The following is a 72089-nucleotide window of genomic DNA, read 5'->3' on the forward strand; positions in this document are numbered from 1 at the left end:
TTTCTCAGTCAGAGACTAGAGAAGAAATTACCCAAAGATAAATAGTTGAAGCAGTTAGGTATCTGGTTTTATTCACTCTCAATTTGCCTTTGAAGGGAAAACATATACAAAGCATTTAAGATCAATTAGGTTGTAAATACTATAAATCAGTTTCATAGTAGACACATCAAACTTATGCTTATAATATTTCAAAATAAATCTCTTAAGGGATATTTGACTTCTAGCTATTTTTAACCTATTAAATCACTTTGATTACTTGTATGAAATCAGCGAAATGGGTGTTAGTAAATAAGAAGAAATAAACTCTGATTTTGTTGTTATACAGAAGTCATACTTAAAGAATGGACTTTTTACTTTGGGTGATTTCTTATGCCAAAAACTGTTACCAGTAAAACTTTGATGACAACTGAGAGAGACTAATAGGCAGTAATGCAATAACCCTTTCTTCTGGAGTGGATTTGGTGACATTAGGCCAAGTAAAAAAAATCTGCCTGTGTACACACACAGGTAATGCATCTAGTCCATGGCAACCTGGAAGCCTTTCACTTGGCTTATTACCTTTTCTGATCTCATTTTATAATGGCATCTTGGCAAATATACAGTAGCATAAATTCCAGAAAAATAGAATAAAATTACATAAACTAGATTTTTATTATGCTGCAGCAAAAAAAAACTGTATGAAAAATTAAGGTATGAAGACAATCAAATTGGAAAATTTTGGATGGAAGTCTATTTGGGTAAGGAAGTCACCCAAATCAGTATTTTGTAGTCATTATATAAACCAGGTATTTGCACACATATTCCTTAAATATGGGCAAAGATACTCTACGAACTATAAGGGATAGTTTAGAAGAAAGGTTAATCCAATGATAGATTCCTATAGATGAGATAAATCTCAAATATAATCTTAGAAAGTTCCAACACAGCTTTTGGTGAATACTTTGAGTGACATTTTGAGAGTTGTGTATTTTAGAAATATTTTTCCTACCTGACTACCTTAGGTCCTGTCATTCACATAATTAGAGTTATTCTAGGTTAGAAGGAGCTTGCAGTCCTAGAAGAGAAAGACATTAAAATATACTATTAGAAGGATGTCATGAAGTCATATTCAGAGCTGTAAAAGAACAGAACAATAAGAGATTTTGAACTTGGAGATAGAATAGAAATTTTCAAATGTCAAGGGGAAGGTGAGTCAATATAAAGACATAGAATGGAGGTCTAGTATCAGAATACCTACCTCATAAAGGACTATGAATGGAATGTTTAAGGGAAAGAGGGATTCAAGAGGGTGAGAAAATTGAGAATAAACTTTAAATCTTCAAATTTGACTTGGAGGTGGTGTCTATTGAACAGTCATGAGGGGAATGAAAATTTTGACAGGAAAATAATGCCTGTTAGAATTTGCCATTAAAAGAGCTGAAAGTGGGTTTCTTCAGAAGATTCCCTGTAAGCGTAAAATTACAAGCAAGATAGATAGATCCTGTTTCTAAATAAAGTCTGTCAGGCAGAATTTTACAATGCATCAGTCTGTAGATGACACTTTCCTCCTGCAAAGGAGAGGAACCATGCCTGGGTGAGCAAAGGAAATGGAAGGTGTCCATTAAAATAAATCATATTCTGTTTCTGGGTTTTTCCATTAGTATTGACAACTATTAGCCACTTGCTGCTTTACCTGGGTTAGGATGTGAGGACACCAGACTTCCCTTTAATCTCAAAGAGAACTATCATGGTAATTTTTTGGTTGGTCTGTTTCCTTTTCTGTGGGCTTTAAAATTTTTAATATTATTACTCTATTCATTTGCCTAATTTCTCACCTTCCTGCAGATACTCTGCCACTGAGACTATTCCTGAGAGATTTGTGCAATAATATGGCTTTGATGCTAGTAATCAGCAGCTGCTCATCTCAGGGGGTAAATTTCCCATTGACAAAACGCTGGGCCATCAGCAAAGCCAGACACCTACTAGGCAGAGGGCCTGAGGCTTGTCAAGGGCCGTTGAAAAGGACGGTCATGTCTAACTTTCTGAAAAGCCTAAGAGATGAGCACGGATATGTTCCCATTATTCTCATCATCATGATGTTCTGCCTGAGGCACAATATTTCCCACTGTAATGAATAATGCTGTAACAAACATTCGGCTCTAATGCTTATACATCACAGAATTTTATAGTTGCAAGAGAACATGAATTCTATCTAATCCAGTATTTCCCAGTTGTACCAGCTGAGATTCCTTTTTCTCAAGTGAAATCCCCCATGGTATTTCTTTGTCCTCATGCCACTTCTCTCTGACACAGTGCCATAGTTGTTTAGAGAAAGGAGAGGGACTTCTTTTATGTTCCATCTTCAGTCAGATCTGGCAACATTTCCTATAGGAGTTTCTCAATTTTCTATCTGGGAAAATTCTAAGAGTTTCTTCTGGGAGATACCTTTCACATTTCCTCACAGTGAACTCTTTCTTTAAAATTCTGAACAAAAATCACAATAGATTTCTTTTGGCATTTTTCAAATAGGGAGACTAGTCTTAATGAGTAATTTCATCAGCAACTCCCATGAGCCTCCTTTCCCTAGCCTAAATAAGTTGTTTCCCAGAGCTCAGGGGTTTCTGTTATATTGAATAGGACACTTGCAGAAGAAAGACCACAAACTTGGCATGTATTTTTAAAAGATCCTAACAAGAAACTGTATTTATTATTATCAAGCGGTGTAGAAGGATGTAGACCCAAATTTTTTCTTCCTGAAATAATACAGTTTAGAAAAATATTAACTCCCCAAACCATATGATAACAACATCCATATAGTTGTAGCCCCAGATTGGAATATTTATCTAACAGTTCTGAGTATTGTATGTACAGGGAACTAACTTTTTTGGCTTTTGGTGTGTATGTGTGTTTTAAAAACACACGGCTGGCTATACTTTCTACCATCTCAATCCAAAATGGGAATTTATTTTGCAAAAGGTATAGTGAGAAAAATATACACATATATTTCTTGCAAAGATGGTCACTTGAAACTAATGAGATTTTTAAATATTCATATTTAACATTGCCCTCAAGTTAAATAATGATACACAACAGCAGACAACGATGTTTATCCTTCTTTCCGTCTTCTCTTTCACCCTCCTTCCTTCCTTCCTTCCTTCCTTCCTTCCTTCCTTCCTCTCTCTGCCTCTCTCTCTTTCCTTTTTCTCATAAACTAGTTATGTTTTTTGCTTTTGTTTTTCATATAGTTAAGTGTTGTCATCTGGCCATTTAAATGTGGCTCCTGTGGAGCAAACAACAAATAGAATATTTTCTTGGCTTTTGTTTCTGGCAGGGTCAGGACAAGAAAAAATTCCAGCACAAATATTTGAATCTCTAGGAGATTTTTCCACAAAATGAAAAGAGGAGACAGTAAAATAAGAACTTAGCTCTCAAGAACAGCTGTCTGGAAAACTTTTTTGTGTTTGCAAAATAGTCCCTGAAATGACCATCCTGGGAGAAGCCATTCTCCTGGTTTGTGTGGCTTACAAGGTCAAAATGAAGTTTCCGTGCATACCCGCTTGAATGTCTCCAAACATTTAGTAGTCATACCTCAATCAGTCTTCATCCTAATTGGCAGGGGATAGAGGATCCAGGCAATAAAGATAATCATACATCTCAGTTCTTAAGTACTCTTTCTATATTTGATAAACTGGGCTATACAGCATTCAGAGCGAAATCTCCAATGTTGACATTGTTACAGGGACTTTGTATGCATATAATACTATTTTCCATATGCACATAGTGCTATTTCCCTCAGAGAAAGTGAATTTTATAACTGAATCAATACCATTCCCATACATAAAAATAAAATGGGAAAACTCAATTTTTAAAATCAGCATTTCCAAAAGTTATCTGAAAATTATAAAGAACTGATTGAAATTCAACTGGCTAAGAGGCCATGTAACACAACTTTGAATTTTGTGCATACAGAACACACTAATAATACATTTGCTATAGTATGATGGGAAAGAGATAGGATTATCTCCTGTTTGGGTACATCCCCTCATCTTAGTGGATGAACAGACACCTGCTTGGGTGAGATTGGTGCAGCTGGAATCTCAGAGTGATTTGGGTGGGTGTTCAAGCCAAAATAAACTTTTACTGTTATCCCAAACTAGCATTATTACTGGGTGATACCATATGTCTGAATTTTCAGGAAAACCAAAGGGATCTTATGAAAGAAACTGTTAAAATACATTAGAATTTCATAAAGGAAAAGGATATAAAATTAGCATTCAGAAATTAATGTCCTCTTGTATAAAAATAATCAACTGTTAGAAATATAAGAAAAGGCCCATTTACAATAGCAAGAAAAGTAAAATCCCTAGGCAAAACCATACCATAAAAATATCTTAATAAAACCTTAGTTTTAAAACATTACTAAAATTACAAACTATACTTGAATAAAAAGATTGAAATATCATGTTTTTGGACAGAAAGACTCAACATCATAAGTGTACAGGTCACTGTTATTTTATATTGTTTAATTTTATTTTTCAATTTTGTATTAAGATATTATTGATATACACTCCTACGAAGGCTTCACATGAAAAAACAATGTGGTTACTACATTTACTCATATTATCAAGTCCCCACCCATACTCCAATGCAGGCACTGTCCATCAGTGTAGTAAGATGCCACAGATTCACTATTTCTCTTCTCTGTGCTACACTGTTTTCCCTGTGACCCCCACACCATGTGTACTAAACATAATACCCCTCAATCCCTTTCTTCCTCTTTCCCCACCCACCCTCCCACACCCCTCCCCTTTGGTAACCACTAGTTCCTTCTTGGAGTCTCTGAGTCTGCTGCTATTTTGTTCCTTCAGTTTTGCTTCATTGTTATAATCCACAAATGAGGGAAATCATTTGGCACTTGTCTTTCTCCACCTGGCTTATTTCACTGAGCATAATGTGCTCCAGCTCCATCCATGTTGTTGCACATGGTAGGATTTTTTTCTTTCTTATGGCTGAGTAGTATTCCATTGTGTATATGTACCACCTCTTCTTTATCCATTCATCTACTGATGGACACTTAGGTTGCTTCCATATCTTGGCTATTGTAAAAAGTGCTGCAATAAACATAGGGGTGTATATGTCTTTTTGAATCTGAGAAGTTGTATTCTTTGAGTAAATTTCAAGGAGTGGAATTACTGGGTCAAATGGTATTTCTATGTTTAGTTTTTTGAGGAACCTCCATATTGCTTTCCACAATGGTTGAACTAGCTTACATTCCCACCATCAGTGTAGGAGAGTTCCCCTTTCTCCTCATCCTCACCAGCATTTGTTGTTCTTAGTCTTTTTGATGCCGGCCATCCTTACTGGTGTGAGGTGCTATCTCATTGTGGTTTTAATTTACATTTCCCTGATGATTAGTGATGAGGAGCATCTTTCCATGTGTCTGTTGGCCATCTGGATTTCTTCTTTAGATAACTGTCTCTTCATATCCTTTGCCCATTTGTTAATCAGGTTATTTGCTTTTTGGGTGTTGAGGCATGTAAGTATATTTAGGATGTTGGCCCCTTATCAGATGTGTCATTTACAAATATATTCTCCCATACTGTAGGATGCTTTTTGTTCTGTTGACAGTGTCCTTTGACATACAAAAATTTTTTAGTTTGATGTAGTTCCATGAGTTCATTTTTGCTTTTGTTTCCCTTGGTCAAGGAGATGCATTCAGGAAAAAGTTGCTCATGCTTATATTCAGGAGATTTTTGCCTATGTTGTCTTCTAAGAGTTTTATGGTTTCACAATTTACATTCAGGTCTTTGATCCATTTTGAGTTTACTTTTGTGCATAGGGTTAAACAATAATCCAGTTTCATTCTCTTGCTTGCAGCAGTCCAGTTTTGCCCACACCAGCTGTTGAAGAGGCTGTTATTTCCCCATTGTATGTCCATGGCTCTTTTATCATATATTAATTGACCATATATGGTTGGGTTTATATCTGGGCTCTCTAGTCTGTTCCATTGGTCTATGGGTCTGTTCTTGTGCCAGTACCAAGTTGTCTTGATTACTGTGGCTTTGTAGTAGAGCTTGAAGTTGGGAAGCAAGATCCTCCCAGCTTTATTCTTTCTTCTCAGAATTGCTTTGGCTATTCATGGTCTTTTGTAGTTCCATATGAATTTTAGACCAATTTTCTCCAGTTCATTGAAGAATGCTGTTGGTATTTTGATAGGAATTGCATTGAATCTGTAGATTGCTTTAGGCAGGATGGCCATTTTGGCAATATTAATTCTTCCTATCCATGAACATGGGATGTGTTTCCATTTATTGGTATCTTCTTTCATTTCTCTCATGAGTGTCCTGTAGTTTTCAGAGTATAGGTCTTTCACTTCTTTGGTTAGGTTTATTCCTAGGTATTTTATTCTTTTTGATGCAACTGTGAATGGAATTCTTTTCCTGATTTCTCTCTCTACTAGTTCATTGTTAGTGTATAGGAATGCAACAGATTTCTGTGTATTAATTTTCATCCTGCAACTTTGCTGAATTCAGATATTAAATCTAGTAGTTTTAGAGTGGATTCTTTAGGGTTTTTTATGTACAATATCATGTCATCTGCAAACAGGGACAGTTTAACTTCTTCCTTGCCAATCTGCCTTTTATTAATAAAATGCCTTTTATTTCTTTGTGTTGTCTGATTGCCATGGCTAGGACCTCCAGTACTATGTTGAATAGAAGTGGGGAGACTGGGCATCCTTGTCTTGTTCCCAATGTTAAAGGAAAAGCTTTCAGCTTCTCACTGTTAAGTATAATGTTGGCTGTGGGTTTGTCATATATGGTCTTTATTATTTTGAGGTACTTGCCCTCTATACTCATTTTGTTGAGAGTTTTTATCATGAATTGATGTTGAATTTTGTCAAATGCTTTTTCAGCATCTATAGAGAAAATCATGTGGTTTTTGTCCTTCTTTTTGTTGATGTGGTGGATGATGTTGATGGATTTTCGAATGTTGTACCATCCTTGCATCCCTAGGATAAATCCTACTTGATCATGATGGATGATCTTTTTGATGTATTTTTGAATACAGTTTGCTAGTATTTTATTGAGTATTTTTACATCTATGTTCATCAGGGATATTGGTCTGTAATTTTCTTTTTTTGTGATGTCTTTACCTGGTTTTGGTATTAGAGTGATGCTGGCCTCATTGAGTGGGTTTGGAAGTATTCCTTCTTCTTCTACTCTTTGGAAAACTTTATGGCAGATGGGTATTAGGTCTTCATTAAATGTTTGGTAAAATTCAGTGGTGAAGCCATCTGGTCCAGGAGTTTTGGTCTTAGGTAGGTTTTTGATTACCAGTTCAATTTCATTGCTGGTAATTGGTCTGTTCAGATTTTCTGTTTCTTTCTATGTCAGCCTTGAAAGGTTGTATTTTTCTAGAAAGTTGTCCATTTCTTCTAGGTTATCCAATTTGTTAGCATATAATTTTTCATAGTATTCTCTAATAATTCTTTGTATTTCTGTGGTGTCCATAGTGATTTTTCCTTTCTCATTTCTGATTCTGTTTATGTGAGTAGATTCTCTTTTTTCTTGATAAGTCTGGCTAGGTGTTTATTTATTTTGTTTATTTTCTTGAAGAACCAGCTCTTGCTTCCATTGATTCTTTCTATTGCTTTATTTTTCTCTATTTTATTTATTTCTGCTCTAATCTTTATTATGTCCTTCCTTCTACTGACTTTGGGCTTCATTTGTTCTTCTTTTTCTAGTTTCGTTAATTGTGAGTTTAGACTGCTTATATGGGATTGTTCTTCTTTCCTGAGGTAGGCCTGTATTGCAATATACTTTCCTCTTAGCATGGCCTTGGTTGCATCCCACAGGTTTTTGTGGTGTTGAATTATTGTTGTCATTTGTCTCCATATATTGCTTGATCTCTGTTTTTATTTGGTCATTGATCCATTGTTATTTAGGGGCATGTTGTGAAGCCTCCATTTGTTTGTGGGGTTTTTCATTTTCTTTGCATAATTTATTTCTAGTTTCATATCTTTGTGGTCTGAGAAACTGGTTGGTACAATTTCAATCTTTTTGAATTTACTGAGGCTCTTTTTGTGTCCTTGCACAAGTTCTATTCTTGAAAATGTTCCATGTGCACTTGAGAAGAATGTGTATTCTGCTGCTTTTGGGTGTAGAGTTCTGTAGTTCTGTAGATGTCTGTTAGGTCCATCTGTTCTAATGTGTTGTTAAGTGCCTCTGTCTCCTTACTTATTTTCTGTCTGGTTGATCTGTCCTTCAGAGTTACTGGAGTGTTGAAGTCTCCTAGAATGAATGCATTGCATTCTATTTCCTCTTTAAATTCTGTTAGTATTTGTTTCACATATGTAAGAGCTCCTGTGTTGGGTACATAGATATTTATAATGGTTATATCTTCTTATAATGGTTATATCTTTATCAGTATGTAATGTTCTTCTTTGTCTCTTGTGACTTTCTTTGTTTTGAAGTCTATTTTGTCTGATATTAGTACTGCAACTCCTGCTTTTCTCTCCCTATTAGTTACATGCATATCTTTGTCCATCTCTTCACTTTTAGTCTGTGTATGTCTTTGGGTTTAAAATGAGTCTCTTGTAGGCAGCATATACATGGGTCTTCTTTTTTATCCATTCAGTGACTCTATATCTTTTGATTGGTGTATATAGTTCATTTACATTTAGGGTGATTATCGATAGGTATGTACTTGTTGCCATTGCAGGCTTTAGATTCGTGGTTACCAAAGGTTCAAGGTTAACTTCCTTACTATCTAAGAGTCTAACTTAACTCACTTAATATGTTATTACAAACACAATTTAAAGGTTCTTTTTTTTTCTCCTCCTTTTCCTTCCTCTTCCATTCTTAGTATACTAGGTATCATAGTCTGTACTCTTTGTCTATCCCTTGATTGACTTTGGGGATGGTTAATCTAATTTTGCATTTGCTCAGTAATTAGCTGTTCTACTTTCTTTATTGTGGTTTTATTACCTCTAGTGACAGCTATTAAACCTTAGGAACACTTCCTTCTATAGAAGTCCCTCCAAAATACACTGTAGAGATGGTTCGTGGAGGTAAATTCTCTCAGCTTTTGCTAATCTGGAAATTGTTTAATCCCTCCTGCAAATTTAAATGATAATCTTGCTGGATAAAGGCACTTGATTTGAGGCCCTTCTGCTTCATTGCATTAAATACATCATGCCACTTCCTTCTGGCCTGTAAGGCTTCTGCTGAGAAGTCTGATGAAAGCCTGATGGGCTTTCCTTTGTATGTGATCTTATTTCTCTCTCTGGCTGCTTTTAATAGTCTGTCCTTATCCTTGATCTTTGCCATTTCAATTATTATGTCTTGGTGTCATCTTCCTTGGGTCCCTTTTCTTGGGAGATCTGTGCATTTCCATGGCCTGAGAGACAATCTCCTTCCCCTGATTGGGGAAGTTTTCAGCAATTACCTCCTTAAAGATACTTTCTATGCCTTTTCTCTCTCTTCTTTCTCTGGTTACCCTATAATGTGAATATTGTTTTGTTTGGATTGGTCACACAGTTCTCTCAATATTCTTTCATTCTTCAAGATCCTTTTTCCTCTCTGTGCCTCAGCTTCTTTGTATTCCTTTTCTCTAATTTCTATTTCATTTATCGTCTGCTGCACCATATCCAATCTGCTTTTAATACCCTCCATTGAGTTCTTCAATGATTGGATCTCCGACCGGAATTCATTCCTGAATTCTTGAATATCTTTCCGTACCTCCATGAGCATGTTAATGATTTTTATTTTGAACTCCGTTTCAGGAAGTCATGAGGTCAATGTCATTTAAATCTTTCTCAGGAGTTGTATTATTAATTTTACTTTAAACCAGGTTCCTTTGGCATTTCATATTTGTATATCATGCCCTCTAGTGTCCAGAAGCTCTACTCTCTGGAGCTTCTCAGCCCCTGAAGCAATGTCTGGGGTCATAGGGGGTTGTATTGGTGCTTGGCAGGAGGGAAGAGCTGTTTCCTGCTTCCTGACTGCTATGCCTGTCTCCACTGCCTGAACCAGTGGGCCGAGCATGCAGGTACAAGCCTGTATACTTGTTTGTAGTTGCTGTAGACAGATCTTCCCTCTGGCTGGCCTAACACCAGGGTAGGGTTTGCTGGTTTGCAAGCCAGGTGGAGCTGGCTGGGAGAAAGGCACAGTAGGCTGCATATCATGGAGGGGGTCCTTGGAGCTGGGTAGCCAGCCAGAGAGCTGAAGCACCTGAAGATCGTGAAAGCTCCCAACCTGCTGGGCAGAGTGCACCTGGACAATTTTGTCTACCTGTCCTTCCTCCTGAGCAGTATGCTCTGTGCAATCCTTGCCCCTTTAGTAGCCCTCTTGCTAAAGGCATCCTTGTTAGGAAATCTCTCAGGCTGCCCACCTTTCTTTTGTCCCAGAGCAGCCAAATATGGATCCCTGCTTTCCACAAGTGGCTGGAATCTCAGTCTCTCCAGGAATTCTGCCTCTTAGCTTTCCAACCCCCTAATCATGAGGGTACCATGCAAGCACCATGAAATGTAGGTTTTTGCTCCCAGAGAAGATCTCCAGAGTTAGGTATTCATCAGTCCCAGGGCTCTACTCCCTCCCGGCTCTGTTTCTCTTCCTCCAGTCAGTGAGCTAGGATGGGGGGAGGGCTTGGGTCCTGCTGGCCCACAGCTTTGTTATGTTACCCTGTTCTGTGAGGTCTGCTCTTTCCTCCAGGTGTATGCAGTCTGGCTCTATTCTCTTTCCTGTTGCTCTTTCAGGATTAGTTGTATTAATTATATTTTTATATTATATGCAGCTTTAGGAGGAAGCCTCTGTCACACCTCTCATGCCGCCATCTTTAATCCTAAATCTCCTGTTATTTCATAAGTTAATATAACTGTAATGAAATTCCAAAAATGTTTAAAATGTGAAATGATTACTAAATTGATAGCCATGGAAACAGAAACTCATGATAAAAATTTTCACCAACCTAAGATAGAAACTTCCATAATCTGAGAGCATCCATGGGAAGGGGAACCCTATAGATAACATTGTATTTAATGTGTAAATTTTGCAGGTCTTCCACCTAACATTAAGAACAAGGTAAGGATGCTTATTCTCATCAATTCTAGTCATCATTGCACTGGAAGTCCCAGCCATTGGAATAAGGCAAGGAGAGGAAATAAAAGGAATATAGACTGAAGAGGAAGAAGTAAAAATGTGTGTATATTCTAAAGCAAAATTGTTTATTAAAAAAATAGCCAGAAAACCTTTAGAAAGAAAGAACAATATCAGGGAGCTTGCCTCTATAATTTAAAATGTGTGTTGATGCATTAAGAGACAGATCAATGAATAGAATAGAAATTCCAATAATAGACTCAAGTACATACAAAAACAAAGTGCATTATCTAAGGGGGCTTTACAAGTCCTTGGGGAAAAGGCAGACTTTTATTACAGGCAGTTCTCACATTGCATAGTATTATGGGAACATAAAAAATGACTATTTGAGCTGACATCATGTAAGAAAATCTTAATAGTTAATAGGAAAATTATAATTGTTCTATGGCCTTTTAACATTTTTGGCAAAGCTCTAGAAATTATCTTGATGTGTGCTATGAATGTATAGTGAGTTAAAAAATAGTGAAAGCAATATTTATTTAGTACACTCTAATTTAATACATTAGAAACATTGTGAATAAAAGTTTTATTTCTTTAGAAAATGTATCAAGAGTAGTTTTAATAGTTAAGCCTCTTATTGTCATATAACTTATGAAACAGAGAGTGTATCTTTTCTAGGCCTTGGAAAATTATATACTCCTAAGTCTGAATAAGCTTCTAAAATTTTACCATTTATACTTCAATGGTATGAAATGTCCCTGAGAGTACTAATGTGAATTTTTTTCTTTTGTTAGTATAATTTCCTCTGGGACATCACCTTTTTCATTGCAACACATTCCTCATGCCATCAAATTCTTTTGGCTATATATAGAGGTCTCTCAAATGGCAGAAATGTCACCATCCCCAAAATCAGCTGTTATTTTTCTATTATTCCCTTTATGTTTGATTCAAATTTACTTACAGCATTATCATTTTTATTTCTTTATCATACTTCTACCTTTGTTGAGTGATTTTCTCTCAATGATCTATTTTTGTACAATGTCACATAGATTTATTCCCTGAAAAGAAGTCATCTCAACTACATGCCTTACTGTCTATGCATGAACTGAATTAGAGATGTACAGTGACCAATTACCAACTTTGAAGCCTTTGAAGGAAGTTACATGATTCAAGTGAAGTATAGAAACATTATCTTTTGTAATTTTTACCTTCAATCTTTTATAATATAATAATCTCAAGTATTTCCTAAGGATACATTTAGAACCATCTCATACAGTGTTACAATTTTGCTTCAACTGTCAAACACAAGTTAGGAAATACAAGAGAAGAAAAACCTACTCGATTTACTTATACTTTTACTTATCATTTGTTTATTTCTTTCTGATGTTATAAGCTTCCTTCATTTATTATTTTATGTCTGTTTAGATAACTTCCTTTAGCCACTTATTTAAGGTAGGTCAACAGATTCTTTTACTTTAACCTCATCTGACAATGTCTAGATTTCTTCTTCATTCCTGAGGGACATTTTCATTGGGTATATCATTATGGGTTGGTTGTTCTTTTCTTTCATCACTTGAAAGTACTGTGCTACTTTCTTCTAGCTTCCATTCTCTCATGAGAAATTTTCTGCCACTCATATGTTTTTCCTCCTATAGGAAAGGTGTTATTTGTTCTCTTGCTGCCTTCAACACTTTTTCTTTGTCTTCAGTTTTCAAAAGTATACTTATAATGTGTCTTGTCATGCAATTCTTTGAGTTCCTCCTGTTTAGAATATTCTCAGATTCTTGATTCTGTCGATTTATTTCTCTTGCTCAACAGGGGAAGTTTTTAGCCATTATTTCTTCTAGTACTTTTTTAATCTGCCCTTTTTGTCTCCTGCTTACACTCTGTTGACATAACTTACGTTTTTTCTTATAATACCACAGACACCTTAGGCCCTGTTCACTTTTCATTTTTTTCAATTTATTGTCTCTCTGTTGTTCAGATTGGTTGATTTACATTATTCTGTCTTCCAGTTCACTGATTCTTTCCTCCATCCCACCTATTCTGTTGATTAGCCTATCCACTGACCTTTTTATTACATATATATACATTTTTTTTCTAACATGTTTATTTGGGTCTTATTTATATCTTACAGTTATTTGCTGAGAATTTCTATTTTTTCACTTGTTTCAAGTGTGTTCATAATTGCTTCTTGAAGCATCTCATCAAGGCTGCTTTAAAATCATTGTTAGGTAAGTCAGATATTAACATCTGTCATGTTTATGGATGAATAATCAAGTTTAAAAAGACATTGTTCAGTAGTTATAATATGCTGGGAACCAGTCTAACATGTTATATGTATTGACTTATTCCTAGAGCAGCTCTATGAAGTCGGTACTATTACTATTACCATTTTCCAGGTAAGACAAACTTTCCCCTCCAATTCCCAGTCTCTGACTTGTTCTGGTCTAGGCTGGAAAGAAAGACGATTACTACACAAATTTCCAAGATGGAGCACATCATCATTTTAATAAATTCCTACCCAAAAAAGTGTTACATTGGGAGCAATTCTATAAATAAATAAATAGCACATTGTGAATATTCTAATTCATTTCCTAGTCAAAAAAAGGAAAAGGAAACATAAAAACATAGAAAGAAAAATAAAATCTCCATTGTGGACTGAGATTATGTACTTTTGGCTAGGTTGACACCATCCTGAAAATCTATGTGCTGCCACTGATTAGCTTCTTGCTTTCTTATTCTCATTTCAGCTTGTTCAGTAAACCAATAATAGAAACTAAAGTCCCATATGTTTTGGAGGCTGTTTGGACTCTAATGTATTCCACATCAATAATTTTACTGTTATAGTTCTAAAATATCTTTTGAGAGCTGATAGGATGATTCTATGTCATTACTCTTCTTTTTGATATTTTGGCCACATTTTCAATTTTGAAAAATTTCAAATAAAATTTTCAAAATATACTTAACTACTTCCTTACATACCATGCTAGCATTTTCTATAAGCAGTCTCAAATGTGGTTGATTGGAAAAAATAACAAATTCATAATGCTGGATTTTCTTATATAAAAGGATTAATTCCTTTGTGTCCCTAAGTAGCCATTTAAATATTTTTCATATAAATTTTGTCCGTTTTTTCTGTTTATTTTTGCATCTTTTTTTATAGAAATCTTTTTATTACATTTATTTAATGATTGCTATTGGCATAGAAAGTTATTGATTTTTTTACAGCTTTACTGAGATATAATTTATATACCATAAAATTCATTAATTTTAAGTACATAATTCCACAGTTTTTAGTACAATCTCAAAAGTTGTGCAACCATCTTCACAGCCTAGGTTTAGAACATTTTCATCACCCCAAAAACAAATCCAATTCTTAATTATAATCATTCCCACACCCCTTCTATTCAAAGTTTGTTGAGTGATTTTTATCACAAGAAAGCTTTATCTCATGCTTTTTCTGCATCTATTCAGATGACTATCATATGGCTTTTGTCCCTTATTTATTAATGTGGTATACTACATTAATTGATGTTCATATGTCAAATCCCACTTGGACATGGTGTATGATCCTTTTTATGTATTGTTGGATTTGTTGTTGATGATTTTCACATCAAGATTCATAGGAGATATTGATTCTTAGTTTTCCTAACTTGTCTGGTTATGGTATCAGGGTAATATTGGCCTCTAGAATGGGCTGGGGAGTTTTCCTTCCTCTTCTATCTTTTTGAATAGTTATGAAGGAATGGCATTAAATATTTTTTTAGTTTTTCAATAGAATTTACCAGAAAAGTCTTGTATACCTGGTTTTTCTTTGTGTGAAGTTTTAAAATTACTAAATCAATCACTTTACTTGTTATAGGTCTTTTTAGATTTTCTCTCTCTTTTTCAGTCATTTTCCATAGGTTGTCTTTTATAACTTTTCCATTTTATTTTGTAGGAATTTCTAGGAATTTGTCCATTTTGTCTGTGTTTTATAATTTGTCAACATACAATTATTCATTGTATTCCCTTGTTATCCTTTTAATTTATGTAAAGGTAGTGATGTCACCTATTTCATTCCTTAGTTGAGTAATTTGAGTCTTCTCTCTTTTTTTAGTGGTCATTTTAGTTAGAGTTTTGTCAACTTTGTTGATCTTTTCAAAAAACTAACTTTTGGTCTTTTGATTTTTCTTTATTGTTTTTCTATTCTCTATGTCATTTAATTTAACTCTGATCTTTATTATTTCCTTCCCTTTGTTTGCATTGGATTTAGTTTGCTTTTCTTTAGTCTTTTTCATTTTCTAAGTTTTTTATAAAAGAAGTTTGGAGCATTAATTGGTGAACTTTTTTTGATATAGTAAATTTTTTATATCTATATCACAGTTATAAATTTCCCCAAAAGCACTGGTTAGTAATAGCAGTCACATGGTACAAATGTTTCCCATTCTTGTCTAATGGAAATTCTATTATTTCACCATGATTGAAAATTTTTGACTCAAAGTACATAGAGACATACAGACACATATCCAATAATATTTATACTTTATATACTATCTTGTTAAGGAAATGTCTGGTTTGCATCAATCATCTTTCATAATCTTAGAAGGTCACGATATATTTTCTGCCTCACTACCAACATCATGTGGCTACCAGCTGAGATTACCAGCTGTTGAGATTCTGAAAAAATAAACATCTGGAATTTTCATTTGGGGAATCTATAAACCCAGGAAGAGAGTTCAGACGTTAGCCAGAAAAACAATGTGAAGAAGAAACAAAAAGAAAAGACAAATGTCCAAGTCAATGTAGATAATGCCAAAATGAAAATACAGCAGAATTAGTGAAGTCATATAACTTCTAAAAATTATCTGCAAGACATTACATTTTTCCACTTGAAATTGTTCTACAGATATCTAGGTATTATTTCAAGCATAAAAACATGAATTTGCACACTTTGTGAAGGGTAAAAATTTGTTAAATAAAATGTTTATGAGGTATTGATGATAACAAAAAAAGATGAAACTATTTTCCGGAGGAGAAATTTTACTCTTCAGACATAATAAGATATAAGACACAGAAAAGAATATGGTCTTTTTCTTATTTAAGTTGGAGTTGATTAAGTGGATTGTGTGTTTCAATAAGTATACATACAGCCATTTTGGCTCAGTTTCTCATTTTATTTTGGATAGAAGGAGTCTGCTTTGGCCAATCAATAAACTGTAATGTATCATCTGAACTTAGATGAGAACTACCTCCTATTGCTAGTTCACTGTCCTGCTGTTAGCCTTGCTCTCCAACCTTGACAACAGCACGTATATGTGCCCTCAGATTGACTTTCATATGGAAACATTAACTGCCCAATGGGTGGTCAAGATACTCCTGCTCTTCTACAGACTGTTGAATCACCACTGATGCTGTCATTTACAGTTTGTGCAGAGCTCTAAATCTTTCTACATTAGGCGCATCACTCTGTGGATGTTTGGGTATTTATATAAAGCAGACTCAAGTAGGAGTCATCTCAACCCACAGATAGTAGTATTGAGTTCATTTTAGTTAGTACTTGCAATTAATCTAAAGCCTTCTGTTATGATTCAAGGTTTGAGCATCCTGTTAATTGCTAAACTAGTGATAGCTATTTTTTTATTCTTGCTGGGCCAAGAGCATTTCTTTCCCTAAGTCATTTAATCCTAATTGTGAACCATTATTATCTACATTTTACAGATGATGTTATTCAGGCTTACAGAAATGAAATCATTTTCCCTGGATCTTACAGTCCTTAAAGGCAATTCAAATCCAGTTTCTGAGCCTATTGTTTTCATCTCTAAACTCAGATTCTTCCTAACTACCTCTTCTGTTCCTTCTTCATGAGTTGTTAAATGCAACAGATTGGGAGAAGGGCAATGGAAAAGTGAGAGGAAACTCAAATTAATTCCCCTTCCAATAATACAAAGAAATAACATTTTGGTGACAAACAAATGTTCTAGGTTTTCATATTTCATATATTTTCAAACAAATAATTTTTACTTTTGCAGACCAGTATAATCTGATCAAAATATCCACCTATCCTATCAGTGTTACTTCATTTCATGGGGATATAAATAATTTCAGATTTGAAATTGTTCCTTATTAATATCAAAGTCATGGTGAGAGAGACTAAGCTTTATCTACTGACATCATCACTGACAGGTACTTAAAGCAAAATATTGGAGGAAAGATATGAATACATGGTCATTTCCTTTTCCCCCTCATGTTGTACTACAATTGTGCTCACTTTCCTTGTCCAATTTACTTCCCTTCATATCCTATACTCAGCCAAGTTTCTCTTTCTTTGAAGTCAGTAATAGAAGTGAAATATTTATTTCCCCTGGAAACCAACAGATGATTTGACAAATCCTCAATATACATTGAGCATCTATTATGCTTTAGGCACCAGGGATACAGCAGTAAAAAAGAAAGAAAGAAAGAAAGAAAATAAAAGACATGTCTATATTCTAATGGAACTTATATTATAGAGACCATATGGCAATCAAGTCTGAATCTTCTGTGGTGGATTTCTCACCTTTAGGTGAGATTTAACTTCAGGAAAGGTGTGACCGGATTCCATCTCTTTGGTAATCAAATCTTTCCAAGGATAGAATTTATCACCATAGATTTCTGTGAGGCAAATTTGGCTTTCATAGCTTGGCTTAATAAGTCATTCATAAATAATAAGAAAATAACTGATAGAAAAACTTATGAAATTGGTCATTGTTTTCCTATGTAAGATAACAAATGAAAAAAGTCTAATGAAAGAGCTCTTTGACTTTATAACTAGGTGAGATATTACTTATTTCATGGGTATTATTGTTCCGTTTACAGACAGACACCATGGCTTTAGGAGCACAATCATTACACAATTTTATGGTGTCACATTTTACTGACCAGGGACAGCACCTGCTGTCCTCTAAAATCATATGGTTCAGAGGACTCTCCAGCAAACTAGAACTGTGATTCTAACTACGTCATATGCAGGGTGATATATATTGAAAAAATGCTTTGAGGCTTTTCAAGCCTTACATAAGTATCATCACGGTGAAACACCTTTTCAAGGTCACACACAGTCAGTGGGGAGCTGGAAGCCAATCCAGGTTTCAGTTTCCTAGACTGTGCTGCGCTCTTTCTACTGCCCAACCCTTACTTATAACTTCACGAGTCCAAGATGCATGAGGCACAGTGGATAAGCTTTCTTAGTAGGGTAACTTAATTTTAAAAACTGTTCATTTCCATCCTATGAGGGTGACTTAATTTGCCAATATGTAGATCAACTTCCGATTTTAAAATTAAAATAACTAATGGCTTTCAAAATATTTCGTTCACATGGGGCAGACATGAAATAGTTGGTGAAATGAAATGCCAAAAACACTACATTTTCCAATAATGAATCACTAACAGTTTGTCTCTGTGCTAAAACTTGGCTTTTAAGGAAGAAATTTTTAGACTCTAATTACAGCTTACAGAAGCAAAAGGTCAGAAAAGTGATGCTTAGTGGCTTAATGGGATTTTGTATTGAACCAATACAGCATTATGAGGATGCTGTTTTTCTATTCATCAAAAGGCTACACACATAAACCAATACCACCAGTTTAAAATTATCAATGTCATACTACCATGCTACTCAAATCAACTGTCAAGCTCTTAAGCGCCTAAGTTATACACAAAAGGTTAAAAGACACATTTTCTATATGAGTAAACACATGCAATATTGGAAATGCATGAAAATCTCTCTTGAAACTGAGAAATGGAAATACTATACAAGCCATTACCATTTCAGTGACTCTGCATTAAATGATGCAAAATCATTATCTGGTTGTAATGAAATTGAAAGAAGAACTGATTTCTTCATATCATCGACTGAATAAATCAACTCTGCAAAATGTTTCTTCGGTACAAGTCAGGAAAAAGCTACAAGCCTTTAACTCAGGGGTTATAATTTACTCTTTTACTTGTTAGATTTGTATACTGCTCTTACATAATAAGTATGTCACAGCTTTGTCATTGTTCCTCAGCTCAGCTGGAAAGTGATGTGACTACAATCCTCTGGAAAGTATTCTTAAGTATGGGTTCAACTCATGTGGGGGTTATAATTTATGTAATTCATAAGGTATAATAAGTATTAATACTTTCAAGTGTCATTTTGGGGTCCAGAACCTCAATTGTACCCTAGTTGTAAGGCTTTCTATTGCTTCTCCCATATTATTCCATACTTTGATCATATTAGGCTACCTTTTCTAATTTCCAAAAGTACACTATATTAGAACAAAAAATGCCAGCCACTGTGAAAACAACTACCAAATCTTAGTGGCTTAATAACAATTTGTTTCTTCTTCACATCACTTTTGGCTGCAAGTTAGCTAGCTCTCCTACAAGAATGTCTCAGGAATCTAGCTAGGTTCCTCCCATTTTAATAACATTGCCATCTTAAAAACATGGCCCCCATGGTAACCACAAAGGAAAAGTATGGAAAAGTGGACAGACTTTTTTGACGGCTTCAGTATGAATACATCACCTCTGCCTACAGCCCATTAACGAGAATCCAGTCATGTGGCTATAATCTAACCTCAAGGCAGGCTTGGAAATATAGTCTTTCTCTGTGTTCAGGAAAAGGAAAAAAGAATGGTGAGCACATAGATGTATTCTGTCACAATCCTTAAACAAGAAATCTGCAACTCCTAAACATTTCAGATTGTCATTTGAACCCTTGAAACCTAGTTATTAGTGATCAGAGGGGGACTTGTTAGGGATAGATAAATGTAGCAGGCAGGCCATATAAAGATGTTTGATAAACAAAAGCTGTCAACCTCTGTCTGGCAGTGTCTTTTTCTTCCTTCTGTCTTGCCCACAAGCCATTCTACCTAGTACCACCCAAAGAGTCCCTGTGCACTGACTTTGGAACCATTTAATCTGGTCCATAGAGAGTAGAGATTTTCTAAGGATTTTAAATATTGGTTTCTGTTTCATGAAGGGACCAGATAATCCTAATGGAGGCAGCCAAAGGGAAGAAATAAAACCTGCCCAGCATTTAAACTGTTAATAGAAATAAATCTTTTTTGTTATGATTCTGATGTGCACAATTCTGAATCACTTTTATTTAGCTGCATACTGAAGTGAACTTGGAAAACACCGTGTGGTCACATTGAGTCCGGTTAAGAATTTAGTGAGCTGATAATACAGATACCTCAAAGAAAGGAAAAACAAAAATTAAAATAGAAACAAAAATTAACAAGTGAGGGCATTTCAAAAATAAATTTCCATCTTATCAGTTCTTTTCAAAGACTCCAATGATGGGTATTGTTTGTTGTGAGTGGAAGAAGTGATTTTCTTTTCAAAGTTGTCCATTTAGTAAGATGACAAAGGTATCTGAAATTACAGATCTGAACTCACCGAGAATCAATGCTTTTCGTGCTGGCAACTTAGCAGCTTTGTAATTGATGTGACAGTTTCATTTCCCCACTGCCAGAGACAATTGACATGTTACTCCATGTCTCAAGTAAATCTGAAGAAAAATGGATTTTCTGTTTTACTTTTTAGTAGATATTAATATTCTCCAAACAAGATATGGTGGCAATGACAGACTATAGATAGATTCAAGGCTTGACAACATTCTGCTTCAGATGATACAAAACAAAAAGTTGTCAGTGTGACTTCATCAACATATTAACAATTGTCTTAACAGGACAACTGATAAAATTAACTTTCTTTCGCTTCAGGGCCCTTTGAAAAAGGATTCTCCTTAGCACAATCAGGTGGACATGAATTAACGCAGACATGTGCTCATACCTTGACCATCACTGTCTCATTTTCTTGCTTTAACACAGCAATAGAAGACTGCTCACACTTGTCCAGTCTAACCTCATCTTTTTCACTCAGTACCTTGAGCCTGAGCCCCACTGGATTCACAGATTCAGGAAAGCACGATGGTCTTTCACAGGTCTAGGTCTTTCTGCACTAGCTGTTCTCTCAGCTGTTCTCTCTAGAACTATACTGTACCAGTCAGAATTAGGTCATGGTGCAGTAAAAAATGACCCCTCACATAACAGTGTCTTAAAATAACAGAAGTTTATTTTCCATTATGTGTGTGGACACCAATGTTGGTGGGAGCTTGATCTCAAATCGTGCTTCCATGATCACAGCAGAAGTGAGAAGGGAACATGGCAAACAGTGTACTGACTCTTAAACTGTTTTGCCTCAAAGTGTCAGTCATTCATTCTACTCACATTTCATTGGCCAATGAAAAGCACATGCCTTTTCCTAAACTGAAATGGGATTAGGACTGCACTTTTTCCATGGAAGGTAGAAAATCCACATAGTTTTGTTGAGCAGTGCCAATGACCACTCTATCAACTCCTCCAGTGGGTGAGTTTTTAATCATTTTTCAACATCCAAACAAATGTCACCTCCTCTGAGAAGCCTTCCTTGACCTCTCAAGATAATCAATTGTTTCTTTATATTTACCATCCACATATTTTGTACAGATTTGTTTGGAATACTTACCATATTATAATAATCTATTACCATGTCTATACTACACTGCATTACACTGAAAATTCCTCATTCCCATTTTCTGTCAAAGTGCCTGGTACAGCTGTAGCACATGCTAGGTGCTTGCCAGATGCTGCTTGTTGAAGGTTTATTTGTCTGCTTTCCTTATTAGACCATAAGCTCACTGAAGCCAGACCATTGTCTTTTTGCACTTGGTGTCTTGCATTAGTACTAGGCAGTAGTGGATGCCCACTACATGTTGGATGTTAATTAATTGATTAATTATTTTTGTTATTATATTGTGTTGCATTAGTAGGGTAGGCTAGGTTATGCTGCAGTGACAGAACAGTTTAAAAATATTAGGTAAATTCAGCAAAAGCTTATGAATTGCTCATGCTGCATATTCTGTGTGGGTGGGCAAAGGGCTCTGTTTCATCTACTCAGTGACCTAGGCTGATCTAGGCTCCATATCTTAGTGCTGAATCATCTGGAACTCAAGCCCATCTCAGTTATCCTGGCAGAGGAATAAGAAACTGGAGAATCACAGGTGGCTTTTTAAAGTGTTCCGCTTAGAAATGACCTATCACACTTCCAGTCATACTTTATTGTCATTGGCCAGAACTAATCACATGGCTCTGTAACTGCAAAAGGCTGGGAAATACAGAGAAATAAAAGTATGTGGTGTATATTACTGCTTCTGTCATGTGGCTGAAGACAATTTTTTCATAGTAGAAAACAGAATGTTCAAATTGGTAAATATAATTTTGACAAGTAATACAATCACATTTCTCTAGTACTTCCCAAGTATAAGAAGATACCCGAACTCAACAGCTGGTATCAATGTGTCCAGAATTGAGAGGGAGAATAATCAAACTGCTGTGCTTGGTAAACAATTCTTTCACAGACATGTAAATGATTTTTAAGTTAAAATAAATCTGCCTTCCAACTTCCTACTAAATATCTATAACAATAAAAAGTGCAACACTAGAAACTAAGAGTACTATTTGGCTATATGCTAGAGACTGGAAGGGATTCACAACACTAGAGATGTAGGTGGGTTTTGGCAGAGAAGCAAAGTACTGACTGGTCTTTCCATGTCTTGATTCTGTGAGAGCACAGGGGCCTGGAAGGGAACACCTGCTCAGCTTCCACATGTTTCCCCAACTCAAGGATGCTGAGAGTTCACTAACCAGAAAAATGGGAAGTTTTTCATTATTGTATTATATAGGTGTTATTTCATTAGGCAGTCACAATTATGTCCTGTTTTCTCTATTTTCTCTATGGTTACAAGTCTTAAACTCAGCTAAAACAAAGACAGGTGGAAGCCTTGTTTTCTAGGATGTCCTCTCTTAGCTGTGTCATTTATGTGCGTGCATCTGGACAAAGTACTAGAGATCGCCTCAGACTCTCTCCTCTGTATATAAAACATAGGATGGCAGCAAAGAAATGAATTTTATTTCACACTATTGGAGTTAATAGTAGTTGGATAACTAATGAGCATGGAAAGTAGCCAGTATGTTGTAGTGTTAAACCAGCTGCTTCATTATCAGGATCAGAAAAAGATACCTTACTACAGTGAAATGGACAATGGGAGCTGAGTTGTCCAATGTCTGACTGGAACATTTCACATTCAAGGGTAAGTAAGCAAGAACAAAACAAAGCAAATGAGAACTAAAAGAAAATGTACTTCAAGATACTTCAAAGCAATTTGAATGTGGAATATTCTTAGTTTTTATGTCTTCTCCCCTAATCACATATTTTCATAGCAACATTTCCATTTTCTAAGTTATTTTTTCAACCTTTTCTGAGACTTCCCAAAGCATTTTGTTTTTACAGAAACAAGAATTCTCATTCATTTCACATTTCAAGCCTCATGGGATTCCATATTTGATTAAATTACATGATTACTATATCAAGGGCTTAAGTTATCTATTGCTGTATAACAAAACAACTTAGATGCTTAAAACAATTTTTTCTTTTTTTACAATTCTACAACCTGAACAGGGCTCAGCTGAGTGGTTCTTCATCCTAGATTATCTTCTGGGTCTGGTAAGTCTGATGCTTCAGCTGGGATGGCTGGAAGAGCTAGAGGGCTCTCTGCATGTGGCCTCTCCACAGGACCTCTTGGGTTTCTCTAGTGCACAGTGGCCTCAGGGTAGTCGTATTTCCTAGTGGTGTCTGGTTTTCAAGAAAGGAGAAGTGGACTCAAGCCTGGAACCAGCAATGCTGCACGTCTGCCTCATTTTCTTGGTCAAAGCAAGCCCAAGGCCAGCCCAGTTCCAAGAGGAGCACAAATAGGTTCTACTTCTGGAAGTGAGGAGTCGTACTGAGACAGGGACCATGGGCTTAGACAAAACAGGGTGAGGGCCTCCGGAAAAAAGCAAGGCAGGATAGTTACAGTCAGAGCAATGTAACTACATGCAAGGAAATCCCCTACCAAAACTCTGTGTTAAACATTAGGCTCTAGAGTCATTCTTCAGTGAGATCAGTTGATACTTCCCAGATAAAGGAAAGTAGCCCATGTTTTTATTATGCTAATAGTTTGTAATCATGTATAAAATTCACTTTAGCATGCTAAAAGGGACTTAATGTCTCATCAAGGACAAACATCTTAAGACTACTTTTAACAAGTCCACACCCTAGGCCCTTTATCAGTTCCCAGAAATCCTCAACTGCCTATAAATCCCCTAGACAACACACAACCCCAGCTCTCTTGTCCCCTCCTGGCGCGAGCCAGGAGCTCTTTCCTCTCACTGTATCTCTCAATAAAAGCCTCTCCCTGGCTCTCCTATCTTGGGTGTTTGCTCAGTTCATTCTTCAACTCCACAAACAAGAACCCTAGCATCAGTATGTTTATGCAGGCAGAGGAAAAATGATGGCCGGTACCTTTGGAAATAATCACAGCAAAGAAAACTGGCATAAATAGATTTAGAGGCCAAAACACCTGATTCTTGGTAAACATCCTGCTTACTTGGTGTGAGCATATGCGTTTATACCTAGAAGAGAATAACCTACTAGTCATAAGTTCAATGTGCAGTAATATCAATCTGATCATTTTCCTGAGGCATTAGTCAATCCAGTGGTTTTGTTTGGCAGGAAAATAGATATGAGAGGGGTGGAAAGAGAACAAGGTCAGTAAAGCCCCCTAGAAAAGACTCAGTTAATCGTTTAAAACTAGAAAGCAAAAAAAAGGCTCTTTAGAGTTAATCAGTGAAAGCTCAAAAGGTCAAGAGCAACTTGGCCTTGAATGTGTGAATATTCCCTAGATAAAGAGAAGTATCTGAGCACAGTCCATGTCTTCACAGTGTCAATTAAATCATTGTAAGATTTACTCTCGCCTGCTAAAAGGCCTACCTATAAACAGCATAATAAAGACAGAGAGATCCCACCTTAAAGCCAAAATTACATTTTGAAAAAAACCAGGAAGTTTAAGAAGAAAGATTCTTAACATACTCTTAAGCAAACAACAAACAAATAACTCTGCCCACCTTAGAGGAAGGGCAGACAGTCTTGATTGATATGCTCCCAAACCAGGAAGCTGCTATCCTGGGAGGGAACCAAAGGAGTAAATTTCTTGTGTTAAGCTAATTTTGCAGAATTACCTAGAGGACTGATAAGAAACTTATGGTTTCATCAAAGATACTTGAGACCACTTACCAAGTCCACACCCCTAGCCCTTTGTCACATTCCTGAAAAATCCTTGAAAGGGGGAATCCCCAACTTTTCAGGGTGCTCCTCTCTCTGAGGTTGCCCGCACTTTCTCTCTAACTTTAAATGAAGCTTTTACTCTGCTTCGCTACTGTGTCTCTGCCCATCAATTCTTTGTTGCAGTGGGGACAAGAACAGAGGGAAATACACAACACCTCTTCCCCAACGGTTTGGCCTGGTGAAGTTTGGTTACAGATGTTTTTATATGTTAATTTGATAAATGAAAAGAAAACCATTAGTAGAAAAGATCATGCAAATAAACTGGAAATGTTCCTGGGAGAAGTATAACCTTTGATCAAGAGGAATGTATCTTCTGATAGAGAGGAAGGACAGTATGGTGAAAAGAAGGTCTGGACCACCTGAATTGAGTTGAGAGGCATTTGGACATAAAAAGAGAGAATTTATGGACAAAAAGATGGGAGTCTGAGCATTCCCTACTGGACCATCCTGACAAAGTTTATACCTAGCTCCCAGGTCAATTCAAAAGACATGTTGCTCCCACATAAAACAGACACCGACAACTGAGGGCAGTTTCTTAGTAGTCCAAATGCATGAGTTCATTTCAATGATCAGTGTTCCAAATAAGGAATCAAATAGGCAACCCCCAGAGTTATAGATTTTAAAGAAACTCACTGTCAACATGTAACTTTATCAGAAAAAAACTGTCTCTATAAAGTCTTAGATTATTTCTATAAGAACTAGTGAACAAAGGAGCTTCTAGAAGTGTGTTGAGCCTACAATGATTCTAAATAAAACTTGTATTTAACGTTTCTCTCTTAGAAAATGACTCCTAATTTTGTCCTCCTGGCTCAGCTGTAGTTTGCTAATTTAACTTATTTTTTTCTACTTATGGTTTATGCTAGTTTGCATTGTTCAAAAGAATGCATCATAGAAATTATTTAATGTGAAACTTGGGGAAAGATATAACTTTGAGCCTTACTGCATATATATAATTTACCTTTGATAAATATTGCAACAAGAGGACATCAGAGAGAGATTTATCACTATTCAGCTAATAAAAATCATAATAAGAAACTGCTACTTCCAATTTTGTTCTAATTAAGGGTTACTACAAAGTTACTCAAGTCCAAATAAAAACCACTTTCAATAAAGTTGTGTGCAAATTTATACTAGATATGATCTCCAATGATTGTGTAAGGATTGGTTTTAACTGTTTAAAATAATCTAGCAATGACTAGTTGAATTGGTCTTTTTCTGCCCCTTAAGAAAGCCATACATGAATCACAACTATCAGCTTTGTCTTCCTGAGATAAGGTACACAAGAGGATAATTCAAGATTTCCCTTTTAATTTCTGATTCATTTTAGTTTAACCAATATTTCACTTAGCCTCTATTACATTCAACTTGTACTAGGTGCTGGGGAGACTAAAGGCATATTAGATATGACTCTTGTCTTTGAAGAATTTCCAGGTGACAGTTGCAGAGATTTTTTTAAAATTATAGTATATTATAATGCATAATTAGGATATAATAGGCCCAAAATAAATACATTTCAATTAACAGATTAGGAAGTATGTTCAGGTTTTCAGGAAACACAATGCAAAGTTTCCACCCTGCACTTTGGGTTTCCTGAAGGAAATATTGGCATAGATGCAGGATAGAAAGCCAGGTGAAGTGAGGTAGAAGTGCATACAAGACAGTACTCTAAACTGTGAAATCTCTATAAGGTACCCTAGAAGCATTTTGACATTATTAGGGTTTAAAGTGGAAAGTGGTCAGATTGGGTATAAACTTAAAATGATTCTATTTACTAACAAGATTTGAATTTACTCTGTAACAAATGGATGACCTTGGGAAGGCTGAAAGCTTGGGAATGGCATTCTTATATATTTATTAGTACCCATTGATAAAAATATTTTAAGAGGGTAGAGTTGGTAATGGTAGCAAGGAATCCTCTTAAGATGATAAAAAATTAATTCCAGGGAAGAGAAGATAAAAGTGTAAGCACGTCTTATTCATCAGAGAATTTAAGGACTGGGAAAATCATGTTCCATTTCTACCTATGCAGAAATTCATGTCTCTTGCTAATCATGGGGACGCATTGGGTCACGTGAGAAACCAAGTTGTTCTTGTTGGTTAAGGGGCTGAAACTGTTCAAGCAGCAAAGGCTGGAATGGAGGATATCTAGAAAGAATTAGAAACTCATCATGATCGTAGAGTGATTTCAACTAAACTGCTCCTTGGGTGGTGAGGGGACCAAAACATGCCCTAACTCAATGGACTTAAATAAGTGACTTACGTGTCATTTGAGAACAAAGACTGCTGATTTACATCTAGAAGAAAGTTCCAGAATTCTGAGAAGAGAGAGGCTTTGTGATGCAGGTATAGGAACACTGGTAGTGTCACATGTGGGATGTGTTTATCCTACAATGAAAACCAAAGAGTTCTCATTTCATTTCCCATAGTACCATAGCATAGAACAGGAAGAATAAAAATGATTTAACCATTATCTGAGAGCTAATTAGTCACATTAAATAGAAGAACTCAGCATAATTTCCATTGATACAGGATGCAATGACACTATGCTAGCATGAGTCTAAAAATATGTTTCCCTTTGGAAAGTTATTATTAAACTCAAACAGAATAATATCATATGGATCAAAAATTAACAGTACAATTTACCATTATACAAATCCATCCTCATTAAAAGGGAAGATAATGAAACAGGAAAAATACCTACATATTTGGACTTGCTCAAGGCTTTCAAACAGAAGGCAAAATACAGGGGAAAAAATAACCTTTAGAATTTAGTTCAACATTTACCAAATACCTACTATATGCAAACTCCAGAGCTAGTTCTGTGAGAACTAAAGTGTATACATGAATCCTACTATCTTACTGAATAAGAAGATAGGGAATTAAATTATCATAATAAAGCACAGTAAGTACTATGAAAGCTACTACACCCTCCCCCTCACCCCATCCCTAAAGGAACAAGCAGAGGGAACTCCCTGTGTTTATCACACTAATAGAGGGGTTTGTGATAATGTCATTACATTTCTTTAGCTCTCAGAAATACACTTTCTAGAAATCAATAGAGAGGTATGCATTTAACTACAAAAAGCAATGCCTTTGTAAAGGGCAAATCATGTATCCTTGAAATTAAATGTATAGCTTATCACCCAGACCTCTTATAGGCTTTCAGGGTGAGAACCTAAGCAGTTCTCACTGTAGGATTCAAATAGGTCTGCCCTTGTATGAACTGTGGTCTGGAACTGTGGTTTATCAGGAATCTAAGGAAAGAGAGGTACCAAGCGGGGCAACTTTGGTTTATGACAGTGCTTTCCGACCAAGAGAGGAATGCTTTCAATATATCTGGGAATGTTACCTGAGATATCCAAGACATTAATAGATGGAACAATAAATAGATGGCAGGGATTTGATTGTTAGATGCTTCAGGAATCAAGTGTAGATGGAATTTTACACTGCATTGTTTTGAAAACAGTTAACTTGAAAGGACTAAATTGACAACAAAATAAAATTTAGCTTTCACTGCTTTTGGTAAGTTTTTTTCCTTAAAAAAAAAAATATTTGCCATGCTGTGAGTTTTCATGTGACTCACCCAAATAAGGAACATATTTCACATAGCTTATGACCTGGAAAGTTGATTACAGATTAAGCAATCAGAGTGATAAGGACCTTTAAATAAATTCCACTCCAGGTTATAGCCAATTAGAACTCATCTCCTAGACACAATTTTACATTGATTTAGGAGGAAAGTACGGTTTTGGAGAGAGATCTGATTCTTTTTCCTTTGAATCTTCAAAAAAAAAATTCAGAAGGTTTTAGGATATTTAATATAACAAATGAGTTATTTAGAAGACCTGAATCTGGACTTCTAATATGTGTTAGGGGAAGAAATGAGAATTATTCCAGACATAATATGTTTGAACACCAGTTTGTAAATCACTGGAATTAAGTGGTATTAGAATTAGAATTATCTAACATCTTTTTCACCATTTATTGAAACAGACTTTATTCTATGAGGCAGATCAGAAACATGAAAGAACCAGGAAGTACTCTGGGAGATAATCTCATTTATTTCCAAGTAGAGATCTATTATCAATAACCCTAGAAGGGTCAGTATGATTCGATGAGAAACACACAAGTTTTCTGAAATAACTGGGCTTAAAACTCTAGCTCTTCTACTGTCTGAATTTGAGAAAATGCCAATAAAGCATAGAGAATAGTGTCATTCCCAGAGAAAGCATTTAAATATTAAATGAGATACACTATGAGGCAGTAGTCTTTAATGTCTGACAGTCCATAAAATTCATATATTGATATACCAGTGTTTGAATTTAGCCAACCTTTGCCATGACCGGGACTACATACTGCCTACACTTCTCCGCATGTCTGTAATACAGCGGTGAATGTGGATTATGTTTTAAAGCTGGCTTGTTAAAATCCCACAATATCAGAAAAATAAAAGGCTTGCTTTTCGGAGTAAGTTATCATTTAAAGCTTTGCCCTCATCTTTCTGCTTCCCTTTGGGAGGTAGTGTCAATACCCAGTTGTCCTCTGAGGTGGTCTGGTGATCCACCACAGCACCTTTGACAGTATGTCATCTAAACTCCCTTTGGTTCACACAGTGTACAATTTTCCTTGGCAATTCACTCCATTATGAACAGTTGTGTCCAGAAATCCTTCCATAATAGGGTCTGACTCAATTTTTTGATGTTTGACTGCTGAAAACCTTTAAACCCCACCTCTTCTTTCCTTTCTGCCTCATATCTTGACAAGCCGATACAAAAACCTGAGTGCTGCCTCCTTTGGAAGGAGGTTTAAATCACAAAAGCCCCTTCCCATCATCTTTTAATCATCATAAAAACCCAAATCAGTCTCTTTTCTCTGTTCTCTCAAGCCACTGAACCTGCTTAGGAAGCCTGCTCTCCTCTCTCTAGAAAACCTCATCATGCAAACAATAAGCTTTAATACCCTCTTGGTGTGTGCCCGGAGTCTTAAGTCTTGACATCCAAATTTTGGTTGACATTCCAATTTGGGGGTCCATTCTGTTTCTATGCATGGTACCTGTCACTGCAGAATGGTCACACTGGGCCTGAGAGTGGAATTCCTAGACAATGAGCACCATCACTGAGGGTCTTTCTTCTCTGTCGTCAGCTTGCTAACTGGCTCTGCCCAATGGCAAGCATGCATTTTGAGTGATTGTCTGCTGACTAGCCTAGTCTTTGAGCTGGCTGCTTTTTGCTGTTTTTGCTGAGTTCTACTGAGCCTCCATTACAGATTTAACTAGCCTAAGTCAGAAGTTTCAATAATTAATTGAAACTTAATTAATTAAGTTTAGAATTCTGATCCATGTTAAAAGAATTCCGATCCTTGTTAAAGCAGCCCTGGGTCATGTACTTAGCCTGGACCTATCTGTGTGTCTTTGATTAAATCATGCATCTTGGTTCTAACATAGGCTGTGACTGACACTATGTTTAGAAAATAACTCTTTCGCTATGACCAACAGTGACCTGTTGTGTTTCATTCAGGTGTACGCCCTCATTCCATAAAGAGCTCAGAGAAAGATTATACCCTATATAATAAATATGGGCCCACTGGGTAACTCACAAGGAGAAAGAAGTTACCATTTGAATAGCAGTCATTATCTAAAATTTTGAATTGCTGAATTCAACACTCCTAAAGGCAGATGGCTCACTAGGACCCTAAAAATGCTTTGCTGGTGCTACTGCACTTACATATTTATGTCTCTATTACTAAAAAAGGTACTTATTATCAAAGGTATGGGGAACATACCAATGGCATTCCTGTAGCTCAATCAAGGATCAATTCAACCATTGCCAGAGGGGAGGTTCCGAACCCTGATGATACTGATCTGAGGCTCTCTGGAGGAAAGAGGACATAATATGAGCAGGGCAGAGAGAAACCTACTGAAGTATAATCAGTAACCACACACACACACACACACACACACACACAAAAACAAGAAGGAAGGGAGGAAGTGTGAGGGCCGGGCCCCTGGCCAGGGCTCGGTCCCGGGGCTGATCCACCGCAGCTCCCTTGCCCGGTGGTAGTTACCTGGTATTTTAGCCTCGTCACCAGCTGAAGAAGATGGCGCCCATTTCCTGCTCACCACCCTTTCCCCTCTTCCCTGTTGGGGATTGGCCCAGCAGACTTCCGTACCCGTGCACAGCTCGTGCTGCCCGCTTAGAGTGGCGCATGACACCTATCCACTTAAAGGTCACGCATGATACTGTCCCGGATTGGTTGGGTGACTGAATATAAGGGAGCCCGCCGGGAGGGAGGGGAGCTTCCCGACAACTGCTGTAACCACAGTGAGAGATTAGACAATAAAGCCTAGAGAAGAATCAAGACCTTGGGCATGTTGCTTCGGTCCTTGAAGGGTCACGACAAGTGGTGCCGAACCCCGGGAATCGCTAAACCTCGTCGCGACCTGATCCGCTGACCCTGGTGCCTGCCAATGAAGTAGAGCTTGTAACTCTTCAGGAACATCGCTGGATGCCGTTCGGTCGGCTGGCCAGACTGGGAGAGGGAACCGAGGAGGGTGAGTGGATCGGCGAGTAAACTGAAAGTATACGTGGCAGGCAGACAGCAGGCAGTTGCGGTGGGTGTTTATGTGTAGTGTGTGTGTCCTGTTAGTGTTTGTGACATTGTTTATTATAATATATGGAATGAGGAGGCACCAGTGAAGGTTCGCAGAGCAGCGACGAAATCAAAAGGTTCGCAGAGTGGCGACGAAATCAAAAGGTTCGCAGAGTGGCGACGAAATCAAAAGGTTCGCAGAGTGGCGACGAAATCAAAAGGTTCGCGGAATTAGCGACGTAGTCCATCTAAATTATAACTAGGATACTTGCCCCTTTAGAGAGAGGATGGGGACGGAGGCCTCTAGGGTTAGGGCTGAGGAACCTCTGAAAGCGCTCCTTAGAGCTAATGGAACCCCTTTGAAAATGAAGACTGCCAGGGCATTCCTGAACACTATAGAGAATCATGCCCCATGGTTCTAGGATGAAGGAAAGATCACCAGCCCTTTATGGGACAGGCTGGGGGATGACCTACGCCGGGCAGACAAGAGGGAGCCCCTTCCACCAGGGACAATCCCTATTTGGGGTCGAGTAAAAAATTGCCTGAAGGGACAGAAGCCAAGCTGCCGAGAGGCCATCCAAGAGGGGGAGGAAATATTAGAGGAAGTACGAGAAGAGCATGCCTCCGCAAAGGCATCGGAAGGGGGATCTGAACAGGGACTGCCATCTGATGAGGATGAAGACAGGGAACTTTCAGGGGACGAGCTAGAGAACAGGTTTAATAGCTGAGCATCACGCCCGTCATTATATCCCTCCCTTGAACCGTTGAGACTCTAGCCAAGGGAGGAGGGGGAGGCTCACCACACCCCCCTAAAGGCAGATAATGCCAAAGCAGGGCTAGTAACTTCCTCAGCCCCCATCGAACCCTCACGATTAAAACCAGGACCATTCACTTCATGGCCCGAGCCGCCACCTTATCAGCACTGTCACTGTAAAGATGGCTGGGCGAGGTGGGTATGCAGAGAAGGGCAGACAGCATTCCCTGTAATAGAAGACCCGAACACTCAGCAAAGATATCATCAACCCATAGACTTCAAAATAATCAAAAGCCTGAAGGAGGCCGCCACCACCTATGGGCCTCAGGCCGCCTTTACAGTGTCTCTGGTAGAATCAGTGCCCTCTTTGAACCTAACCCCAGATGACTGGGCCAATGTCACCAGGGCGTCTCTCCAGAGGCCAGAATCTGACTTTTAAAACTGCGTGGCAGGAGTTTTCCCAGGATACTGCACGGCGTAATATTGCAGCAGGGAACCATCAATGGAACCTAGACATGTTAATGGACTCTGGACCCTACTTAGGGCAGCACAATCAGGTCAACTACCCTCCCGCGGTTTACTTACAGATTTCCACAGCCGCGGTCAGAACTTGGAAGACCTTACAAGGCACAGGGGATCTACAGGGTCAGCTTTCTAAGGTGTTGCAGGGGCCTAATGAGCCCTATGCAGATTTTCTCGCGAGGTTGATGCAAACTGCCGGTAGGATCTTTGGAGATGCAGAAACAGCCATGCCCTTAGTCAAACAGTTAGCGTATGAGCAAGCAAACAAATGGTGTAAGGAAGCCATTCGGCCGTGGAAAAATAAAGACTTAAACACCTATATTAAGGTATGTAGAGACATAAACGATAGTGTACTTCACGGGCAAGTGATGGCCGCTGCAATAACTCAAGGACTGCGCAATGCATGGGGCGGAGCCACCCCTCCAGGGGCATGCTTCTATTGTAAGCAGCCAGGTCATTTGAAGAGGGACTGCCTCAAGCTAGGGGGACCAGGAGGTAATGCCGCACCCATCAGGCAACCTCGACTGTGCCCTAGGTGCAGAAAAGGGAACCATTGGGCAAATGAGTGTAGATCAGTGGCCAATGTAGAAGGACGCCCACTGCTTCCACAGCAGCCAAAAAACGGGAGGCGGGGCCCCACACCTCAGGGCCCGCAAATGTATGGGGTGATTCAGCAAATCCCCCGAACACATTATCACCTGACCGATCAGAGCACTCACAAGGAGGCGGAGAACCAAGGAGAGCCACAACAGGGAGTGCCGGACTGGACATCCGTGCCACCACCCGCCTCGTACTGACCCCAGAAATGGGAGTTCAAGTAGTGGAGTCCGATTACAGGGGGCCCTTAAAGAGGGGGGTGGTGGGACTCCTTTTAGGCCGCAGTTCCACCACTAGAGCAGACTTGATAGTCCATCCTGGAGTGATAGATCCAGATTTTGAGGGAATAGTAAAGGTGATGGTCTCCTCCCCACGAGGCATTACTGCCATAAATCCAGGAGACCGCATCGCTCAAATTCTCATGCTTCCCAGTAACCATGACAATTTTGACAGTAAGAAGGTCATAAGGGGGACCTCCAGCTTTGGGTCATCCAGGGCTCCACTAGCTTGTGTCACGCTAGAATTAGGGGACCGGCCTATGTATGTAATCCAAATTAGAGGCAGGGAGTTTGTGGGGCTGTTAGATACCGGGGCAGATCACAGCACCATCAGGGAAGAAGAGTGGCCTAAAGACTGGCCTCTAAATCGAGCTGCACAAACACTGAGAGGTCTGGGGATAGCCCAGGCACCAATGTACAGTGCAGCCACACTGCCATGGAAGGACTTAGAGGGGCATCACAGTGTTATTCAACCATACATCCTAAAAATGCCTATGTCCTTATGGGGACGAGATGTGTTAACACAAATGAATTTTAAACTAACCACAGAGACTTTTTACAGTGAGCAGTCTAATGCCATAATGAAAAGACAGGGGTAAGCGGGCACTAGAGGACTAGGGAAGGATCTCCAAGGGAAAGAACAACCAATCCTTTTAGCAGGGAGACTGCCCAAAGGGCCCAGAGGACCAGGATTGGATTTTTCTTCGGGGCCACTGAGGGAAAACAGCCTATAGAAATAACATGGCAGTCAAAAAGGCCTGTGTGGGTACCTCAGTGGCCCCTCACCAAAGAAAAGAAGGAAGCAGCCCACACTTTAGTACAAGAACAGATAGCAGCTGGTCACCTCCAGCCCTCTACCTCGCCATGGAACACACCTATTTTTGTAATTAGGAAAAAGTCTGGCAAGTGGAGATTACTCCATGGTCTCAGGGCAGTGAACAGACAGATGGAGCTTATGGGACCTGTACAATTAGGCCTTCCTCTCCCTGTGGCTCTGCCCAGAGGATGGAATTCAATAGTGATAGATATCAAAGACTGTTTCTTCTCCATCCCGCTTCACCCCAGAGACTGTCAAAGGTTTGCCTTTACTGTGCCAGCAGTGAATCATAGTTGTCCCGATGAGCGATATGAGTGGATAGTATTGCCACAGGGCATGGCTAATAGCCCCACCATGTGTCAGATGTATGTAAAGAAGGCCTTACAAACTGTCAGGAAACAGTTTCCCCTCATAATCATCTATCACTATATGGATGACATTTTGCTGTGCAGTGAAGAGGAGAGACAACTGGAGTTGGCTCTCTGTTTCCTGCAGGAACATTTTGAGGAGTGGAACCTTAAAATAGCCCCTGAAAAGATCCAAACATCCAAAGTAAAGGAATATTTAGGAATGAGATTGGGAATCACAATGGCCAGGCCATTAAAGGTAACTATAAGGACGGATCACCTGAAAACTCTAAATGATTTTCAAAAACTACTGGGAGACATTAATTGGGTTCGTCCATATTTGAAACTCACCAGTGAAGAGCTAAGTCCCTTATATGACCTCCTGAGGGGAGAACCTGATCTGGCCTCCCCTCGATCACTCACTGAAGAGGCGAGAAAAGCTATAACATTGGTTCAGTCACGCTTGCAGTTAGCGCAAGTAAAGCGGATTGATTACTTCGAACCAATTGCCTTCATAGTGCTCCCTAGTAATCATAGCCCCACAGGCATATTGTGGCAAGAGGGCCCTATGCTATGGGTCTACTTGGCACATTCGCCCGGGAAGATCCTGGATTGGTATCCCCAGAGTGTGGCCGAGCTGATCTTGAAAGGTGTCAGGGTTTCCACAGAGACGTTCGGTGCCCCTCCAAATACCATCATTACCCCATATACTGCAAAACAAATTGAATGTCTTACCGCCTGCTGTGATGCATGGGCTATCACCTGCACCATATCTAGTGCCACCTTCGATAATCATTATCTAAAATCCCCCTGGCTCCAGTTTTGCCTAGCTAACCCGATCATTTTCCCTAAAACTACCAGGAGGGAACCCATTCCTAGGGCTAAGGTAGTCTTTACCGACGGCTCTAAGGATGGCACCACCGCAATAGTTACCAATGAACAATCATGGACCCTCACATTCCCGGCGACATCCGCCCAGCAGGTAGAGCTGCTGGCAGTGGTGCAGGCCTTTAAATTATTTCCCCATGAGCCATTTAACCTCCTGTCAGACAGTCAATATGTAGTTAACTCAGTTACCATTATAGAAAATGCAGGGCACGTTAGACAGACATCGCCAGTTGCCGGAACACTTAGAAGCTTGCAACACCTTATCTGGGATCGGGTCCATCCTTTCTTTATTGGACATATCAGGGCTCATACTACACTCCCAGGACCACTTGCCGAAGGAAATAGGAGAGCGGACAAACTAACCCGCAGCCCGTACATCCTGGCTTTAGCCAACCCGGTAGAACAGGCCACTAATTACCACAAGCTCTTTCATGTTAATTCCACCACCTTACGGATGAAATATCCTATTATAAGGGAGCAAGCGAGAGCCATAGTTCTCGGTTGTAAATGGTGCGTTGCTCTCCTACCCCTACCATCTCAAGGCATAAACCCCAAAGGACTACTACCAAACCACCTGTGGCAAATGGATGTCACACACATCCCCGAATTTGGGAACATGAAATATGTTCATGTGTCCGTTGACACATGCTCAGGAGTAATCTTCACCTCCTGCCACACGGGCGAAAAAGTCCGAGATGTTATTTCCCACTGCCTACAGGCATTCTCTGCCTGGGGCATGCCTAAACACCTGAAGACTGACAATGGACCAGCATATACATCCCGACCGTTTCTGACATTTACTCAGACTCTAAACATTGCTCATACAACGGGCATTCCATACAACCCTCAAGGACAGGGTGTAGTAGAGCGCACACACAGAACACTCAAGGCCACTCTAATAAAACAAAAAGGGGGAATAGGGGCAGACTACAAATCCCCTAAAGATAAACTTAATATCATCCTATTTATATTAAATTTTTTGACATTGGACATAAACGGCCAGAGTGCGGCTGAAAGACACAGTCAGTCTGCCGACCCTGACAGGAAACCCAAAGTACTGTGGAAAGACGTGCTGGAAGGTAACTGGAAAGGCCCGGACCCAGTACTTATCTGGACCCGAGGCTCTGTTTGTGTTTTCCCACAGGGCCAACACCAACCTATCTGGGTACTGGAGCGATACGTGAGGCGAGTGGAAAACTCAAGGACGGAAGAACAGAATACTGATGCTGATAGTGCTCACGATCCTAGGGTGGACCCTGCCGACAGCGAGACCCGAGCAGAGACAGCTATGGGGAGTAGTAAAGGCATGGCCACTGCCACTGCCCCTGAGTAACCTATCAGCAGAGACTTTGAACAGCCTGTCGCAAGATCTTGGTGAACCAGCGCGTGGACATTCTCCAGGAACAACTGGATTTGCTCGGTCAGACATGGCATTTGGGCTGTGTCAGTTCCTACACTGGACTGTGTGTTTCCAGCATTCCGTTCAACAACTTCTCTCGGGCTGCAAACCTATCCCGACAGCTGGGACACTTGCTGAACACAAACTGGTCTAGCAAACTCGAGGAGCTTACCGCGCAGCTAAGATTAGAAATCATGAATGTTAGCTCCATGTCTCAATCAGTTATGACAGTGTTTGATGCTGAAAGGCTTGGTCCGGGGTGGGAGTTATGGGTGTGATTGTGATCGCTGGACTGCTGCTTCTTGGCAGGGCAATTTGCTCTGTGCGGCGGCAGCAATAACAGGATAGACGAGTGCTGTTGCAAGCGATGGCTGCCCTGGAAGAAGGCGTCTCCCCAAATATATGGCTTCAGATGTTGGATCAGTAGCCAGAGACGGGTAAGATCTGGAGCTGCGCGTATCAACCTAAGACAGGGCACAGACCAGAGCTGTCTGCTGCCTGAGGACGGGTAAGAATGCTGCAGACTCTGGGCAACATAAGACAGGCATGATCCAAAGGCCACACATTATATCAAACAAAGAAGGGGGAGATGTGAGGGCCGGGCCCCTGGCCAGGGTTCGGTCCCGGGGCTGATCCACCGCAGCTCCCTTGCCCAGTGGTAGTTACCTGGTATTTTAGCCTTGTCACCAGCTGGAGAAGATGGCACCCATTTCCTGCTCACCACCCTTTCCCCTCTTCCCTGTTGGGGATTGGCCCAGCAGACTTCCGTACCGTGCACAGCTCGTGCTGCCCGCTTAGAGTGGCGCGTGACACCTATCCGCTTAAGGGTCATGCATGATACTGTCCCGGATTGGTTGGGTGACTGAATATAAGGGAGCCCGCCGGGAGGGAGGGGAGCTTCCCGACAACTGCTGTAACCACAGTGAGAGATTAGACAATAAAGCCTAGAGAAGAATCAAGACCTTGGGTGTGTTGCTTCGGTCCTTGAAGGGTCACGACAGGAAGGAAGGAAAAATGAAGGGAAGAAACCTGGATACAGAGGAAGGAAACATACTAAAAAAATGAATGAAAAATTTGACCCAGTTGGAAATCAGTTACTAAAATAATTCACACAGAAAAGGAAAAAAGGGTTGGTTTTTGTGCCTCTACAGTATAAGTTCTTAATTAACTGTAATATCTGCCAAAATGTACCAATTTGGCAAATGTTCATGGCTTTCATCAATATGGGAGCTCAAATTACAGACCCCACTAAACTGAAACAAAGAACTGCCCTCATCATCTTAGGGCAGTTACTGAGCATAAAGTAGGGACATATGCCTCATTTTAGCTATTGGAACTATTACTGCCTTTCCTAAATTCCCAATATTCATAGCACCCTTTGCCCAAAAAGTATGCTATGATGAGTGTAAATGCCCTGACCTAAATGAACAGTAAATTAAAATTAAGATCTGCACTTACAAATTAGCTTGGCAAAATGGGACCACATGGACCCTCTCCCTAGTACAATAGTAATGGAGTGCAAGGTAATTTAAAATTGGGGCCTTCAAGGATTGAACCACATTATAAAAGACCCATTTAGAGAAGAGGTGATTATTCCCCCTACTTCTCCATTTAATAGTCTAATTTGGCCTCTTCTTATACTTGGAAAGAATGAGCGGCACCACCCAGCAGACACTGCAGCCGTGATGCCTTGGTCTCATGCACTAAGGTCCCCATATCCAGTATTATTGAAATTACTGAATCCATACAAATATCAACTGATAAATATTTTGCTACTGTATATTACAACAAAAGGCTCTAGAATTTGTCCCAGTTGTGTACAACAGACACTTTGGTTCGTGTCCCCAGAGATCCCTTTGTTGTGAAGGCTTTAGTAACTTTGTTTCACGTCTTCTGGAGTCTCTTGATGAACTTAGAATGGTCCTAAGTTGCCCACAGGCTTCTGATGCAAGAAACTTCCCTCCTTGTCCCCATGCAATATGCCATTACAGTAGCAATTTCTGGCCACACACTGGGAATGTGACCCTCCATACCCAGCTGCCTGTCCTGTCTTAGGTCATGGAAGCCACATCCCTCAAGCTCAGCATGACTGAGGCTCCTTGCTGTATGGGATAGAGTCAGACCTGGGCCCTATGACCCTCCCACTGCAGGAAGGATTGCCCTCCTCTGTTCTTAGTCTCTTGCTCTATAACAAAGTGCTAGAGGAGGTAACCTTTCTCCAAGTTCCTCTGGCTACCTGAGCCATTTGGAATCAACTAAATTAACAGCAAGGGAGTTTGTAAACTTTATGGAAAATATTATCACCATCACAAATGATGAAGCTCACTGGAGGGTCCTGTTTTCCATCCCTTAACCAGGATGTCCCTGATATAGGACAGGGCACAAGGATCAGCACAATGGGTCAGACTTCAGAGACTAAAGCATCAGATGTCAGGCATCTTAGCACTGGATGCCTCAGCCAACAACCAGCCCTGTCTGCACAATTTTGGTCTCCTGAGCCATTGCAAATGGTCTGGCTGTCTCATCTACCCAATGGCAGCAACGACAATCATTTTCCATGATTGCCCCCCTAGGGGTAGGCAACTCTGGTATATTTATTGCCCTACAGATACCCAAGCCATAAATCAAGGTCACACATGTCTCTATACATACTAAAGCTACAATGTAAGGCTTCACGCCACTCCTTATCCTTGTCAGAATCCTGGACATAAGTGACCACGGCATTCATTTTACTTCTCAGGATATATAATACTAAACTCTTGTAGAAGACATTCAAGGACCCTCTTTCTCTCTTGCCAGTCTCACACAGCAGAGTGCATTAATGACCTACCTAAGTTCAAATTCAGTTAAATGAATATGGCACGTTTCAGGCATCAAATATGAGTTTGAGTCCATGTTGGGATGTCTGATTGCTGAAAGCTTTTTAGCCTCAGTACTGATCTTCCCTTTAGTCTCACACCTGGACAAGCTCATAAGAAAGCACAGGTGCTTCCTTCTTCAGCACTGACAGGAAATTCAAACCAGGCAGGCCTTTTCTTGCAAGGGAACACTTTCTCCTGTCCTACTCTTGCTCCCCACCGTACAAATTCCAGGCAAGTCTCCTTTCCAGGCCCTGCTAAGCCATTTTTGAACCAGGGAGAAGCCTGCCCTGCTCTGCCCAGAAAACCTGTGGCATCATCAGTCTCAGCATCCAAACTACATTTTGAGTAGGTGTCCACTTTGGTTCTGCAGGATGGTCATAATACTTTGCCGATACAGAAATTTTTCTCTACCAACACAAAATATAGAAATGCAAATCCTAACAAATTCTGCTTTTTTCTTTGACCCTTCTATTAAAAGTGATCTGCAGAAGGAATGTTTCTATCCCTTCCATCCCAGATAAGACCTGTGTCCCCAAAAGTGAAAATGTATATGTCCTTTTGTTGTTTGATGAGACCATATTATTTCATCTCATTTGTTAAAGGACCACCTGCTGTTAATGGTACATAGTTAGTCTGAGGGCACCTATGACAGAATGTGTTTGGGTTTGCACAGTGACATTCCCTGGACTTTCTGCCAGAACTCCGTTCCATTACTAGGGTCTTTATCTTTTCCTGGCTTTGCCTTTGACTGCCCCTCTTACTCAACTTCAGTTATATATTGCTGTGGTTCAAGGGGCAGGGCGCTGGCTACATCATTTCCCCTGGGGTCATGTGCCTTGGGCCTCTGTTCTTGCTATTGGCTACACCTAATTTCTTAGCCTGTGGACTCTTCACATAGTCAAGCTGACCTTGTGCATAGTGTTCTCAAAGTACTTGGACTTCTGACATGGCAACTGGCTCCTCCCAAAATGCAGAAGTATAAAGTATAAAAGAAGTTTCTGGGTTTTCCTAAGGTTTCAACCAAGAACTGGCACAATGTCACTCCTGCTGCATTTCATCAGTTAAAGCAGCTTTCTGAGCCAGCCCAGATTTAGAGGGGAGACTACATGAAGATGAGAGTACTAGGAGGCTGGTTAACTGGATGGCACTCAAAATGATAATCTACCCTCCTTTCTGGAGCAATATCTATTTCCAAAGCTACTACCATCTTCACATGAACTGGCCCAGCCCTGGAAAATTGAATGTGTCTTACAGTATTTGTGAGTTTCACAATCCCATAGTGGCATAAAGTACCACAAATGAGATAAAATATGTTAGAGAACAAGAAAAAATGACTAAAAATCACAGTGAATAGGAAATCAGAGCTCATAATTGCCTTTCTTTTAATGATAAGATTGAAAATGGTAAGGTTGAAAAACTGAGTCATTTCCCAAAATCTTCAAGTTCAAGGATTCATTTCTATCATGGTAATATCTTAAGTTGACTACATTTTGTTTAACAGAGTATATTGTGAAACATAATAGCTACCATTGAGCTCTATGGGGTTTTCTAGTTTATATTATTTTTGTTTATCTTTTAAAAGTATTTAAATAGTACCTGCTGAAAATGTATGTGGGGAAAAGAAAATATATGTGGTGGGGAGGCAGCAAGCAAAAGAGGGCTCTCATGTGCACAAATCATAAAGAGAGAGGAAGCAAAGCGATCAAGTGAACAACATGAAAAGAATAACCAAATGACCATTGAGATTCACAAGCAGGAGAATGTTATTTACTGTTCCATTCCATTACTGACATTTCCTTCCACACCACAGGATGCCATCAACCCTCATTTTGTAGTATTTCATGACCAGAATTTTGCCACATGACATTTTACAAACCACATTTCATTGAACATCTTTTAACCCTTGACATTTGCACACCAATTATATATTTAAACCTGCAATCAGATATCCTTTCCTAAGAAGTAAGCAATATTTTATAGTCAATGAAAGGGATGGAGATGTCCTCTCTGTATTTTAATGAGACATTTCCCATATATAAGATTTCCAATGAATATTCTTTAGATGTGTTAAAAATATGTTTTTCCTTCTATTATGATTTTCTTACTACATGTTATAATCTTAGTTAGCTAATATAAAGCTCTTCAGAAGAAATTTCTTTCAAGGACTATAAGTAGTATATTATCTTTTAACCATTCTTGACTTAGCAGAGTCCACTTGAGAGGTAGGCTTTTTCCTCCCCCAGCTTTATTTAAGTATAATTGGTAATCAAAATTATATACATTTAAGTAATATAACTTGATCTGATATTTATATATATGTATATACACACGTTATGAAATAATCAAAACTATTTAGCATATCCAGCACCTCATATAGTTGCCATTTTCTTTTTCTTTCTTTATGATGAAAATACTTAAGATCTACTCTTTTAGTAAATTTTAAGAATACAGTATGTTAGCTACAGCCACAGTTTTATATGTTAGATCTCCAGAACTTACCAAATACACTCTGATTCAAGATTTTTATTTATAGTTTTCCTTTATTTACGTTTTATAATTTTTAAAAATTCACATTACAATTTAGCCTACATTTTGATTTTCCTGTTAAATTTCCAATCTTTAAAATCTAACTATGGCTTGTGGCCAGCTACACCCCACTACCTGTTTTTGGAAATAAAGTTTTTATTGGAATACAGCCATGCAATTCTTTTACAAATTTTCAATATCTACTTTTGTGCTACAATGACAGAATTAGGTGGTTGCAAAAGACACTGTATGGCCTGCAAAGTCTAAAATATTTACTATCTTGCCCTCTACAGAAAAAGTCTTCTGACTGTGAGAATATTACATAATTTAATAAAACAGCATTTTGAAATATTCTAACTTCTGAAAGACAATAAAAGTTATATTCTCAAAATGAGATCAAATGTACACAAACTTCTGGACACCTACAGAAATTTACTTGTTCTTCCCTATTGTCCATATTATACATTTTATTTCTTTCTCTTCCTCCATGCAATTTCATTGCTTCTTCTCTTTGGTTGTTCTCCTTTTTAGGCTAATGTTTCTCAAACTGTGATTCCTTGAAAACCACCTGGTACTTGTAAAAAGGCAGATCATTGAGTTATGTCAGACCAGCTAATAATTTTCAAATGGCCTTTAGGGTAGGTGTTAATATTCCACCAAGATTCCCAGTAGTTGATACAAATGACAGCTTTCTAGAAAGTTCCAACTCCTTTATACATAATGAATCACAGTCAGAATCAGTTAATAATCTTAGGTATGAGCAAGAAGCTTGGGGGATCATCAGTCTTAAAAGAAATGCTGTTCTACTCATGCAATTTAGCTTTACCAGAAATAAAATGGCTATCTTGATCACTCTGACTTTTGTCCCTATTTCTCAGTTGAGTTGAACTCCAAAAAGGGGAAGGGGTGAGCCATAATCACACTGAGCCAGACAGATGTCATCTCCATGGAATTTGTATTGGGACACAGTGACTCTAATTAGTCTCTTTTGAGCATCTGGATTTGAAATTTAAACCAAGCCAGATGGGACAATCCTAACTGAAATGGATCCAAATGGATTGGCACAGAATGACAAATACACAAAAAAATTAGGAATTTTATTACATACCTCTATTCAGAAAGATTCACTGTAATGACAAATTTTAGTGAGAGAGAGGCAGAAAAGTATTTGTATCTACAGAGGAAGAAGACAGAAGACTGAAGCAGAGAAACGATGACACAGAAATGGAAAGGGTGGCCTGAGCAGTTAAGAGTCTTGTTTTTGTTCCAGTCACTTATTAGGCCCAGTGATTGCCCTTGAGATCCGAATGATATTCATGATCCATATAAAAATTTCCATATTGGTTTGAATCAGTTAAAGAAAGCAGGGGTGGGGAAATTGGTGAAGGTGGCCAAAAGAAACAAACTTCCAGTTATATGATAAGTAAGTACTGGGGATATAATGTACAGCATGAAGTCTATAGCTGACAATCCTTGGTGGAATATTTGAAAGGTGCTAAGAGAGAAAATCCTAAGAGTTCTCACCACAAGGTAAAAAGTAAATTTTTGTAACTATATGAGGTGATGGTAGTTAACTAAACTTACTGTAGTAATTATTTTGCAATATATACATATATCAAGTCTATGCTATACACCTCAAACTTATAGTATTCTATGCCAATTACATATCAATAAAATTGGGTGGAAAGCAAATGCTATTGATTTGAACAAGATTATTTCTTTAAGAAAGGATCCTACGTGGAATTGGAATACCTTCCTGACATTTGGTAATTGCATTAGTTATCTATTTCTGAGTAGTAAATTACCCCTATAATTCAGCAGCTTTAAACAATAATATTTATTGTCAGGAATCCTAGCATGGCTTAACTGGGTGCCTCTGACTCAGGGCCTCTCAGAAGGCTGAAATCAAGGTGCTGGTCAGGAACAGTCATAGAATGCTGTTTCCAAGCTCACCCAAATGGCAGTTAGAAGATATCAGTTCTCTAGGAAAGCTCACAGTGTGTAGGTGACTTCCTTCAGAGCAAGGAAAAGAATAAGAGAGGACAGCTCAGATGCCGTATTCCAAGCTGCCCTAACAGAGAAACCCATGTGGCGAGGAATTAGTCTATGGCCAGCAGTCTGCTAACCCACACGAGGGCTCTTGGAGGTTTACTCCCCTAGTGAGACCTTGTGAAGACAGCAGCAGCAGCCAACACACAGACTGCAGCCTTGGAAGAGAGCTGGAGCTAAGAAATGCTAGAGAAAATCTATTTCATACAAACATTAACCAAAGAAAGTTTGTGCTGCTATATCAAGTATCAAACAGAAAAGACTTTAAGGCAAAAAATATAACCATAGATAGAGAGGTTCATCATAATAAATGTTCAATTCACCAGGAGGATATAATGACCGCAACTTTTCATGCACCTAACTTATATAGCCTCATTAACTGTGAAGCACAATTTAACAGAAGTCAAAAGACAGACAAATGCACAATCATAATGGGTCAAATTTTATATCTTCATCAGTAATTGATTGAGCTGACGAAAAATTGGTAAAGACATGTAATGTTTAAAGATTGTCATTGGTAAAACTCACCTAATGGAAATGTAGAGAATACCACATAGGAAAGTAATTCTTTCCAGGTATAGAAAGAACATTTTAAAAATTTACCATATGCTGTGCCATGAAGTTAGTCTGCACAGATTTCAAGGATTGAAATAATAAAAATATATTTCTATTTTTACCTAAGCTCAATTAGAGTATAAACAAGGAAACAACACTATGCAGTCACCAGCATATAGTTCACATTCGAGAATACTATGTAATTATTCTGTATATTATTTATTTTAAATTTCCCTCCAGGGAAATTTCTGTTTGTTTGAAGGCTTGCTTTTTGTTTTCATGGATTTATCCACCCCCAGTCCCTACCACCCCCCAGAAATATCTGGAACATAGTGATAGTCAATATATACTGCTTTTTGTTGAAGTTGTTGATTGATAGGGTCAAAAAGAGAAGTTGTATGTCACCTAGAGAACTACCCCCACATGGACTTCTTTTCTTTTGAGTTATGGTTGAGCAACAAGTAACTGAATGACTGTAGCAGGGTAGAGAGGTACTAACACTGGCTGGGGTAGGACACTAAGGAGTAGCGCCTTGTAGGGAGAGTTGTTGATGGGAAAGAGGTTGAGAAGATGGCTGCAAAATACTGGAAGAAGCTAGTGCAGAGTTACTGAGGAACTGAGGGTAACACTCAGAACAATACTGTCCATCTGAGGATGGTGACCTTTATTGGACTATTGCTTAAGCAGTTAAAGGAGCATTAGTAAAAATGGAGATTATAATCAACTATACATGATGTTCTCTTTGCACATGTTTTTTAATTTCTTTACCATCTCTTTAACTCTATATAATATACTGTTAAATGTCCATCAAGCTCTTAATTTTGATTTTTAAGTTTCAGAATTGCCATTTGGTTCTTTTTTGGCATTTCTAATTTTATACATAAACTCCCAATTTTGTGTTTTAGTTCCTTAAACATACTAGACATAGTTACTTTAGATGGGGTCGGATAACTATTACTTGAATCTCTTCTGATTCTGTTTCTATTATCTTTTAATCTTTTTTTAAAAATTACATTCTTATATAGTTGGTTAGTTTTATTGAGAGCCAGATATAAATGAAAAATTTTAAAGATAATTTAAAACCTGATATGATATTTTATAAGTTTGCTTTGGGCAGATATTTACAGACTCTAGTTGTCCTGTGGTCCCCTAATTCGATTACAGATTAGATGATTTGTAACTGAGTTTCAGACTTGAAAAGGAAGGTTCTATTTTGCTTTCACACTTATTCTGGGTTACAGGTTTCAATGTCTCCACCAAAACCTAGAGGTTTAAAACCCCACCTTGGTTCCTGAATTTCAGATGTTTTTATTGCCCAATAAATCCCGCAGAAAGTCTTATTCAGCTTCTCTGCCTCCCTGGCACTTCTATGGCAATCAATTAACACTCTTGGGGTAAAAGTGCCCCCAAATGCCAAATTCCCCTCTCTGGATTTCCTTCTCTGTCATGATGTTTGCTTCATAAATCTTCTCTGCCTTTGCAGCCCTCTCGTACCTTCAAACAGTATGTTTTTTAATAATATGGCCACTTGTCAAACTGTTCTCAGTGGAAGGATTGGTACAAAAGACTAATTCTGTCATTATTAGAAGTGGGGCCACACTTATTTGACCTTCTGGCACAGTGTAACTTCAGGATTCTGGCCACAAACTCATGGAAATTATTATGAATCAAATCACAATTATTATTTGATATTAGACTCTTTTTTATTGAAGTATAGTTGATACACAATATTGTATTGGTTTCAAGTGTTCAACACAGTAGTTCAAGTTACACACATTAAATCCTCACCCCAACTAGTGCAGCTACTATCTGTCAACATAGAAAGATGTTACAGAACCACTGGCTATGTTCTCCGTGTTGCACTTCCATCCCCATGGCCAACTTATATTCAATTATCCTGATAGATTGTTACTCAGAGATGATTTCATCTTAATTATACCAATAAAGCATAAAACATCTTCACACATGGAAGAACCTTCCAAACTTCTCACAATTGACTAAATTATCTTATGATATCTGAAGCAGAGATTTAGTGTCAGAAGAATAACAAAAAGCCTAGTCTTGACTGAGTATCTTCCTCTGTTCTCTCATTCTAATATTCCTCCCAATTTGTGCCTCAGAAGTGTTGCGTGATAGCATTTGCATCATTGTAATGCATGATGTAAACTCTTTTCCATTTGCCAGCACCCACCTCCAATTTTCCTTTTTATTATTTGTGCCTGACTCTGTCTGCAAAAGTCCTGTTTGGGATTACTCTAAGACAACCTGGCCAGCACTCTTCAGCAAACAAGCATACAGGCTTATGGGTCCAATGACAGGCTCATGCCTCCAGAAAGAGGAAATTGCTGATTGGCTGGTAAGGTCCAGAATTTTGTCTGGGCATCAGTTTATATGTGAGTATGTGCCTACCTATGAAAGCATGTGATAGTATTTAAAATTTTAGACAGAGACACTGATTATGGATATAGAAAAACTAGCAAAAGGAACCCAGGAAAATAAAAAAAAATGGTTTGTCTGCATAAAATTAATGCTAATTACTGTCATTTCTGTGAACTACTTACCATTTATTCTTAATTATGATGTAGCAAAATAATGATATATGTGATTAAATGTGTTTTAGATTACTTTAGCATAAAATTTCCCAGATTCTAATAGCTGGTTAGTAGAATGGATCCAAATTAAAAATAGTAACTCAAATATCACCATCTTGCTTTTCTCATAGGCATGATATAGCCTTCAAGTTTTAGAGTGGAAACTTGGTATCAGAAAAGCTTAGGAAGTCTGGCTTTGGCTATCCTCACATTCATGAAATGGCTTTAACCTCTTGCAAAGCCTCCTCCCCAGCTCCCCTCTATTTCCACGATGGCCAGAGGGTGTGCTCATAAATAAGCATGCTCAGTGTTTCGCCGGGCTCCACAGTCTTACTAAGAGTCAACATCGCTTTTCTAGGCACTTGTCTCTATTCCTGATTGTTGCTGCACCAGTGTCATCTCTGGACTCTGCCAGTACTCTGCTTGACACATCATCCTCTCCAGGTATCATGACGTCTGATGTAGGCACCTTTGGCACCGTGCTCCCTGCTGTAGTTTTGTGAGACTCATTAAGGTAGGAGAATTCTGCTTGTATAACAAATATTTTAAAGAATTTGGGGGTGAAGATTTTGTACATGTTTTATTTAGAGCTTCCTTATTCTCCGTAAGATTCATACACGGGGGCAATGCGGAGCTAAAAGACAACTGTGACTGGTGAACACTATGCAATATTCACAATCATCTTTTCTCCCCCAGTGATTACTTCTTTGCTGCAAGTCAGCCTTTCTGAAGCAAATAAACATCACTGATTATTGGGCTGTTGTACTCTTTCTTCAGATAGTCTCAGAAATGTCTGAAGACATGCAAAATCCTAAATTCAAGATAAGATTGCTGCTATACTTTATAGCGTACAGCAGCATGAAGTTGTTAGTACTGACAACCTAAAACATTTAGGAAAGTATTGCCTCTAAGTTTATAAAATACACCCCAAAGAATAGTTGCCAAGGCAAGTTATGCATTTGCCACACTGTGCTGTAATCAGTAAAGTATTTATAAGAACAGAGTACACTTGGGTTACATTCTTTAAATTCATATATGAATAACAATTTGTGATTGTTATTACATATGAGATCAGAGACCACATCTGGATTTTGTGTTTATTTTTAACTTTTATCATCATGAGCCCAGCATATGGTATCTACTGGTTGAAAAATGAAATTAGAAAAAAGCTTCCTATTTTGGATGAACTTTTCAGCTATAGGCACATTTTTGGAGGAAAATTTTAAAGCCCTTAAATCAGAAAGCTTGGGAAATGTCTTTTTCAGTCAGGCCTGCCACCGATAGGAGATTTAGGATCTATTCTCTGGTATATCTGGTTCAGTGATGAAGGCAGGTCTTTCTTTTATCAGTTGGCAAAATGGCAGTTATTTCTGGAAGGGCCCTTTCTGTTCAAAGTTCTGAAATAAGTACACTTAAATAATATACATTTATCCTGCATTAAATCCAACTTGCTTTTCAAAACTAACTTTAAAAATGTTCTTTTAAAGGACCAACCTACTAAATAAATGGCACCTTTGAAAAACTGTGATGGCATGCTAAAATCATAGCAAAATTTACTTGAGAAAATACAGGAAACCAATATTATGATACAACAAGTGAATTCTTTCCCATATTTAAGAGCTACAATTGATAAACAAAAATTATGTATATTTAAGGTGCACAACATAACTTTATGATACATAGATGCATTGTGAAATGATTACCACAATCTGCCTAATTAACACTTCCATTCTCCTCACATGGTTATCTTTTGTGTGTGTGTTGAGAACACTTAAGATTTACTCTCTTAGCAAGTTTCAAGTATACAATATTGTAGTATTAACTGTATTCACCATGCTGTACATTAGATCTCTGGAACTTCATTCTGCACAGCTAAAACTTTACCCTTTGACCAACGTGTTCCCATTTCCTCCGCCCTCCAGCCCCGGGCCACCACCATTCTACCATTCTACTCTCTGTTTCTATGAATTCCAATTTTTTAGATTCTACATATAAATGAGATCACTCTCTATTTTTCTTTCTACATCTGGCTTATTTCACTTAGCCTAATATCCTCAAGGTTCATCAATGTACAAGATTGCGAGTGGGACACTTCTGAGTTCAGTTAGCAAAAACCTTCCTGCCTGACTCTCTAGCTATCTCATTGTTTGATAGCAACTTTGTAAACTCCAGGAAAGAGCTACAAAGTGGAAGCAACCTCAATGTCTGAGTTACTGAATATAAGAGAAATGGCCCTAACCTTTAGAAAAGAAGAAAGAAAATTTTGTGTGTTAAACTACTAACATTTCATCATATTGCTGGGTTGTAAATCCTGCAGCCTAGAACCTTGTTATTCAAAGTGAGTCCACAAACTCAAAGCATTTACATTACCCAGGCCTCATCTGAAAGCTACTGAACCCCAAGATTTGTGTTCATGTAAAGGTTTGAAGAGGGCTCTTCTGTACATTCTGATTAAACCATTGTCCTTTTGTGAAATATTCTGGAGGCAAAAGAGCAGCAAGAGGCAAAGGCCGACCAGGAAGTTTGCTGCAGTCAGTTGCTCATTCATTCCTTCACCCATGCATCTATCTATCCTTCTCTCTATGAAATGAGTGAAAGAATGTATATAGCTTTTTCTTTAACATTAATCATCAAATATTTGTTGAGAACCTATAACCAAAGGCAGTAAAAATACAACAATGAAGAAGACCATTAAGGTTGCATACATAAAAGGTATACACTAGTTGAAGAATACAAATAAGTAAGCAAAAATTATCTATAATGGAGCCTGCTGTGATGGCCAAGGTAGATGGTGATATGGATGCACAGGAAAGACATAAGGGAAGTTTCCTAGAAAATGTGAAATTAAAGCTAAGGTCTGAAAGGTGAGTAAGAGCTATTCAAATTAATTTGTGGGAAGCTATTAAATATGGCTGGAACACAGTGGGAAGTGGTTCAGGCGGATAAAGAAAGAACATGAATTGGTAAGCAGGAGCAAGCCTAATGGCAAAGAGGGTTAAAATAATTTTCAGGGGCATGAATGAAGTTTTTTATTCCATTCAAGTTTTAGAAGAACTCCAGTTGGACTGGTCCCTGAGGAAGATTAGTGAGTTCTGCAAGGATATAAACACTCTCTGATGCTCCTGCCTTATTTTTTTTCTCATTTCAGGTGTCAGGGAGAGAATGTTTATAGCTTTACATTGACATCAAAATATTCTGACCTACCTCTTGATGCCCTTTGATCTGGAGAATTGGGGGGGTGAGCATCCCTTTCTGCTGCAATTCTAAAGACCTTTTCCTAAGGAATGTACTGAGACTGCATGTTAATATACCACATATTGAAATGGAGTTGGAATATGTCTTCCTAACTAAATTGGGCATGACTAGTTTATTTTTAATTGGAGGCAGTGAGTTTTGGAGCAGTCATTTAAAAATCTAGAGGTGTTTCAATTAGGGAAGTGAATATTGCCATAACCATGGAAACAGAAGGACAATGACTAAGACTATGATACAGTTTGGATCAAAAGATCCAGGAATTGCAGGGAGGCTATTGAACAAGATGGTATCTCTGTTTCAGTCAAGCCCTTTTCCTTAATTTGCCTGTTCAAGGACTTTGGAAAACAGAATAGGCACATCCATTGATCACAGGAACTTTTTAGTTATGGATCTCATTCTGACAACACTTTTCCAAGCAGCCTTTGGGGATCAAAGCCACTGGATACATGGAAAAAGCAAATTTATGGACCATAAACTCTGGAAAACTGTATGAGAGCCTTCACTTAAATGTTGCCAGGGTAATTGTATATATTTTGACTATGGCTTTAGAAGTCAATGCCCATTATTATGAAATTCAAGAGTAATTTGCCATTCTTCTATTGATGGTATTTTATTCAACCAAACCATTTCCAATTACTAGGACTTAAAAATATGCTTAGCTGATATATTTGATATTTTAGCTGCATCCCATAAATTGTGATATGTTACACTTTTATTATCATTCAGTTAAAAATATTTTTTAATGTCACTTATTATTATCCATAGATTAAGTGTATTACTAATTTCAAATATTTGTAGTTTTCCTAAGCATCATATTGCTATTGATTTCTATTTAATTCCAGTGTTGTCAGAGAACATAATCTATTATTTTAATCCTTCTAAATTTATTAAGGCTTGTTTTTAAGCCTAGCATGCTGTCTAGCTTGGTGCATGTCCACATACCCTTATAAAGAATATGTATTCTGTAGGTTTTGGATGTAGGACTCCATAAATATCAATGAGTCTTGGTGGTTTCCAGTGTTGTTCAGGTCCCCTTTCTTTATTCTAATAATGCTTTAATTGCAATGTTTAGTCCACTGATTTTAATGTAATTATTGATATGGTTGTATAGAGAATTATCATTTTCTATTTTTTTCTGTGTGTCACCTCTGCTTTGTTGTTTTTTTCTATTTTTTTCTTGTCCACTTTTCTATTATTACTTTTTAGAGTTCCATTTTATGATTCATTCTTTTTTTTATTAAGGTATCATTGATATACACTCTTATGAAGGTTTCACATGAAAAACATTGTGGTTACTACATTCATCCATATTATCAAGTGCCCGCCATGCCTCATTGAAGTCACCGTCCATCAGTGTAGTAAGATGTCACAGAGTCACTACTTGTTTTCTATGTGCTACACTGTAATGATCTGTTCTTTTATCTATACCTTTTGTACTACTTTTAGTAGTTGCTCAAATACCACACACATACTTTTCAGTCTATACAGAGTTAATATTTTACCATTAAAACCTCTGCAACTGTATTAGTTCATTTACCCTCTCCCTCTTTAGCATCATCCTTTATGATAGTTTCTATATTATAGCCACATACATTATAAACCTCACCTGAAAATTTTTTTGTTTTATATAGTAACATATATTTTAAATAAATTAAAAGAAACACAGTCTTCTATATTTAACTTGATATTTACCATTTCAAATGGTCTTCATTTCTTCCAGAAGAGTTAACTTTCATGTAGTATAATTTCTTTCTAAACTGAAAATTTTACTTCATTATTTCTTATAGTAAAGATCTGCTTGCAATGATTCTCTTAATTTCCCCTGGAAAAGTCGATTTCACCTTCATTCTTGGAGGATATAGAATTTTATTTTTAGGTGATCATTTTTTCCCTCTCAGCACTTTAGAAATCTAATTCTACTGTCTTCTATCTCTAGTATTTTCTATTGAGAAATCTGTAGTCATTCAAATCATTATTTCCCTATATCATGTTCTCTAGTTTAATTTTTTTCTTTTCTCTGATTTGCAGGAATTTGTGATGTGCTTAGTCATGGTTCTCTTTGTATTTTTTTCTGTTTAGGGTTTGCTAGGTTTTATAACTATACATCTATGTTTTTTACCAAACTTGGAAAATTTTCAGCCATTAGTATCTTCAAATATTTTCTCTGCCCCATTCTCTCCTTTCTTCCTGGGACTACAGCTAACTGAAGACAGATATTTTGCACAGGTCCCTTAGTACTGTGAGTTTTTTGTGGAATTTTTTTTTTTTTTGCATACTTTTGCTCTCTACTTTAGATTGGATAATTTCTGTTGACCTATATTAAATTTTCTATTTCTTTTTCCATCTCCATCTTCTAAATAAGCTTATTTTTTAAATTATCTCAAGTACATTTTTATATTTATAAAATATCCCTTTGTCTCTCTTTTATATTTTCTATTTTTCTGCTGAAATGTGCTGTATTTTCATTCGTTAAAAACATTTTTTAACCTCATTGAGCATGCTTGTAATGGCAGTTTTGAAGTCCTTTACTGAAAATTCCAACTTCTAGGTAACCTCATATTTGGACTCTATTGATCATCTTTCCCTTTTAGCATAGTTCTTTATAGGTCAAATAAACTTGGACTGTATCTTAAGCATTGTGAATGTTATATTGTGGAGTCCCTAAATTCTGTTACATTGCTCCAAAGAATGCTGATGTTTTGTTTTAGCAGGCAAATAAGTTAGGTTCAAACTCCATCTCTGACTTAAGTTAAGTAGGAGCTTTTTCAAATATCAAGTCATTTCTGTAAGCCTTAACCGCACTGCTTTACTTCTGCCTTCCATATATGATTCAAGGGTAAGGCAAAATTGCAGGCAGGGTTTATACCTAGAATGTGGGTTTTCTGGCTCAGGTTGTCTATTCTCCAGGATTTTCTTTCTTGCTATGTGAGATCTATTGTTAACTTGAGCTCTGTCTTCTGGTTCCCATCATATGAAAAGATGGAAGACTTTATAGGTAATAGATACGTAACTCTGCTTTGCAATTGTGGTTCACTCTCAAGCCAAAGTCATAAAATGAGAATCTCACATTTTATATTTCACATTTGCATAAAATGAGAAAATGGTAATTTACCTCCAAATTTTAACTACACTCCAAAACCTTCCTGCTTTCCAACAGTTGTTTATTTTGTGTTTGCAATAGTTCAGTATTTATTTACTAGATATTCTGTTACAAATTTGCTCTAGCAGATAGAAAACAGGATATTCAGACTACTTAATTATAGATTTAATATTAATAAGATTTAATATTGTAAGGTAATATTTGGAGGGGCTAGCTTCTCTCATTTCAACCGTGACTTTGGATTCATTTGTCTCTCCAGGTTTCAGGGAGGCTGTTTCCCTTGTAACCTCAGTTCTCTAAAAAGACCAAGAAAAGTCACTGACTTCTCAGTTTGTTCAATTTTCACTTATTGTAAGTCTAGGAGTGATGATTTCCAAGCTCTTACATGTTGGGGCTAAAACTGGAAGTCCTTATTATTTTTAAGATTTCTCATCTTTCATTCATGGTGTCCTTTCATACCTCTAACCAGATCATTTAACTCATATCCCAGTGTTGTGCTACCTTATATTCTCTGCTTCAAGTGTTTGTGAACGCCTGTGTGTGTATGTGTGTTTCATTTGCTGAAAAGTGATACTTATTTTCTGTTATCTTCTTGTGATGTCTTCCGTGGGTCCTTATTCTGCTCGTGAGGATGTCTGATGAATGTGAATAAATAATAGCAGGTGATCCTAAATGGTGGGGAGGGGGTCTTTGTAAGAATTACTAGATTTCCTCCTTATAATTTGCCATATTCTAATTTCACAAGCTTACTCTTCTATTTCCAAAATAAAGTGCATTTTCTTTAATACAGGATGTGGGATTTTTTTCCTGTTTTTATCTGTCTTCAAAAATATTTCATTTCTTAGAGGTTTTTTTCCCGCCACTTCTGCCTTTGCGTCTCACCATCATGGCTCCAAGGGATACCTGTCCCTCCAACGCGCTCCTTCTGTCACAGGATGCTACCTTCTCAAGACAGCCGCCTCTGGCTGCATATTTTCCAACCTTTTAGCATTCACTGTCTAGGAACCAAGTGTTCTGATGAGACCCTGGACCTGTTCTCAGCATTCCCTGAGTCAGGTTGGAGACCACTTCCTTTGGGCTTGAACATTAGTGTGTTGTCTAATCTTATCACTCCTGTTCCACTCTCCTTTGCTCATTTCTTGGCTGACCCTCTGCTTTTATGTGAGCCCTGGAGACGACTGTGCTGGTTTCGGATGTTTATTTCTCTACCTGAACATAAACTTGAGAGTGTATTATCACCTGTATCTCAGTTGTGCTGTAGGAATAAGCTGTGGATAGTTTCATTTGCTCCCTGTTTTGATCTCTATGGTTTTATTTAAGATGTGTAGAGATGTGTGAATGTTAAGTAACTCCCCTGGCACCTTTTCACAAATGGAAAAATAAAGTCTCTTACTGGCTCCTTTACATTATTTTTATTTAACCCTTACAATAAGTCTACAAAATAGATAACTATTACCCCAATTTTGCAGATGAGGAAACTCTGAAAGTTTAGTTTATCTGCAATCACTTCCTTGGAAAGTGATTGGATCAGGGTTAAACCTATATTTAACTCTATAGTTCTTGGCCACAGTGCTATATTGTGCTATATGCCTAAGAGTGTAAGGTGCTGGAGTCAAACTGCTTAGGTTAAAATCTTGACTCTACCACATTCTAGCTGTGACCTTAAGCAAATTATTAAACCTAGAGTGCTTACAGAAACTCTTGTTATTCTTCCATAAAATGAGGACAGCATAATACTTTTAATTATAGGAATACCTTAATATTAGATGAAATAATCCATGTGAAGTACACAGCACATATTAAGTACATCATATATGTGATTTATATTAATTCCTAAGGAAAATTAAGTTAGTTGAAGTCTTTCGTATCTTCAAGCACCTTCACAATGTGATGGTTTCTAAAACTGAGCACATTAAAAGCAACTACATTACATATTTGACCTCAGACTTTCTGAGGACAAATTCAAAACTCCAGTTTGCCAAAATCTACTCTCTTCTTGAACCCGCAACAGCTCATCTCATTTTAGATTTCCTCCACAAGATAATTCCTGCTAATAGCTTCCAACTTTGAAGGTCTAATTGCACACTAGTCACAGCAGGGTGCTTCACTACCCCCTGTTCATGGGGCAATTTCCCTAAAGCAAGTTTATGCAATCACATTAGATACCATTGCCTTTAGTAGCTCCTGAAGGTAGTTGAATTACCAATCCTGCCACAGAAAATGGCCATGTAAAAGAAAACAAACATATCTCAAATTGGTCACACTAGAGTGTAGATTTGAAGCAAATATTCCTGAATGAAGCTAAAAGAAGCATTTTAATAAATGACCAATTGTAATGTCCCACTGAAGATACTGAAATAATTGTTGCTTAGAGGATATAGATTTTTACCTGAATAGTTTATATCCTGATGTCTTCTAAAATGAATTTAAGAAAGTAAAAGAAAAATGTATATTAATGTATATCAATAATATATAATATGTATGATTACATATCAGTAATGTATATTATACATAATTATATAATGTATTATAATTACAAATAATATATATATTACTACTGTCAAAAAAATTACAAAAGGTAGAATTATTGCAGAGCCATTCCTCCAGAACAGGTCATGAGTTGTCAGTGAAGAACCCTCCTTGAAATGATGTCTAACATCATAAAATACGACATTTTTGTCTGAAGGCCAGAAAACTCTGCTATCACAGTTACAAAAGAAAAGTTACAATTTATTTTTAAAATGGTAAAATGGAACCTGGTGCTCCTCTCTTCAGGATTCTATGCTTTAATATAATCTTATATTCACTTTAGAATTGCTGAAAACCTGCAGGACAGAAAAGATTTTGATATTCTATTATATCATAAGTCCGCAGTAATTGTGAGGTTACCTAGTCTAAAAAATCATGGATACATCAAATAAAAGAACCATTGAGAGTACTGAGCCGTAACATGGATTGCAGACTTATTTTTCAGGGAAAATATGCCTCTGAGCTGAAATTGGAAGCTCCACAGTGAATCAGGGAAAATGTTCTTACTTAGTTTTACATCCATTGTAGATAAATTAAATTATATTCTGCATCCTTCTGTTCCTAGCATACATTGCTGGATTGTGGTTATAGACTCATTCAGATTTCTGAACTATCATGTATAACTATAGATTAGTGCAATGCCATTGTTACTTTATTTTCTGACCCCTTCTCCAATCTCTCCATGTCAAGGAATACATATATATTAAAATAATAAGTAGCTGCCAAGATATGTCACCCTAGAGTGAAGAGTGGAGAGGAGGAGAGGATTGTGGGGTCATTTGGTGGACCTAACATTTTTTACCAAGGATAGGAAATAGCTACCTATTTCCTAGAGTGCTGTGAGTGCTGGGAGGTCAGTCTGAGGCAGCAAAGCCTTCTGATGCAGCCTTCTCTGCACCGAGCAACTCAGCTGCTAGCCTCTTGGTTTAGCTCATCTTCAGTTACGGATTGTCTAGCATGTTCAAACTACAAATGCCCTTATTGATAACAGTTCAGAAATAGGCCCAAGCATGTTGTACAGTCAAAAGCTGCACCAGTTGTTTCTGGCATGTAACTACAACTGAAGAGCCGTCAATGTGAAGAGGAGGACTTGATGAACACATTTACAATTCCAAGACTGGTAGATATTATGAAAACTGAGTTTGACAGAGCCCCGAGAATACATGTTTAATTTCTTGATAATATGTGAAATTGGTTTAAAGTGGAGGATACCTCTGCACAGTGAATTTTTGAAGATGCATGGTGGGCAAATCAACCCACTGACAAAAGACTCCTTAGCCTTTTCCAAATTTCTGTTCCCTGCTGAATGCTCTCAGCATAAGCATAAACTCCAGAGAATAGTGCTGATTTGAATTGCTCTGTATTGTGTGTAGCATAGTATGATCTCTATGGATATTTCCACAGCATTTCTTTTCTATAACATTAATTTGGCACTGAACTGTGTTGCTAAAAAATAATTAAATGGGTGACCCAATTTAAAATGTAAATATAATTTAGCATTTAAATTTATATATGTACACATATGCAACTATATATGATTATATTTTTTACTTTTATTCTGAGATAAAAGATTAATGTTCAAAGGCACCATTATCAGTTCTGCAACATATTGTTCATAAGGTAAATGATATTAGAGAAACAAAGATGAATGAGGTATGTCCCTTGTCATGAAGAAGTATGCCTTATTACTCAGAAAGATTAACACAAGTAATCTAAATGTTCCCAGCCTTGCAAAACTGTGCCTAAAAAGAGTTTAGTCTAATTTTTATAGGCAAGTTATTGTGACCTATTTGTGTGAAATTAGTCCTCTCCATGTATCCTGGGTTTGGGAAGTTTTCAAGCCACACATTTGTTCTGGAACAAATCCCTCTGTTTATTCTGTTCTCATCACTTTGGTCTGTCACCAGGCTGGTTGCCTTCATTAGTCTGGCACTCGGCTAGCCATGGCTTATCTGAGGGAGGTGACACTGCTCAAAGTCAAGTATTTGCCAGATCACCTTTTTCCTTAAAATTTCAATCTCCTCTAACTCCAACTCAAGGATGATGAATAAATTGGAATGTTTTATATAATGAAGGAAACAAATGGCAGAACCATATTACTCATTCTCTCTACACACACACACACACACACACACACACACATGCACATATATAAGCACATATATATGTACGCATGTATATATGTGTACACAAACATATAGTTTCTATATATAATTAATATGTAAATATACATACAAAATATATGTTATATATATTATAGATATATATTTCCTTTCCATATATATAGTTTCTAGCATGCTAGGGACTAACAGGGACAGGGCAGTAAGACATATGGCTATTGCTCTCAAGAAGCTTACAGGTCATGAAAGGATTGGGGATAAACTTAAATGTCCATGATATCAGCAGAAAGACTGCTCTGTGTAAGGAGTGCAAATAACATTATATGGTGATCAGAATCAAGAGAAATTACTTCTGGCTGAAGGACTCATAGTTAAGGTAACAGCATACTTTGTTATCTAAAGTTGTGCATTTTTTAGAATGAAAAAGGAAGCAGGTGACCATTATGCCAGGAAAGCAGGGGTTGGCCAGGATGGCTGCAGGCAAACCAGGACATGTCAGTCACCTTGGAGGGAGGGTCTTAGAGAAGAGTTGGCATTGCATCTAAATATAGAAAACTGGCTAGGAGATGGACAAATAGAAACAGGGTGGAGGGCATAGGGGAACAACAACATAAGCTAAGTCATAGACATGATTTTTAAAAATATAGGTGTTATTAAAAATCAAAGATAATCAATTTATATACTGCAATAACCAAGAAATATAGGTGCTGCTTCAGGATCCTGGAAGGAATCAGTTGACATGATCAAACTGGGCAATTTAATAGTGATTATATACAGAATTCCATGAAGGTTTGGGAAGTTGTACTGGATAATAAAATTTCCTACACTAGCACCAAGTATGTGCTATTTCTACTGTCTAAGTTTGAAAGGGCAAAAGGAATTGGGAGTCTTTATAACTTGATGAGGGCTGCTTGACAGGAACTGTAACTTCTAATAAGGGTCACAGCCAATTCTCAGTGACCTGGATAGAGAAGACGCTAGTGGCACAAATATCCTAAATCACCCCCCTCCCACCCACTGATCTCTTGCTGTTACTTTCCATTGGCCAAAACTAAATGAAAGACAGCAAGTAAGAAAACTGTTGGAACCATGCTGGTCAGACTCCTGGGGCACAGTGCAGGGTAGAGAAGGGTGAGGAATGGATTTGGTGGCACAAAGAGAATAAATCCAAAACAGAGATCACAGCTGGGAGGAAGTTCAATAAGGGAAAAGATTAAAAGTTGATTGTGGACCTTGATAGATCTACACTTGGATGAAAGGAAATATAAAACTGAAGTTTGGAAAAGATAAATAAACTTGGGGGAGTTAAAGTGATATACTGACAACTAACACATTTATTCCTGGTCTCCTCTGCCTCTCTGGGATCTGAACTGGTTTTGATGGTATAATGTTTTGCATCTATTTTTATTTCTAATGATGACTTTAATGGACTTGTTACTAGTTCAAGTATTTTTGAGTGGCTACTGCATCTGTATGTATTTATACGTATGTATGAAAAAATATATATAAAACAAAAGTACCTCCTGACAAGTGAAGTTTTAAAGACATACTGAGATAGAATCAAAGGGTCATTCCTGTTCAAAAGCCATTGTCATTCCTGAAAGAACTGCCAACTAGAACAAATAGAAAATTCCTATAAGCCAGTAAGTCAGGGATGAAATGTCTCTTGACCAACACATTTCACTCATGGCATTATTTTAGGACTGTGATCTTGATATGACTAAATCAATTCTAATAAATAAGCTTTGTCTTATATCCTATGCCTGGGTTTTTTACTTATTTATCTTTGTTACCATTCTGGCTAGCTCTTTTTCATCCTTGCCCTTACTATCTTTTTCTCTTCTAATCCCCAGCATAATAGGTGTACCCAAGTGTTCTAGTTTAGTGCCTGGAAAATTGCTAACACATTTTAGACATTTTTGAGCCAAAATCTTTGTTGTTAATGGTATCATTTAGGCTTTGAGCTCTGTTTCACATTAGTACAACCTGTTCTTAAGGCAACTTCTCATTCCTATCCCCCAGTAGTAACTACTCAATTGGATCGTCATCTATTCTAGTATTCCTGTTTAATTTTTTGCACTAATAAAAGTCTGGACTTCATCAACATCTGCAAATGAAAAAGCTTTGGTTCAAGAATCTTACTCTCCTTAGGTACCAAAATACACTATAATTACCAGAACATATATTCTTTATCACTTCCCTGAAATTATGCTGGCAAAATGCATCATTAAGTTCCTAAATATCGAATCCAGTGCATACTTCTCAGTTCTTATTTGAATGTTTGCTGCTTGTAATACTGTTTTTTTTCTTCTTAAAATACCTCCTTTCATTTCTGAGACATTCATCTCTCTTAGTTTTCTCCTACGTTTCTGACTCTCCCTCTCCCTCTCTTTTGATGATGTCTCTTCTGCTGTGGCAGACTGTCTTCAAGATGGTTACCAATGACCCCTGACTTCTGATATTTACACTCTTGTGCTGTACCTTCCACACTTAGTAAGTCTGGCCTATATAATCAACTGCATAGGATATTTCAGGATGGCCAGGTGTGACTTCTGAGGCTAAGTTATTTTTATAACATGGGTAGTTTCCACCCTACTTTCTAGGATGGTTTGTTTTGGGTAAGCTAGATGCTATGTTTTGAGCACACTCAGAAAGCCCTTTCTAGACTCCGATTAATTGTCAAGGCACTGAGGTCTCCTGTCCATAGTCAACACCAAGTTGTCAGACATGTGAGTCACTTAGAAATACATTCTTCAGCTATAGTGAAGCCTGCAGAGAACTGAAGACCAGCTGACTTCTTAACTATAAACTCATAATATATTCTTAACCAGAAATATCCAGCTAACCCCCTTCCATACCTTTGACACATAGAAACAGTTTGAGGTTAATATTTTTTTAACTTAAGTTGTTAAATTTTTGTGTAGACAATTAATACATCTGCCTATTAAGTATCATTGTCAACCTTCTGACTATAATAGGAAAGCTGGTATCAAATTAAATATCCCACTAAGAAAACTGAAAATTCAAAAAGAATGGCTATTTGAAAGAACATGTGAGGCATAAAGGCAACCAGGACATAAGAGCCCAATATTCCAAAGAGAAGAAAAGTTCAGTGAGTCGAGCCCTATATTTCCAGCAGTTTACTCCTCACAACATTTGCTGTTTCACACTGGGGGCTATGGAGGTTGAACACAAGCAGCAGCTTAGTGTTAGGACAAGTCTCACTGAACTAAAAAGACAAAATTGGATTTCTGGGTTACTAAGACAGTCATACCTTAAGAGGAGGAGGTTCTTTGAGTAGAGGAAACTACAGATATGAACCGAGCATGATGTGTATACAACCCCCTTAAGACATCTGCTGACTTCTAGGCTGAATGTATGTAATGTGAGATTCATACAAACACAAATTATCATGCAGTTACTAAAAGATGCTTAAAAGCTGAGAAGTTTTTATTAATCTCAAGGTCCTAAGAAAACAAAAGTTGAGATCAACACGCATTAAAGAGCAGGGACTCTTTAGATTTATTTAAGATTCCAGAGAGGACACATCTTTGAATTAAGGCAAACTGGAAGTAGGTTAGCCTTGAATGAATCAAGCTGATCTACCTGTACTCTGCCTACCAGAAGAAAGTCATGTCTTCTTTAGAGGGAAATAGTACCAAAAAGTGCCTCAACCATTTTGTTCAGGCAGGGTATTTGGGATTCAATAAAAACTTCATAGACAGGCTAAATCCTGATTATTTAATAAAAACCAAGGAAAATACAGACAAATAAACAGATATTGATTAAGATACTTTTTAAAAAGGAAGGAAAAGAAAGCATACGGTATCTCACAAAACAGGAATTTGTGAAAAATAATCAAAAAATTCAAAATTGAAAAAATAACAATATCCAAGTTTCAAAGCATTTTAAGATTGCAAAGGAGAGGATTCAAAATTGTAAGTTAAGTCAGTTAAACTTAAAAGAAAAAAAGATGAGAAATATTGAAATACCCAAAAGAACACACAGATACATGGAACATGGTAAAAAAGTTTAACATATTTGAAATTCTGAAAGGAGAGGGGTGATAAATAATATAGAAACAGTACTAGAAAACCTAAGGGTTGGGAATTGTCCAAAACTAATAAAAAAATCAAAGTACAGATGCAAACCTAAGGAAGGGTAAATTAAAAAAAACAAGCATATTTGGGCATGCATAATAAAACCACTGAAAACAAAAGAAAGAGAACATCACTTGGGGAGCCCGTGGAAACAAGAGACTGACTAGCTCAATAAGCAAGACGATAGAATCCAAAAGACAAAAGTAAAATAACTGCCCAGCAAAACAACTTTTAAAAAAAAAGGAAAAACAAAGGTTTTCATAAAGCAAAAATCAAGAGATTCAATGTCAGCAAACACTAGAAGAAATCCTGAGCAGTTCTTCAGTTAGAAGACCCAGGGTCTCTTGGATTAAGTACGGCAGTACAGGAAAGAATGAAACACACCAGAAAGGCGTGGTTATGTCTGTGATAACCCACATACTTTTGAGAACTACTTGTCAGGTGTCTTGTAAAATATCCCTCCACTGGGGATTGTCTGACATTTTCCCAGGACTGGGCTGTGGTTATCGGTTTTTGAGGAAGACTGCAGAAGTAAACCGCCATTTCATCACATTATACCAATGACACATATTTTCCATTACTTACTAACGTTGATGCGAAATGATCACCTGGCTAAGGTAGCTTTCGGTTAGGTTTCTCCACTGTAAAAAGTTACTCTTTTTCTCCCCTTTCCATATTGCAATCTTTAAAAGGGAGTAACTATGGGGTATGCATACTTAAGGGGTAAGAAGTTATGTTCCAACTCCATGAGGACAGAGTTATCAAAATGAATTATTTGTAATTCTTAAGCATAGCAGATTTGTCTCTCCCCCATCTAACTTATTCATTCACTTATTTATATTTAGATGGACTCAATATTTATTTTATACTTTGGATTATAATCGAGTATCATTTAATTTTGTTGCTTGAATCATTCCAGTTTTGGTCACTGGGAGCTTTTTAACTTGGCTGTATAGGTTAGCCTTTCCTGAATGTCATATAATTGGAATAATTTGGCATGCAGAATTTTTAGACTGGCTTTTTTCACTCAGAAATATGCATTGTAGGTTTCTCTGTCTTTCATGGCTTGATAAAAGCTCATTTCTTTTTATTGCTGTATAAATAGTCTATCATACAGATAAACCAGCTTGTTTATCCATTTATCTATTGAAGGATTTCCTGGTTGCTTTCAGCTTTTGGCAATTATGAATAAAGCAGCTATAAACATTCCTATACACGGTTTTTGTGTGGGCATCAGTTTTTAAATCAAGTGGGTAACACCTAAGAGCACAATTCCTGGACTGTATGTTAAGACTATGTTTAGTTTTGTACACAACTGTCAAACTCTTTTCCAAAATGGCTTTACCTGCTTTCATTCATACCAGAAATGAATGAGTTTCTCTTGCTCTAAATACTCACAAGCAATTTGTATTGTCAGTTTTTTGGATTTTAGCCAACCTAAAAGGTTGTAGTGGTATTTTATTATTGTATTAATATGCCAATTCCTAATGACAAACAATGTTGAGCATATTTTTATATGCTTATTTATTATCTGTACATCTTTTATGGTGAGGTATCTGTTCAGATATTTTGCCCACTTTAACTTAGGTTGTTTGTTAGCTCAAGAAATTGTTGGACTTTTAGAGTTCTTCCTATGTTTTGGATTCAAGGGCTTTATCAGAATATGTTTTACAAATATGTCTTCCAGTTGATGGCTTTTCATTTGCCTTATAGTGTCATTCATAGAGTAGTTTTTAATTTTAATAAAGTAATTTATCAATTTTTCTTTCAAAGACAATGCTTTTGATGTCATTATCTACAAACTCATAGCTGTAAAAAAATCACAGATTTTATCCTTTCTTCTAGAAGATTTGCAAAATTAAAAATTTTTCTTTTTATTTTACATTTAATCCTATGATACATTTTAATTTAATTTTTGAGAAAAATGTAAGGTCTAAGTCTAAACACTTTTTCTGGCATATGGATGGCCACTTGTTGAAGTCGATATTTTCTCTGTTGAATGGCCTTTACTCCCTTGTCAAAGATTGGTTGAGCAGTTTCAACTAATAGGCTAACGAAAATAGCCTACATCTAAGCTTTCTAGTTTACTGAGCTTGTACCTATTCCTTTGCTTTCACCACACTGTGTTGATTTCTGTAGAGTTGTAGTAAGTATTGAAGCCTGTGTCATTTCTCTACTTTGTTCTTCAATACTGTTAGCTATTCTGGTATTTTGCCTTTCTATATAAACTTTTGAATTATTTTGTTGAAATCTACAAAATGGCTTGCTTGGACTTTGATTAGGATTGCATTGACTCTATACTTCAAAATGGGAATAACTGATATCTTAACAGCATTGAGTCTTCTGATCTCTAAATACAGATTGTGTCTCCATTTGCTTATAATTTTTATTTGATCTGATAATTTACTTGATCTGATAATGTGCAACTATAAAAAAAATACAGGAACTATCATACTTAATGGCTAGATATTGATAGCTTTCCCTCTGATAATGAGAAAGAAACAGTAATGTTCTCCATTGCCGCTTTTCTAAACTATATGTTGGATGTCCCAGCAAGTTCAATAAGGCAAGGGAGAAAGAAAGACATAAGGACTAAAAAGAAATAAATACAACCATCATTATTCAAAGACAATATAATTTTTCCACAGAAAATCCTAAAGAATACAGACCCACTATTAGAAATAATAAGAAAAGTTCAGCAAGGTTGCTGCATACGAGGCCAATTTTAAGAATTGAAAGCATCAATATTATAAAGATGTCAATCTCCCCTCCCCTAAATGATAGAGTATGTATTATATGTAATCACAGTAAAAATTAAAGAAATACTTTCTTGTTGGAATTTGAAAAATTGATACTAAATATTTACATCAAGGATATCAAAGACCAGGAATACCTAAAAAAAACAGAGTCAGGAGATATACTTTACCAGAACTCAAGATTATTATAAAGGTAGTACAGTTTGGGGGAAAAATAAAGACTATAGAAAAGAATAGAAAGCCCAGAAACAGAATTATATATGTTTGTGAACTATATATACACAATATGCATGCCTGATTTATGATAAAGACAGAATTAAATTCAGTGGGAAAATTATGGTGTTTTCAATAATTAGTGCTGGTGCAACTGGATATCCACATGGAAAAAAAAAACCTGATACTCAACCTCTTATTTATGGAAAAAAAATCAATTCCAGATGAACAGTTTATTTAAATAAGGAACATAAAATCTTTGTAATTTTATAGTAGTCAAAACATCATTAAATAGGTCACAAAGATTACTAACAATTGATAGATACATAGATGATGATGATGATAGATAGATAGACAGACAGATAGATAGATAGATAGATAGATAGATATAGATAGATAGATAGATAGATAGATAGATAGATAGATAGATAGATATAGATATAGATAAAGAGCTTGAAGATAAATGGACCAGTGGGCAGATAGATATAGATAAAGAGCTTGAAGATAAATGGACCAGTGGGCAGAAAGATAGGTAATAGGTTAATGACAGACAGGTAAGTAAATATGTAGATATATTAATATATAAAAAGGTGATAGGATAGGTGTGTGTGTGTGTGTGTGTGTGTGTGTGTGTGTGTGTGTGTGTGTATTTTCTTGGAACATTCACACAAAAATTGTTAACAATTAACTTATTAACTTTGGAAAGGGACTGGGGGTGTGAGTGAAAGTGATAGAGGCTTTAATTTATACATCTTAAACTGTTTCCCTTATTTAAGGTACCTTTAAAAGTGTCAGTAGGATTTTTTGGTTTATATTTCATTGAATAAAAAATCCCAATGAGCATTCTTTTAACATAAATCAATAAAATAATAAAGAAAATATGATTATGACTTTTCCCTATTAAAATCCCCACTGATCCCCTAACTCAAAAAATTAAATGTCCTAGGTCTATACAAAACATGGAAAAATCCATGGTACAGAGGCCCTCATTATCTGGACTTTTTCTTCATATCCAACCATTTTTCCATTCTTGTTCTTCAATACCTTATGCTAGATTATCCTGAACTGTCTATGGCTCTCCAAAAATGTCATGTTACCTTATAGGCCTGTGACTTTCCAAATACACAGTTTCCTCTGCCAAGAATATCTATATCTCCTTTTTGCCTGAAGTTTTTTGTTTTTCCTATAAAACTAGGCTCAGACATAAAGTCCTTCAGAGAGTTCATTGCTTTTATCTCAGGATTATTACTATACTCTATTTATAATTGTGAGTTGTTGTGGGGTTTTTTTTGCCTATTTTATCATCTTTGAAATACTTTGTTCACTTTTTCATCTCTAACATTAGAATGTGAGCTCCTTATGGGCCAAGGTTTCCTCATTTATCTCTGTATTTGCCGTACTTGACATGACATATGGCCAAGTAAGAGTTCACTTAGTGGATCGAATTAATGAGTTAAAAATACCTGATCAAAACAAACAAACAAATATATAAAAGGAATTATTTATGCTGTGGCCACATGAGCACATAGAGATGATACAAAAAGTACTACTCTATTCCAGGTACAGCACCAGATGCCAGGGATACAATGAGGAGCAAAATAGATGAGTCGATGTTTTTCACAATCATTAGATACTGGGCAAATGTGTTTAATTCTTTTCTCTCTGCAGAACAGTTTTGCTGCTTTTTAGTTCATGGCTCCTAAGTTATAGATCCTCTGTTCAAAGGTCAACTCGCATTGTATTCCTTTGAATCCCAATTCCTAATCTCCAGGAGAGCCAGCCTGACTAGTCTGTCTCAGGCCATTTCCCATTCTGGACCAGTCACCTGGCGCAGGGGAGAGGGACACTGTGATAGAAACATAGTTGCAAAGGGAGTACCCCATGAGTGAATGGTCTAGTTGAAGTGCCCGATTTTGGAAGACACCTTAAAAAATGCCTTCTATAGCAGTATAGCACAGAGAAGACAAGTTGTGATTCTATAGCATCTTACTATGCTGACGGACAGTGACTGTAACGGGGTATGTGGTGGGGACTTGATAATGGGGGGGAATTCAGTAACCACAATGTTGATCATGTAAGTGTATATTAATGATACCAAAATAAAAAAATAATAATAATTAAAAAAAGGGATTGATGCTAATAAAATTGCCTTCTACAACCATATAGAACTGAAGGATATTTCTTCTATGAACCCAAAAAAGTGCTTGAAGAATAACTTACAAAATGTCAGAAGACCCAGGTTCTACTTCAAGTAATCACCTGCTGCTCCATGAATCTGGCAAGGTGATTTGAAGATTGCAAATAATTCACTATATTGATGGGCCCTCGTCTCCCATGCATTTGTCATCCCCTCTTTTTCTTTTTTCATCATTACATAAATGTTTACAAGTGTTGAAGTTTCCTGCATGTGAATAAATATTCCCTTGACCCTATTACTTGCCAGTTACAAACTTTCTTCCGCTTCACACAGATTTAGTATTCAGTTTGTCACCTCCCACTCACTCCCCAACTCACTTCCATGTGTCTTCTCTTCCTAAAACTTCCCTGAAACTGCTCTTACCAAGACATAACTACATAATTTGTGATAAATATTAAGAAAAAGATTCTGCCCTTACCTTAATTGACCTCTCAGAAATATTTGGCTTCCTCATTAAGCCCTCCAAAGAGCAATTATTTTTAACTCTTATGACACCACATTCTAAGTAGCAAAAATAAGATTTTTGTTGTGAGGAAGCACATTGGAAAGAAGAGCAGGGTCCTACGACCCTTGGTGGAAGCTGGGAGGAAGAAAGGGGAGAGAAAAGGCTTACCTCAGACTCTCTGTGATGTAATGAGAGTAATCCTACTGTCATCTATCATGATCCCTATTTCCTCCCCGTCCCCGAGCCCAGTCTGGTGAATTGAATGGGAATACAACAGAGTACAACCATCCATCATCCTTCAACTCTTTAATGGTACCATCAACTCTGGTATTGCTTCTGATTTGATATCTTGTCTGGCAGGAAGGCAATTTCAGCATCTTCTACTTGGTCCTCCAACCCCAGTCACCCTTACAGCACATTTCAGAGAATCAGTGTGAGAGTTTGAATAGTAGCTAAGTATACCTACCCCTGGTGTGTAACTGAAGACAAGATAATTTCACTTGTGGGCATCCACTGCAATGCTCACCTTATACCAATGCTACATGCCTCTTGCTTCCCAGTGGGACTTCCCTGTCGACACTTATATGTGAGATACCACAGGATTCAGCTGATGCTGAAGAATGCAAAAAGTGGATATGTAGGAGAGTTAGTATTCCTTGGGGATACAATTTGAATGATAGCATCAAGTGGATAATTTCTTCCCACATTCTCCTCTTTTGCACTGTTTGGAAACACAGAAGCTTCAGAATGTCACTTTGAAGATGATCTACAGGACTTTTTGCTGTGGAAAAACATTAGCATTCTCATTAGCCAGCTCATTTGCATGCTCCCTTATATTTATTCTCCCTCATTCTTTTCATTGACTCCAGCTTTCTTGCTTCCGTTTTGTTTTCTAAGTAACCAGGTTAAGATACTTTTTAAATGGAGATAATAAAAGTCCCTACCTTATAGAATTGTTCAATGAGAATATTCAGGAAAGTGCTCAGCCTAGTACTTGTCGCACAGCACATGCTTGATGAATGTTAAGTAGTACTGTCGTTGTTCATTGTTCTGTTGGTGATAGTATTAGTATAATTTCCTCCTTCAAAGGAACAGTTTCAGAATTATTGTGACTAAGCACCTAGGCACAAAATCAGCCTTGGTAACTTAATGTCTTGGGCCATCTTAATTCATATAGTAAAATAATATGGTTCCCTTTACAATTTCTGTAACTGCTACATTTTAAAGTTCAAGTTTTGAGTGGAAAATGAAAAATAAAATCACATTATGTTCTGAGGCATTCATAATTGGCAGTATTTTGCAGCAGCTTGCAAAGTATTCTTTTGAGCAGCATATTTCTGTAAAAAAAACAACATGAAAACTAAAACTTCTTAAAAGTTCTTGGCAGGGACAAAAGTAGAGTGAATGGCAGAATCATTTCTAAGAGATATAATTATACACACATATATATATAATAGACACACATTTCTTGGCACATTTGTGACTATTAAACAAAGTAATACGTTCTTAAGTGCATTGTAGTAGCATGAGGCCTTAGCATGAGGCCATATCAAATTGATTGCCAGAAATAAAATAAATGATAGTAAATGATTTCTAATGGTTCTCAAAGGTGTGTTTCATAAACCAGTCAGCATCCACCCCTTCCTCTCCACCTCCAGCTCCCAGTTGCCTCAGTTGTCTGCAGCTTGTGAGGTCATTTGGGAAGGGTACCTACAACATAGCCCCTCACTCTGATGCCAAGGTTGCTGGTTCTTAGAATGCCAGGCTATGGTTGGCTTCTGGGCAGAAACAGGAAATGGGTTTCTTCCCATTTCCTACTTCGGATCACAGACACAAAGCCTACCATTCCAAAAAGTCTCTCTCAAATTAATTAATCAACTTTGTTCATACCTCTTGGCTCAGAATCTCAGCAAATCTCTGGAATGGTTTATTTTTTTTCTTGATTTTTTTCTTTCTGCTCATCAGAATGGATAATCTCAATTGATTTATTTTCAAATTCACCTATTCTTTCTTTGCCCACTCAAATCTGCTACTGAACCCTCTAGTGAATCTTACACTTCAGTATTATACTTTCAACTCCCCAAGTATTTTTTATTCTGTTTTACATAGTTTTCTCTTTACTGACATTATCTATTTGGTGGGAAAATGTTCTTATCCTTTCCTTTCGCTCTTTTTGCATGGTTTCCTTTAGTTCTCTGACTATATTTCAAATGGCTGCTTTAGAGTCCTTGTACAGTAGTCTAATGTTGGGTCTTCCTCTGAGACAGTTTCCATTGATCTTTTTATTTTTTCTTGTCCTTGGGCCTTTGTTGCTACTTTTCATGTTTCATAATTTTTTTGTTGCAACTTGAACATTTTAAATAATTAATATGGCAACTCTGTGACTTAGATCTTCTCCTTCCCTAGTGTTTATTGTTCTTGATGTTAGTAATTGTTTATCAAGTAAGAGTTCTGAAATAATTTTGTGAAGTCTGTATTCCTTGTGATGTATGATCCAAAATCCCTACTTGGTTGGCTTAGTGTTCACCTAATGATTAGACAGAAATTTCCTTGAATTATAGTGACTAAATCTGCCAGAGTTTGCCAAGGGACTCTGTCTGCATGCTTGGCCACACCTTTAACACTAAGCCAGGCAGTTGAGAATTCTGCTTCAGCCTTCCTTTCCTGTTTGTGCGGAATCTGAGGTGAGAATATGAAATAAGAGTCTGAGGTGAGTACTTAGGGCCTTCTCAGTACTTTCCTAAGCATGCTCACCGCCCTGGGAATGGACATAGCCTAATGCATATGAGTGGCCTTCTAGAGTCCTAGGAATATACAGACCTTTTCAAAGCCCTCTAAAGACTTCACATTGCCCAGATTTTCCTTTAAAATTTCTTAATTAACCTGTTGTTTTCCACTGCCTCAGGCAGTCATGATGTTAATTAATTGCCTTAATATTTTTTGACAAACAGCCCAGGTAATCAGCTGTTAGTACCAGACAAGCTCTGAGTCAGTTCAAATAAGGACAGCCTTGAAAATGGGGTCTTCCAATGAACCACCAGACATGTCAAATAATGACCATTCTTTGGGATGGGGTTTTGAAGGACATTCAACTCCATTCTACCCACTCCAGTGACTCCAGTGGATTCCTGTCCTTTTTGATTGGAGGTTACTGGTTGTCAAAAATATTGTGGAATTAAAGAATGGAAGATAGAAATAGAGCAACCTAAAAATGCTACAAAGCCTACTGTCCGTATACTGATTCAGCTGTTTTTCTTGAATAATGTTCCCTGGACTGCTGCAGGCCTTTGTTTAACTCTCTGGATTCTTATAAAGTTGG

General features: G+C 37.5%; 2 long non-coding RNA genes across 2 annotated transcripts; one reads left to right on the forward strand and one right to left on the reverse strand.

Moving 5' to 3' along the window:
- Positions 1-3493: 3493 nt before the first annotated feature.
- LOC140849913 (uncharacterized) lies at positions 3494-30356 on the reverse strand. The gene is made up of 5 exons (XR_012132302.1): positions 30243-30356; positions 27544-27668; positions 23572-23753; positions 20478-20589; positions 3494-3584 (listed from the first exon to the last, which is right to left on the reverse strand). It is a non-coding gene; the product is annotated as an uncharacterized lncRNA (long non-coding RNA).
- On the forward strand, positions 23574-38414 carry LOC140849914 (uncharacterized). The gene is made up of 3 exons (XR_012132303.1): positions 23574-23624; positions 31672-31833; positions 37219-38414. It is a non-coding gene; the product is annotated as an uncharacterized lncRNA (long non-coding RNA).
- The last annotated feature ends 33675 nt before the right edge of the window (positions 38415-72089 follow it).

This window comes from Manis javanica, chromosome 6, assembly GCF_040802235.1.
Source record: "Manis javanica isolate MJ-LG chromosome 6, MJ_LKY, whole genome shotgun sequence".
In the NCBI taxonomy this organism is placed as follows: Eukaryota; Metazoa; Chordata; class Mammalia; order Pholidota; family Manidae; genus Manis; species Manis javanica.